The 72089-nt window shown below is 36.7% G+C and overlaps 1 protein-coding gene across 1 annotated transcript; it reads left to right on the top strand.

The window, feature by feature from the left end:
• Positions 1–17133: 17133 nt before the first annotated feature.
• Positions 17134–51551, top strand: LOC132269673 (uncharacterized). Its single transcript, XM_059770931.1, has 4 exons — positions 17134–18111; positions 19657–19793; positions 20406–20532; positions 51408–51551. The coding sequence occupies exons 1-4, from the start codon at positions 17134–17136 to the stop codon at positions 51549–51551; spliced, it is 1386 nt and encodes a 461-aa protein (XP_059626914.1).
• Positions 51552–72089: the final 20538 nt, after the last annotated feature.

Genomic DNA, 72089 nt, shown 5'->3' with positions numbered 1-72089 from the left:
CTTAATGAAAGGATTAATGACTTGCTAGATATGTTGTGCTTTTCACATGCTATTTAGACAATATATACTTAATTGCTAGATATATTATGCTTTTCACATGTTGATTAGACAATGTATGTTTAATTGGTCACCCTTGCTAATTGAATCAACCAAACACACACACACATCAATATTGCAACACACATTACCCTCCTTAGTCACTTGTTAAGGATATAGAAAAATATTGCTTGGTGGTGACCTCTAAACCCCAAGATCTTTCTCTCTTACTTACTCTTTATTGCATTCAATTATTTAGTTTAATTTGCTCTCTAGTTTAATCAACCAACCAACCATTTGTTTGATCACTCGACCTACTAACCCTAATTGCGATTCCACAACCAAGTACGACTCCAATCCCTTGGGACGATCCCTACTCACCCTTACTATATTTTTAGTGAAGGTAGTAGTGGTTTTTATAAATGTAAAACTCTTGACCCTCGCCTTAATGCACACTTCTCAAGCTTAATATGGTGTAGCGACCCTCACAAGGGCCGGTTAGTTTTTGGCGCCGTTGCCGGGGATTAGGCAACGTCGTATTTGTGGAATCAATTAGGAATTAGTACTCTTTTGATCGTGTCTTTACTTTGTTTTTATTTTTCTTTAGATTACTTATTATGTTTGTTCATCTTTGACAAGGAGCATGGAGCTAGGATCCAAGCAAAGGAGCTAAGCAAGCAAGTAAAAGTACTAAAAATTTAATTTTTTTTTTTTTTTGCTAAGCTAAGCTTTCAATTTGGAGTTGAAGTGCTAAAGGACCTTTGTGAGACTCTCTTATTCAATCCCTTAGTTAAATCGTCAGCCCGTGTGAAGGCTTGTTGTTTTTAATTTCTTAGATAAATTGTGAGCCCGTGTGGAGGCAATTTGCTTTTCTTTGCATTGTTATCAAAGCATGGGAGTATGGGATCATTGTATGTGGAGGAAGTTTGTTGATTGTTGATTTGTTGCGAAGGAGGAGTGCTTGCTTGTTTAGTGGTGATTTGTGTGTCATTTGTAGCCTTGTATAGACCTTGTCATATCATACATTCTAGGCATTCACATGGAAAATCTAGAGGGTAATCTTGGCTACTTAGGCCCACGCTTCATCCAAAACCTACCTCTTAACCAACGTGACCCCAGAGTTCAAGCTCCAATTCCTCCAATGGTCCTTCATGATCATTATAATCTTCATGCTTACCATGCACCTACTTGCATTGTGTTGCCTAATTTTAAGGCTAATCAATATGAAATCAAGCCCGAGACCATTCAAATGTGTCCACTCTTTTATGGCTTGGATGAAGAGGAACCATATAGGCATCTTAATGAATTTCTTGAAATATGTTCCACCGAGAGGTACATGGATGTCCCGGAGGAAGTTCTTAAATTACTCCTCTTCCCTTTCACACTTAAAAATAAAGCAAAGCATTGGTTCAATACTTTAGGGGTAAATTCAATAACATCTTGGGCACAAATGCAAAATGTGTTTTTTTAAAAAAATTACCTCGTAAGTTTGACCAATGTAATATGTGCTTCAATTAGAGAATTTTCTTAAAGGGAAGAAGAGTTGTTGCATGGGGCTTGGGAGAGATTGAATGACTTGCTAAGAAAGTGTTCACATCATGGTATTCCAAAATGGCAAGTTGTCCAATATTTCTATGAAAGCCTATCCGACATGTAAAAGGACATAGTTGATACCTCATGTGGAGGTTCGTATTTTGGAAAACATGAAGATGACATTTGACACCTCTTTGAAAAAATGAGTGAAAATTCTTTGCACAAATATTACACTTCTCGGCTTGATCATGGTTTCACTAAAAAGGAGAAAAGTGTAACAGTGTGTCAAATTTAAAATTCAAGGGAAATTGTAGCCGAGGTTAAAACTCTTTCTCAAAAACTTGATCAATTCTTGTTGAATCAAAAACTGGCTACCAATGTATCTCCTTTTCATCATACAACTCATCTTTGTGAGCCTTGCATGACATGTTCAAGTGTTTTGCATACTACTTTCAATTGTCCCCATGGACGTGTTGTTAATGAACACTTTGAACAAGTTAATGCCACATTTGCTCACCCTTATTCAAAAGCATATATTCCATTGTGGAATGAAAGCCCTTATCAAGCTAAAAATCTTCGAAGAAAATACATTCCACCTCATAAAAGAAATGGAGGTTCTCAAGGGTTCGTCTTTTCTTCTTTCTATCATCAAAGAATGAATGACTTCTCACATCTTCAAATGTATGATTCCCAAGTTGGCTTCCATTATCCTCAAGCACTTTCTAGTTATTCCACATTTGAAGACAAGGTTTTGATGGCCTTGGGTAGCTTAGAAAAGGATACCAACTTGTTGCATTCCCACTCTCAATCTATATCAAAGCTTGAATCCCAAATTGAGACCATAGCTAATGCATTGAATGCAAGAGAAATTGGGAAATTGCCTAGTCAACCCGAGAGGAATCCAAAGGCCCAATTTTTTGTGGAAGCAAACCCTACATCAGGGTATTCTTCCCAAGCTCAAGTGCAAGCCATCACCACCTTGAGAAGTGGTAAGCAAGTGGACAATAGGGTTGAACTACCAAAGGAAGATGGTGAATCGATGCAACCTAAAGTTGTCACCCATCCAATTCCCAATTCCACTCATACTCCTTTGAATGAAAATGTTCCTAACCAGAATTCTCAATCTTCTCCATCATCCTCTCAAATTGCTAAGTCTTGTGAGCCAAAAGCTCCATTCCTTTATACTTTAAAAGAAACTTCGCCTTATGGGAGGCAAGCAGGGTAAACACATGACATGATGGAAGTTTTTAAGCAAGTCAATATCAATCTTCCTCTTTTGGATGCCATTAAGCAAATTCCACCTTATGCAAAATTCTTGAAAGATCTTTGCACACAAAAGAGGAAGAGCAAGGGACCAAGCCCTAAAAAAGTGTTCCTCACGGAGCAAGTGAGCTCCATTCTTCAACAAAACACTCCACTTAAGTTCAAAGATCCCAGTGCTTTGACTATTTCTTGTGTAATTGGAACCCACGAAATTCGTAGAGCTCTTCTTGACTTAGGTGCAAGTGTCAATTTGATTCCTTACTCCATATATGTTTAACTAGGATTGAATGAATTGAAGCCAACCTCGGTGGTGCTTCAAATGGCCGATAGATCCGTCAAAACACCTAGGGGCATGGTTGAGGACATTCTTGTCAAGGTAGATAAATTCTACTTTCCGGTTGATTTCGTAGTTCTTGATACCGAACTGGTTGATAATCCCTCCAACCACATCCCAATCATCTTGGGAAGACTCCTTGCCACCGCAAATGCAACAATTAATTGTAGATCCAGGATTATGGACCTCTCTTTTGGCAATATGATGATCAAACTTAATGTTTTCCATGCAAGTTGACATCCCATAGATGAAAAAGAGTGTTGTCTTGTTGATGTATTAGATGAGGTTGTTGAGGAATCGATTCTAATGATACTAATGGAACAACGAATCGAGAATAGTCTTTCATCTCTTTTGTCCGATGATCCTTTAGCTTCTTGTCTTCTTGAAATGTATGGAAGTTGTGGATTTGATGATGAAAATTCAATGAATGAAGTAAGCAATCTCATGGAATCTGTTGTAAGCTTAGATTTTCCATCTTGGAAAACTCCAATAGAACCTCTTCCTCGACTCTCTAACACTCCACCGGTCTCATCTTTAGTCTCTCCACTAATTCTTGAGCTTAAAACTCTACCTTCCAATCTCAAGTATGCATTCTTAGGACTAAAATAGACTCTTCTGGTTATCATTTCTTCAAGTCTTGAAAAAGACCAAGAAGATGCTCTCTTAAGTGTGCTTAAAGAAAGTAAGGAAGCCATAGGATGGAGTGTGGCGGATCTTAAGGGAATTAACCCTTCTATTTGTATGTATCGCATACTTATGGAAGATGATGCAAAACCCTTTAGGGATGCCTAAAGGAGACTTAATCCAAACATGAAGGAGGTAGTTAAGAAGGAAGTTGTCAAACTCTTGAATGCCGGAATCATTTACCTAATCTTTGATATTAAATGGGTGAGTCCAACTTAAGTAGTTCCAAAAAAATCGGGGATTATGGTGGTTGAGAATGCAAAGGGTGAGGAAATCTCTAAGCGTACCGCCAATTCATGGCGTGTATGCATTGATTACCGCAAATTGAATGCCGCCACTAGAAAGGATCACTTCCCCTTGCCATTCATTGATCAAATTCTAGAGAGATTGGCCGGGCAACAATATTATTGCTTCCTTGATGGCTATTCGGGGTACAATCAAGTAGCCCTCGACCCACTAGACCAAGAGAAAACCACTTTTACATGTCCATTCGGTACATTTGCTTATAGACAGATGCCTTTTGGTTTGTGCAATGCTCCTGCCACATTCCAAAGGTGTACGATGTCAATTTTCTCGGATATGGTGGAAGAGTATCTAGAGGTTTTCATGGATGATTTTTCTATTTTTGGGTCTTCATTTAATGCATACCTCAAAAATTTAGATCTAGTGCTAAAGAGATGTCGTGAAACCAACCTTGTACTTAGCTGGGAGAAGAGCCATTTCATGGTTCAAAGGGTATTGTTTTGGGTCACGTTATCTCAAGGAAAGGAATAGAGGTTGATAAAGTGAAGGTCGAGCTTATTTCCGAATTGCCTCCACCTTCAACGGTGAGAGAGGTTCGCTCCTTTCTAGGTCATGTTGGCTTTTACCGCCGTTTCATTAAAGACTTTAGTAAAATTGCTCGACCCTTATGCAATCTTCTCACCAAGGAAACTCCTTTTGTCTTTGACCAAGCATGCCTAGACGTTTTTCATAAATTGCGTGAATTATTATCATCTGCTCCTATCATGCAACCTCCCAATTGGTCATTGCCATTTGAAATCATGTGTGATGCTTCTGATTATGCCATGGGCGCAGTTTTGGGATAAAGAGTGGGTAAGCTTCCTTGTGCCATCTACTACGCAAGTAAAACTTTCTCGGGAGCTCAATTGAATTACTCCATTACTGAGAAAGAATTACTTGCCGTAGTATATGCTCTTGATAAATTTCGTTCCTATCTCTTAGGGTCCAAGGTTATTGTTTATTCTGATCATGCCGCCTTGAGGCATCTATTGACAAAAAGGGAAACAAAACCTAGGCTAATTAGATGGATTTTACTTCTTCAGGAATTCGATTTTGAAATCAAGGGCAAGAAAGGCACCGAAAATGTAGTTGCCGATCATCTTTCTAGGTTATCGATAGAGCCTTTCCCTAGTCCACCAATCTGTGACTCTTTTCCGGATGAACAACTCTTTCAAATTTCTAATGGAAAAATGCCTTGGTTTGCCGACATTGTGAATTATTTGGCAGTAGGAAAGCTACCGACTTCTTGGTCAAAGAACGAAAAGAATCATTTCTTTGCCAACATCCGGAATTACTATTGGGGAGACCCTATCTTATACCGATATTGTCCAGATCAAATTGTGAGAAGATGCATTTCGAAGAGTGAAATTCCAAGTGTCCTAGTGTTTTGTCACACTCTTGCATGTGGTGGGCATTTTAGTGTAAAGAAGACCGCTTTGAAGGTTCTTCAAAGTGGGCTCTTTTGGCCCACTATTCATAGAGATGCCTACAATTTTTGCAAATTATGTGAGAGATATCAAAAGATGGGGACAATTTCTAAATGAGATATGATGCCCTTGACCAATATACTTGTTGTCGAGATCTTTGATATGTGGGGCATTGATTTTATGGGTCCATTTCTTATGTCCTATGGTTTTCAATACATTCTTCTTGCCGTTGATTATGTTTCCAAGTGGGTGGAAACATGTGCTACCAAAACAAATGACCACTCCGTGGTCATTCAATTCATTAAATCCAATATCTTTGCTCGTTTTGGTATGCCAAGGGCTATAACAAGTGATGGAGGAAAAAAATTTTGCAATTAATTCTTAAGGCACTTATTTCCTAAGTATTCCGTCACTCATAAGGTAGCCACTCCCTACCATCCTCAAACAAGCAGGCAAGTCGAAGTGTCCAACCGAGAAATTAAGCATATTCTTGAGAAAACGGTTAACACCACCCGGAATGATTGGTCAAGAAAGCTAAATGATGCTTTGTGGGCTTATCGGACGGCATACAAGACTCCCATTGGCATGTTTCCTTATAGACTTGTATATGGAAAGCCTTGCCATCTTCCGGTTGAGCTAGAGCATAAAGCCTTATGGGCAGTTAAAAAGCTCAATTTTGACCTTGATAAAGCCGGAGAGAATAGGCTACTTCAATTGAGTGAGTTAGAAGAGTTGTAACACAATGCTTATGATAATGCCAAAATCTACAAAGAACGAACAAAAGCCTTTCATGATAAGCATATTGTGAAAAAGTCTTTGGAACCCGGTCAAAAAGCTTGGCTTTTCAACTCTAGACTGAAACTCTTTCCTGGGAAATTGAGAACCAAATGGGAGGGTCCTTATGAAATTATCTCTGTTGCACCTCATAGGGCGATTGAAATCAAAAACTTGAAGAAGGGGAACATTTTCAAAGTTAATGGTCAAAGGTTGAAACCTTACATAGAGGGTCAAGTCTTTCAAAGACATTTGGAAGCTGCACATCTAGTCGACCCGGTGTATGAACACATAGAAGATTGCATTGACAAGGAACTAAAAGCTCCTTTTGAGCTTAATCCAACAAGTTCTTCAAGGAACCATTTGTTAGGAAAAGTTCAAAGCATTCATCACCCCAATAAGGGGGGGGGGGGGGGGGGATGCATAAAAAGTTCTTTAATCTGGGCTAAAAGAGCCCAACGTCTTGCTAGAGACGTTAAAGACTAGCAAAAACATTCGTAGGGTGTCAAAACCCTATTCCTCCCCCATTTCTATCTTAAATTTCATTTCTTGCGAAGTCTAGATACTTGTTTTTGGTTCATATGCATTGATAGGAACTTTGGTGAGGATTGCATGAGCTTTCATGTCATTATTGAGCATTCTGCATAGTTCGATCGATCCCAAACCTGAGTTCGATCGATCGAACTCCATTCTGCATCCAACACTTAGAAAATTTTTTGACCTGCAGAAACCTGCATCCAAATCACCCCTCTGTCCCATCGTTCGAACTAATTCTTAGATCGATTAGGAGACCTTCGATCGATTCAACTTCAAAGTTCGATCGATCTTATGATTCAATACTTAGAAAAATTTTGAGCCTGCATAAACCTGCATATTTCACCTCTCTGTCTCATCGATCAAAACATTCCAAGATCGATCTGAAATTCTTCGATCGATCCAACTTCCAAGTTCGATCGATCTTTAAGTTCCAACACTTAGCCAAATTTCTGAGCCAAAAACCTGCATATTTTTGCTCTCTGTCTGATCGATCAAAATCTTGTTTTGATCGATCTCAGTTCTTTATTTCATTATTTTGACTTTGTTTTGACTTTTTGAATTTTAAAAATTCAAAAATATTTTCATTTTCATTTTATTTTATTTTCATTTCAGTTCATTTTGCTTACAAAAAAAAAAAAAAAAATTCTAAAAATACTTTGTGAAGAGATCATTTAAAGTTCGATCGATCTGAGATTCTAGTTCGATCGATCGAACTTATGAGCGACAGTTTTTAAATGGACCCAAGGATAAGATCTCATTCTCCCTCATTTCCAAACCCTAGTTCCTACGCCGCCGTAACCTCACCCATTTCCTCCATCTCTGGTGAGATCTCCGGAGTGAACCAGGTGTCGATCTCTCCCTCTTCTCAGATCTTCTTCTTCTTCACATTTCATCTCTCCTCTCTTTGATTCAAGGTAAGATCCGAGACCCCATTATTGATTTCGCACCTCAATTTGTTAAGAGTATGCTTTAAGTGTTTGATCCATTCCAATATTCATGATGATTGTTGGCCATGGATGAAGTTTTAAGCTTTTCATATATCTATGTCTATATTCGTCTTTATGTTGTGTCCATTGTAATGAGTTACTTTAATTTTTGGGAGTGTGAGACATTCTAGGTGATTGGGACTGATGATTGTTGTGTTGATAGACCCACAAACATGTTCGTGTGGGTCCCGTGCTCCCACAGTCACAGATCTGTGACTTCTCATTTTACATAGAACACAGTTCGATTGATCGAACCTATGTCTCAGATCGATCAAAGTTGTGAGATCGATCTCACTTATTTTCGATCGATCCAACTTTTGTGATCGACCTCACTTCTTTTTCTGATCGATCAAATTTCACAGATCTCGCACATACTTCATACTTCATATCTTGTGTTCATGCTATCTTATATATGCCTAATGCCTGTGATATTCCACATTGGATGCATTTCATACTTATATTGCTTAGCATACTTCATATCCTATCACTTGCATAGATTCATGTCATTTATATTTTGTCTATCTTATTTGACAAACATGTTTCTATTGTGCCTTCAATTCATTATTCTAGCACTAAATCCCATTACAAGATTTCTTTTTTGCAGACCATGACTAAGAATGACAGTTCTTCTACTTTAGCCACACCTGAGGCTCATGATCAGATATGTCACTTAGAGGAGCACCTTCAGAGTTTGGAGGATATGCTGGTTGTCCTTAGAGCTGACATTGCTACCCTTCGTCTGAATATGATGGCTGCCCTTAGAGCTGACATTGTTTGCCTCCGTACGGAGATCTTGACTACCATTGATGACTTAGCTAGGGAGATCCGCGGAGTTCCCTCTGCCTGAGATTCCCAGTCTCTTTATCTTTTTAGGCTCTTTATCTATATTGTGTGTCTACTACACTTGTGATACTATTACTTTTGCAGCCGGGTTTGTCGGCTTTCACACTGGATGTATTGCACTTTATTGTAGTTTTTATCTATGATGGATGTTGTATGCTTTTATTGATACATCTGTCCTTTTAACTCCATCAGGTGCATCACAGTGACTTCAATAAGAGAGTGCTACCTAATTTTCAGGACCAACCTTATACCTCTCTAATTTCTTTATCTGTTTATCCTATTTATACTTGCATATCCACTGTGCACTAATTATCCCATTTTGTGATCTGATAAGTTTATCCAAGTGCCAATTTTCAGGACCACAGTTCATCCCAAGTTTGGGGGGGCCATGCCACCCACTTCGGATACTTCAGTCCCGATCATTCTATGCCTTAGTTGCACTGGTATACTCTTTTCCTTGTTCTCTTGCACATTGAGGACATTGTGCCATTTAAGTTTGGGGGGAATGGTGCTTTACAGTGTTAGTTGCAGCGTTAGTTTTAAATTCAAAATTTTGAGCATAACTTGTGTATTTGAGGGATATCTCTATGATTGGTCCATATCTAGCTATGATTTTGATCTTTTGAGCACTATATTGCTTAAAATTTAAAAATTGCTTGACTTGAGAGTCCAATACTCCTTGTATGCCTTGTGGATGCCATTTAGGAGTAAATTTTTCGAAAGATTGATATCTTGCTTGCACTTGTGGTCCACATCATCTTGATTTTGTGATTGTTTTAAGATTCACTCTAGTATTCTACACTAGCACCGGCGCACACTAGCATTCATTTGTGGGGTACATGCTTTGTTGATTATTGAATTGGTTATATCCTAATTGAGCTAGTAGTGCATTGAAAGCTTTCATTCTTGATAAAGGTGGATAACAACCCCTTTTCACTAAGTAGCCAGGATTCTAGCCTCATCAAGCACTGAACTTCTCGCGCCGAAAGGTGGAGGGCCTAAACTCTAGGTTAATAATTCAACTTGCGTATTCAAAAAAAAAAAAAAAAAAAAAAAAAAAAAAAAAAAAAATTTGCAAAGGCAATAAAAAAAGTGAGGACTTCTCCCAAAAGGTGAGAAGTGGAAAATGATTAGATGGAGGTTGTCTTGATTTGTAGCCTAGTTGATTTGAGCTTGTAAGTCCTAGGGGTGTTTGAATGCCTAATGCCTTAAAGCCGTCTGGTTTGGGAGTCATTGACCTAACGCTTAACCTCATGGATCACTAAAAAGCTTAATAGATCAACATATTACACCATGCTTCCATCTTTGATCCTTATTAAAAAAAAAAAAAAAAAAAAAATTGAAAAAAATGATGAGTGAAAAGAATAAGAGCACCTAGAACAGTAAAGCTTTAATAAAAGGTCCACTTTTTGTCTTGATGATCGGTACTAGATTTGTGTGCTAGTTTGAGGGTAAGGATGTGATTAATTCTTTAGTTGGCTTAGATAGCAACACATTTGATGCCAGTCCACTCAAAAGAATTCTAGAGTTGTTTTGATTTGTATGATCATTTTCTTGATGTGTGGAGGACCATACTTGCTTGCTTGATGTTGAGATTTTGGGAGATTTCTTGGAAATGTTTGAAAAATTGCATACTTGAGGTAGTTTTCTCCCAATGCTTGTTTGCAATATTGGTGTCTCTTTTGAAAGAATGAGCTTAATGTTTGTGGGTACCATTTCTGGAAACCCTCACGAGACTTCACTTATCCACTAGGGGTAACCTAGGGGTTTAAAAGGCTTATTGGATATGCTAAGTGCAATCGTGTTCCCTACGAAAGTGGCGTTATCCATTTATTGTTTTCTAATTCATAGTTGTATAGTTGTTCATTTCATTTCTTTACTTTCTAGTTCATTGCTAGGGACTAGCAATATTTAAGTTTGGGGGTGTGATGAGCGCTGAAAAGTGCGTATTGAAACCCCTTAAGCTTAGGCATTCTAGTAGCTTTATCTATCTTACTTTACCGTTTTAGATTGATTTCGTATTATTTCCATTTTCAGGCACTTATCCCGAAAATAAGCTAACTCAGCCAAATAAGAGCTTAATTGAAGCAATTTTGGGATTAAACAAAGAAATGAGCAAAGTAGAGAAAGAAAGAAGCAAATGAAGCCAAAGGTGGGAAGTAACAAAGTTCGATCGATCTAACTTCAAGGTTCGATCGATCGAACACTGATCGATCTCAGCACTTCAAGATAGATCCAAGCCTTGACCTAAAAGCAAAAAGTCCAAAGTTTGATCGATCCAACACCACCCTTTGATCGATAGAACACTTTTGTCCTTATTCAAATGATTGATCCTATCCACAGTTGTACCACCCACTAACCACTTTTGTCCTTTTCCCAAAAATATCTCTTAAAATATCTTGGATTTATCTTTTCCTAAAAAGCTCAACCAGTTGGATCGATATAGCCTCAGTTCGATGGATCTCAGCCAGTTCGATCGATCCAAGTCCAAGGTTCGATCGATCGAACTTTCTTCAGTGTGAAAAAGTTAAATTTCCAACTTATTCAATCCGTCCTCTATCCAATCATTAGAGAATATTCTTTGCACGACCCCAGCTTATTTTGTGTGTCACTTGACCTACCTATAAAAGGAATATGATGCACTTTTTGAAAAAGATACACAATTCTAGGGTTTATTCTCTTGGAGGGCAAGTTTAGAAGAGGAGGAGGCTAGAAACACCATTGGAGACTCTTCATCAACCAAGGAGCAAATCTCTTATATGGAGTTAGCCCTTGAGGGTTGGAGCAACATCACCATGAGTGGCTAGACATCCTCTTGGGGCTAGAGTTAGCCCCAAGCATGCTTTCTATATCTTAATCTCTTGTATTATTGAGGGATTAGTGTTGTAATACATGTTTTGACACTCTTATATATATAGATCTTGTTTATTCAATGATTTATGTGGGTTAATGCTTCCAATTGATCATTTAATTATATCCATTTGTCTATGTAGGCTAGAATAGATGTTTATGTGTTTGCCTCTATTTCTTGTGTTATTGATACATGTCTATATGTATTAATGCTATAGATTTAGAGATTGTCAAAACATTGTGCTTAAAAGAATACTCTTGTAATTTTCTAGATGGTCCATGCTTATTTCTTGATGGATTATGCCTTTCCTTAGCTTAATTAGTTTAATTTCGTGTCATTAGCTTAATTGTAGTGTAGTGGTAGCATAGTTGTTAGATGAGAGGACAATCCATGCTAGTTGTTTGATGTTCCATACTTTTGAATGCAAGTAGCATATGTCTTTAACCTTGTGGTGTATTTGGCTTGTGAGCTTAATGAAAGGATTAATGACTTACTAGATATGTTGTGCTTTTCACATGCTATTTAGACAATATATACTTAATTGCTAGATATATTGTGCTTTTCACATGTTGATTAGACAATGTATGCTTAATTGGTCACCCTTGCTAATTGAATCAACCAAACACACACACACATCAATATTGCAACACATATTACCCTCCTTAGTCACTTGTTAAGGATATAGAAAAGCATTGCTTGGTGGTGACCTCTAAACCCCCAAGATCTCTCTCTCTTACTTACTCTTTATTGCATTCAATTATTTAATTTAATTTGCTCTCTAGTTTAATCAACCAACCAACCATTTGTTTGATTAGTCGACCTACTAACCCTAATTGTGATTCCACAACCAAGTACGACTCCAATCCTTTGGGATGATCCCTACTCACCCTAGCTATATTTTTAGTGAAGGTAGTAGTGACTTTTATAAATGTAAAACTCTTGGCCCTCGCCTTATTGCACACTCCTCAAGCTTGATATGGTGTAGCGGCCCTTACAAGGACCGGTCAAATTTCAACTTTGGAACTATTTTTGGGCGATTTTGTAAGTTTTTATGCAAAACCTTGCATTGGGGTGTCAATTGAGTTCCTCTTTAGTTTGACATGTTTTAGATGCTTGAATGAAACTAGGAAATGTTTTGAGATCATGTAGAAAGCATGTAGAACCTTGGAGACGTTCCAAGCACCATTTCCACACATTACAGCAGCTTTTTATAGCAGTAGCAGGTGTGTCGGTCGGCTGATGGAGCTTCATAGGTTGGCTGACGAATCCCTCGAGACCATTCCAGTAGCCTTTTTGGGATTTTAGGCATTTCGGTCGGTTGACCATGAGGGTTCGGCCGACCGACGGTTGAGTTTTGACCGGCTGATGGTTACATTTCAGTTGGCTGATTCTCCCTGGAACCACCCCTTCTCAGCTTCTCTTGGACAGCCTTGTTGTTCTAACTTTGGAAAACCATATCTCTTTTATTTCTTGTCTAAATCGGTTCATTTTTGAGTCTAACTTCGTTAATTTTTTGTTGTCTTGCCAATGATGTGCACGGTGGCACCTATTTCAGTTTGGAATAACCATTTTACCCTTGGTTCATTTCTTTTCAGGTTGGCATTCTTACTTCATTTGTTGGCTAAACTGAGTTCCGTGGCTTCATGAGGAGTCACTTGGTGCCTTAGGGATGACGTATATCTCTTGAGGTCATGTTGCTTCTTTCGCTTCCGCATTTTGAATCCGTTATCGGGTCGTCTTTTGGTTCATCACAGGGCACACTGGGTTTAAAAAAAAAAAATCCAGGGTCGTCACAGGTGGTATCAGAGCTCCTAGGTTTGAAAACCTTAGGACGACGGGTTTTGGGTGTATATCATGCTTGTGTTGCCATGCTCTATGTGTTTAGTTGCTTCTAGATAACATGTTTACGTGCTTATGTGGATGTATGTTTAGAAGTTTACTTTAACTGTCTCAGCATGATATATATACTTATTGCTTTAGTACATTGTATATATTTGTGGGTCTTAGCATGTTGTATGTGCTTGTTTGTCTGAGTACATTGTGTATGCTCATCTGTTTCAGCATGTTGATTTATGCTTGTCTGCTTAGCATGTGGGTTATGCTTATTTGCCTTAGCGTATTGTATGTACTTGTTATTTTTAGCATGATCGTATGATGCATACATTGACATGCCTTATGTGACTTTACTACTTGTGTGAGTATGTGGTCTATTGCTATATTATGTGTCAACTGTTTACCTTTATGTTTTGTTTAGGCATTGTGGGTTGTTCCAGCTTGGTTGGTTGAGATTGATGCTAGAGCATCATCTCTTGGAGTTTCGTGGTGACCTTGATGTGATGACATCATTGGGGTCTTGTTTCAAACGTCATGGAACAATGAGTCGAATAGACTCGAGTCCTTCCTTAGGGATTAGGAGTTTCAAGGTCCCTTGTAAGAGATGGAGTTCAAGCTTCTTCTTCATTCTAAGGCTCCAATGGGTAACTAACTCCTCTTCTAGGGAGGTGATGAAACCCCTCACTTGTAAGCATGTGTTAGTATAGTTTATTTTTGGGGATTACAATGTGTTTTTGATAGTCTTTCCATGGTCAAGAGCCTCATTTTTGTTATAATGAATGTTGAATGTTTATAAATGATTATTGTGAGTTATTCATCTTGTCTTGGATGGTTACTTTTCGTAATCATATTGCTTGCACTTCCATGGTGACAATGGAAGTTAGATCATGGAATGGTTTCAATGGCATGGAGTTGGAGAACCTAGATAGTTCATGGCTTAGGGTTTCCCTTTGATGGTCTATACTTGATTCTTTGCTTTATGTGCATTCACCATTTAAATTAGGGCTTGATAATCCTTGACTTAGTAAGCATGTTCTAAGCTACATTTTAGTTTAGGTAGTTGATCATGTGAACCTTTGATGGTTTATTCTTGCCTTCCTATTTAAATGAACTTCTTGAGGATATTATAGCAACCTAGTATTGTTATGTATCATGACTATCATATATGTTGTTTTTCCCTTAAATTAATCTTAACCTAGCATGTGTATAGGGATGGAGGTGGATTCATTTCCCTAGCCTTCTTTACTTGTACTTCACTCCCTTGAATTCTTGCAATTTATTGTTTTATGCACTTTTAATTTCCTAGCTTAAGTGACATCCAACAAACCTCTATAAACCCCTTATCATTCTAAGAACAATTCTAGACACTTAGGTTGCCATAGACTAGCGCAGTCCCAGTGGTTCGACTTACCCGACCAATAGCCCTATTTTACAATGATTCGTGCTATTGCGAAGGTTGATGTTTAATTGACCAACCGATCAATTTTTGGCGCCGTTGCCGGGGACTGCAAACGGTTTAGCAACCAAAGTTCTAGGGTTAAATTTAGTTTGATTGTGAATACTGTGTTTTGTGAATATTTCTTGTGTGGTTTAACCATTTTTGTGTTGTAAGTGAGATTCTAGGAACTCGAAGCTCGCCGTGGGGAATGCTAGCAAATTGTAAGTCTAGAGGCCCCCAGGTAAGTCTCTTGACCTTCTAGTTTCGAATTGTGAATATCGTGCATGTGTTAAGCTTAGAAGTAGATAAATTGCAAGCCCTTGTCGAGGCTTTTTCAATTGTGTATTTTCAATTCCAAGCATCGGTCCTTGTCGTGGCCATTTATTTTCTGTCTTGATAATTGAGGAGAAAGGGAACATCGTATGTGGAGTTGATGATAAAGATTTGTTGTGATGATGTTGTTGTGAATTGTTGATGTTTGGCCGTAGGTCACTCTCTCTTCCCACACTTGACTCGCCTATTGATATAAATTCACTTGAAAGAACTCTTAGACGGAACCTTAGGAAACCCACTCTTACAAGGGACCTTGAAACTGAATTCAATATAATGAGGGATAACGTAGGAAATCTGGGGAATGAAAGGGCTGAAATTCCTAATGTAGAACCAATGACTCTTAGAGATCATTTCATTCCTACCACCTATGCTTCTCCTTCTTGTATAGTGATGCCAAACATCGATGCAGCTCAATATGAGATCAAGTCTAGTACCATTCAAATGCTTCCATCATTTCATGGCTTTGATAATGAAGATCCATATAAGCATCTTGATGAGTTCCTTGAAATCTGTTCGACCATCCGGTTGAGAGGTTTTCCGGACAATGCACTTCATCTCCATCTTTTCCCATTCTCCCTAAAAGATAGGGCAAAATATTGGTTGAACTCCCTCGCTCCCAACTCTATTACTTCTTGGGCTCAATTGCAACAAGAATTTCTTAAGAAGTACTATCCGGTGAGTAAAACCAACAAAATGAGGCGTTCCATTCTAAGCTTTTCTCAAGTTGATGGAGAACAACTCCACGAGACTTGGGAAAGGCTACAAGATCTTCTTCGAAAATGTCCTTATCATTTGATCCCAAAATGGCAATTAGTGCAATCTTTATATGCTGGCTTGACCGAAACCCATAGATTCATGGTTGATTCTTCTTGTGGTGGGATGTTCATGTCCAAGAATGCGGATGAGGCTTGGACCTTACTTGAGAATTTGAGTGAAAATTCACTTCAACACAATTCTCGTAGGGCTCCGACCGCAACCACTCCAAACAACACCAACCCTTGTCAACCAAAGTCAATAAGGGAGGAATCATCTCAAGTGGATGCCATCGCTCATAAATTCTACCAATTGATGGCACCACATCTTCCTCCTTCATTGTCTCAAAATTCGGCAAGTTCAGTTTGTGCTTCATGTCCTAGTCCATTCCATCTCTCGGAAGATTGCCCCACACCGGAGCAATTTCCTAGTCCCAACCAAGAGCAAGCTAATGCCATGTTCTCGCGGCCCGGGAACAATCCATATTCCAACACCTACAATCCGGGTTGGCGAGATCATCCGAATTTCTCGTGGCGGCAACAAGCCCCACAGAATTCCCAATTCCAAAACCAAGGGCGGTAAAATCAGCCCTCTTCTCAATATCAAGGTAGACCTTTCCAAGCCTCTTCAAGCTACCGTCCCCCTTACAATCCAAATGTCTCCAATCAACCTCCTGTGTGTCCAACTGACGAGATAGTAGCTGCAAACAAGCAAATGATGGAATCATTAAATAAGCAAATAATGGATGCCAACAAGCAACTCTTGACATCCTTGCAGCCTACTCTCCAAATGGTTCACTCTCATACTCAATCCATAGCTAATCTCGAAAATCAAGTGGGCCAAATAGCTAACTCGGTGAATCAATTGCTTCAAAGGACAAGGGCAAGTTTCCCTCTCAACCTTTTGAAAATCCTAGAGGAATGCATGTGATTGACGAAACCCCTCCTCCGAGTGGGCCGGCTCATGAACAAGTTCAAGCTATCACCACCCTTCGGAGTGGTAGAGTGGTTGACAACAAGGTCGATGGAGATAAAAGTGAGGAAGTTTCTCCTTTGAAAAATCTAAATTCAAGCTCTTCTAATCCAAATTCTTGTCCAAATACCATTCACGGAAATCCCACACATGTCTCCCCAAATGTGGAAACTACTTATGAGCCAAAAGCTCCGTTTCCTCAACGTCTTCAAGAGTCGACACATTTTGGGAACAAGAATTGTAAAATTCAAGACATGTGGGAAGTTTTCAAGCAAGTGAAGATTAACTTGCCCCTCTTGGATGCTATCAAGCAAATCCCTCCCTATGCAAAATTTCTCAAAGATTTGTGCACTCAAAAGTGCACTTCTAAAAATCATTTGCCAAAAAAAGTGAGGTTGACTGAAAATGTTAGTGCTATCATTCAGCACAGCACTCCCCCGAAGTATAAGGATCCGGGTGCCCCCACAATCTCGTGCGTCATTGGTGACAGCAAAATCGAGAGGGCCCTCCTTGACTTAGGAGCTAGTGTGAATTTAATTCCATACTCGGTCTACCTACAACTTGGTTTAGGAGATCTTAAGCCGACTTCCGTGGTTTTGCAACTTGCCGATAGATCGGTCAAGCATCCACGAGGTATTCTCGAGGACGTTATCATCAAAGTGGACAAATTCTACTTCCCGGTAGATTTTGTGGTTCTTGATACGGAATCGGTCCATGACCCAAAAAAACACATTCCCGTGATCCTTGGTAGGCCATTTTTAGCCACGGTTAATGCATCAATTAATTGCCGAACCGGGGTGATGGACATTGCTTTTGGAAACATGCAAGTCAAACTCCACATCTTTCATGCAACTCAACATCCCTCCAATGAGGATGATTGTTTTCTTGTGGATGTCATCGATGAAGTGGTCGAAGAATCTCTCCCCTTCATCCTAAGCAAAGATCCCCTTGAAACTTGCATGTCCCATTTTGACTTCTCAAACTTTGATGTTGATCAAGCCATTCAAGAAGTCAATTCCTTTCTTGATATTAATGCTATCATGGATGTACCTCCTTGGAAAATTCCAAAAGAACCACTTCCCCAACATTCCACCACTCCTCCGGTCCCATCATTGTTATTTCCGCCACAACTTGAGCTTAAGCCGCTCCCGGCCCATCTCAAGTATGTGTTCCTTGGTCCAAAGCAAACCCTTCCGGTCATTATTGCCTCGGACCTTCGAAAAGACCAAGAGACAAACCTTTTAGCGGTGCTCCAAGAGCATAAAGAAGCTATTGGTTGGACAGTGGCAGATTTAAAAGGAATTGACCCCTCCATTTGTATGCACCGCATTCATATGGAGGATGACGCAAAGCCTACTAGAGAGGTCCAGCGCCGGTTAAATCCAAACATGAAGGAAGTGGTCATGAAAGAGGTGATCAAATTGCTAGATGTGGGAATCATCTATCCTATCTCTGATAGCAAGTGGGTGAGCCCCACACAAGTTGTCCCCAAGAAATCCGGGCTCACCGTTGTTGAAAATTCAGCGGGCGAGCTCGTGCCACAACGAACCACCACCGGGTGGCGTGTGTGCATTGACTATCGTAAACTCAACTCATCAACTAGGAAGGATCATTTCCCACTCCCATTTATTGATCAAATCCTAGAAAGGTTAGCCGGCCAAAGCTTCTATTGTTTTCTTGATGGTTATTCCGGCTATAACCAAGTGGCAATCGCCCCCCAAGATCAATAGAAAACAACATTCACATGTCCCTTTGGTACTTTTGCCTATCGACGCATGCCTTTTGGTCTATGCAATGCACCGGGAACGTTCCAAAGGTGCATGATGTCCATATTCTCCGATATGGTTGAAAGGTTCTTGGAAGTTTTCATGGATGATTTTTCCGTATTTGGCTCCTCCTTTGACTCGTGTCTCAAAAATTTATCTCTTGTGCTCCAAAGATGCAAAGAGACGAATCTCATTCTAAGTTGGGAGAAAAGCCACTTTATGGTCCAAGAAGGCATTGTTTTAGGACATGTCATTTCTAAGCGGGGAATCGAGGTAGACAAGGCAAAAGTTGAGTTAATCTCTAATCTTCCTCCTCCGAATTCCGTCCGTCAAATCCGTTCTTTTCTTGGCCATGCCGGATTCTATCGTCGCTTCATCAAAGATTTTAGCAAAATCTCACGGCCCTTGTGTAATCTCTTAGCCAAGGATGTTCCGTTCAATTTTGATGACGCTTGCATGGAAGCTTTCATCAAACTTCGCATTCTCCTTTCCTCTGCCCCGATCATGAAACCCCCTAATTGGTCTCTTCCCTTTGAGATCATGTGTGATGCATCCGACTATGCATTAGGGGCGGTTTTGGGCCAACGTGTGGATAAACTTCCGCATGTCATTTATTATGCTAGCAAAACTCTCTGCGATGCCCAATTAAACTACACCACCACTGAAAAAGAATTGCTAGCTGTGGTGTACGCCTTGGATAAATTTCGCTCCTATCTTCTTGGCTCCAAGGTCATCGTCTTTTCAGATCATGCCGCTCTTAGGCATTTGTTAGCGAAAAAAGAGACAAAACCCCGCTTAATTCGATGGATCCTCTTACTTCAAGAGTTTGACATTGACATCCGGGACAAAAAAGGGACCGACAATGTTGTCGCCGATCATCTCTCTCACTTACTTATTGAGAAATCTTTAGAATTTGCAGCCATCCGTGATTCCTTTCCGGATGAGCAACTTCTTCAAGTTTCACATTCTACTCTTCCATGGTTTGCGGATATTGTCAATTATCTTGCGATTGGCAAAATTCCAGCTCATTGGTCCAAACAAGAGAGGGACCGGTTTTTCTCCCAAGTTAAGCATTTCTTTTGGGAAGATCCGGAACTATTCAAGTATTGCCCGGACCAAATCATCCGGCGATGTATTCCTGAAACCGAGGCCACAAGCATTTTAAATTTTTGCTATACTCTTGCTTGTGGAGGCCATTTCAGTGCCAAAAAGACCGCTAACAAAGTCCTTCAAAGCGGATTCTTTTGGCCTACCTTATTCCGGGATGCATACAATTTTTGCAAATCGTGTGAACGATGTCAAAAACTTGGATCCATGTCCCGAAGAGACATGATGCCCCTCACCAACATTTTAATTGTTGAAATTTTTGATGTGTGGGGGATTGACTTCATGGGACCATTTCCATCTTCTTATGGCTATGAGTACATCCTTGTAGCGGTGGATTATGTGGCTAAATGGGTTGAAGCCGAGGCTACCAAAACCAATGATCATAAAGTCGTGATCCATTTCATTCAGTCTCACATCTTTAGTCGTTTTGGTACGCCCCGAGCAAACATTAGTGATGGCGGATCTCATTTCCGAAATCGTTATCTAAAATCCGTCCTTGCTAGGTATTCCGTCATTCATAAGGTTGCTACACCTTACCACCCTCAAACGAGTGGTCAAGTAGAGATTTCTAACCTGGAGATTAAGCACATTTTAGAAAAAACGGTTAGACTGGACCGCAAAGATTGGTTATTAAGGCTAAACGATGCGCTTTGGGCTTACCGGACAGCTTATAAGACACCCATTGGCATGTCACCATATCGACTTGTCTTTGGCAAAGCATGTCATCTCCCGGTAGAATTAGAGCACCGTGCTTATTGGGCCATAAAAAGGTTCAATTTTGATCTCAAACAAGCCGGCTCTAATCGTGCGTTGCAATTAAATGAACTTGAGGAATTGCGTAATGACGCGTATGAAAGCGCAAAAATTTACAAGGCAAAGACTAAAGCTTTTCATGACAAACACATCGTCAAAAAGTCTTTTGCCCTGGGACAAAAGGTCTGGCTTTTCAATTCCCGCTTGAAACTCTTTCCCGGTAAACTCCGGTCAAGATGGGATGGTCCATACATTGTCACTACCGTCTTTCCTCATGGAGCAATCGAACTTCATGATCCTGCAAGTGGATCACTCTTCAAGGTAAATGGTCAACGGCTTAAGCCTTGCATTGACGGCACCATCCTAACCCGAAAAGTTGAGGAAGTCCTCTTGACAGATCCAATTTATGAGGATTAGTGCCTGCTCTAGCGTTGTCTAGCTATCGACAGTAAATTTAGCAAAGCAAAGGAAGCAATTCTTTCAATTTCCAAGCCTCCGTCTCTTTGAAATTGCTCATGCCTTGCAAAATTTTCTGGGAAACGGTGTAGAAATGCCAAAATTTCACTTTCTCTGGAACTATCTTAAGTTATGTTTCACATTTTTAGACTGGCTTCTTAGACCGTCTTAATTCTTGTTTTCATTCCCGGAAGTTTTTGGCTCTATCAGGCAATTTTCTCGGACTTTTGACATGGTACTCACATGCATAGCCTCTCATCTTCAATGCATTGTTGGATCATGGTTTCTCAAAATCATCCATGCGTTGGAAAGGTGCTACATTTTGAAAAACTTTCCAAATTGTCCATGCATTAGAAAGAAGTTAAAAAGTTTTCAAAATTTTCCATCCATGCATTACATTGGAATGAAAGTGCAAAGTTTAAATTTTTCCATGCATTGAATTAACATGGAGTTGCAAAGTTTTTTTTAAAAAAAAAAAAAAAAAAAAAAAAATATTTCCATGCATTTGAGATGATTGCAAAGTTTGAAAAAAAAAATTTGCAAAGTTTCAAAACAAAATTTTCAAAATTTCCCATGCATTGGAATGGAATGAATTTGCAAGTTTAAAATTTTCTCCATAAATTTCATTCATGCTTTGTGTGATGTTGCAAAGGTTTGAAAATTTTCTTACATCCACCCATGCTTTGTGTGATGTTCTGAAAGTTGGCAATTTTTCCATGCCTTAGAAATTGAAAAGTTTGAAAAAAAAAAAAAAAAAAAAAAAAAAAAAAAAAGAGAGTTCTTTTCCAATTTTCCATCCAATTGAATGAGAGGATGTTGCAGCGTTTAAATTTTTCTCATACATTGGCTTGAATCCATCAACATTGCATGCATAGGAATTTCATGCTCCTCCAAAATTTTATCCTGATCCGCAAAGTTCCTTGCTTGCATGCATTTCTATTTTTCATGCATGGTTGCATGCATTTCTCTGATGCATGCATTCTTTCCTATCCGAGCCCCCTGCTCAAATTCTTTATGCTTCCATGTATTAATGATCTCATTCCTTGAACCATCCATGCAAGCTCATGCATGGCCATGCACCAACATTCAAGCTCCATGCCGAGAGATTTAGTTTTCAAGCTTCACTTTAATTTGGCTGCAATTTTCGAGCTCTCTCAAACCTATTCCGAGTGCTTGAACCCCCTCTCAACCTCATCCCCAGCTACTGTCCTCATCTCGAGCACTCGAATTCCCATTTCGAGTGCTTGAGCCTCCAACCAAAAATTTTAGCATGCTCGAAACTTCCACAACACAATTCTGAGACTTCTGCTTGTTTTTGGAGCACTCGAAGCCACATTTCGAGTGCTCGATATCCCACACCAACATCAACACCATCTCTCTCTCGCCAACACACCCAACACTCACCACCCAACCAAACCCATGCAAGCTCACACCATTAAACCAACCTTCTCACACTCAACCAACCTCTCTCTACACAACCTAAACCTCTATAACCACCACCAACACCACCCACCAACCTCAACCCCACCTCCCCATCCCCACATCATCCTCACCAACCCACCATCCACCACCCTCACTCTCGGCAACTCAAACCCAACAAACTTCATCCACACTCAACCACCAACCTCACCCCCTCAAACCACCCACCCTCTCATCGACCCACATCTCTCTCAAACCTCAACCCACAGCACCCATCTCTCTCTCCCGCAGCCTCAAGCTTCACCACCTACCTCAACTCCTCTCTCTCTCCACCACACAAAAACCCTTACTCATCGCCAACCAAACAACCCACTTCATACAACCCAACTCACTGCACACCATGCACCCGTGACCACCCTGCATGCAAGCTTCACCCAACCCATGCATGCACCCATGATCTCAACCCACCATCATACACCACATCAACCCACTCCACACTCCACCATCTCAACCACCCTCTCGACACATCCACCTCCCATCATGCTTGCCAACCATGCAACCAGCTTTCTCTCTCTACCCAAACCAACCAACCCACCACCCCACAACCAAGCAACCAGCTCGCATGCACACCCCATGCATGCATCCCACCTCACACACTACCAAATTCCCTCCACCACCCTTCCTTCTCCTTCTCACAACCCCAATCACCACCTCTACTCTCAGCCACCATGCAGCCATGCATGTCACAACCATGCACCCCACACCATGCCAACCATCTCCACAACAAACCCACCACACCAACCCAAACCCACCCCTCTTTGCAGATTTCTAGAGCACTCGAACCCAAGTTTCGAGTGCTCGCCATTGCCCGGGCTCTCTCATGCAAACCAGTCGAGGCCACTGCCCCCATTTCGAGCACTCGAAGGCACCCTTCAAGTGCTCGAACCAAGCCTCTCTCTCCCTCCCTTTTAAAACCCCAGCCCACCACTCTCACTCAACCTCATCTCCTCTCCTCGGCTGCCAACCCCTCTCCTCCACCAACTCCACAACCCAACCACCCTCAACCTCACCACCCCATGCAAACCCACCTTCACCTCCTCCACCTTTTTCCCCACTCTCCTCTAACCCAAGCACCATCATCAACCTCCCACCCATCCCCACCATTTATCCCACGCACACAAGGCCTTTGGTTCTCCATTGTGGGGTAAGTTTCTTTTTCTCTTTCTCTTTCACATTTTTGGTATCAATGGAGGATGGGCTTGCATGCAATGGAGATTTGTGATTGTTTGGGAGTCGTTCTTACAATTGCAGGGCCAAAAATTTTTGGGTTTCATCCTCCACCCCACTCATTTTCACCTTCTCCTTTTTGTGGTGCACGCCGGGTGTTCGCTGAAATTCCTCAACCAAGTCCACCTCTCTAAATGTCTCGTGCCGGTCCTTCTCGCCCTCCTCGACCCTCCTCGGGTGCCCGTGCTGTCACTCGTAAGCGACCACGTGATCCTTGGGATCGCAAACAACTCAACTACGAACTCTCATTTCCGCTCACGGATGCCTTTGACATTCTACCCACAACTTCGTGGGCTGTCGCCGAATTGACTATCCGACGTCTGCAGCATATTTGCGCTCCCCTTGCCCGGGTTGCCTACCCCCGTGTAGTGCACCTCTTCTATCAGAATCTCCAATGCCCTGAAGAGCCGCCCATTTCTCTCACTACATCCATTGATGGCACCACCTATGCTTTCACTATGACTGACATCATTCAGGTTTCTGGTTGCCCCATTGAGTGCCCCGATGACATTGTCAATCGTGAAAATCTCCCTTTATATGAGGAGCCGGATACATTAACTGTGGAGCAGATTGCCGCTGCCATTTGCACTATTGACGATCCTACTCGGCCCCGGTCTTTTATCCGCAAAACCAATCTTCCAGAACGCCTATGGTTCATTGACACTGTCTTCAAGCACAATGTCTGCCCTTTGGTGCATAGCACCGAGCGTCGGGGCCTCCTTCTGCAAGCCTTATATGCCATGGACTAAGGCCAATGGTTCTCCATCCCCGAGCTCATTTGGACCACATTTATGAAGTTTTGGCATCATGCTCATAATGCACGGGTTCCGCGAGTTAAAAATCAGAAATTGCCTTTGCCATTTTTCATCACTCGGCTCCTTCAGCACAAAGGTTTCGTTGTTCCTCCCCATGAACCAAAAGGCGAAAAGATTAAAATTTTTACCCAGCGCCGGTGGATCAATGTTCTTAGCCATTCTGGTACCCCTCAGCCTCCTGCTCCCCTGTTCATCCACGCTCCTCCTCCTCTTCCTTCTGAGGATGCCTCCACCGCCGCAGCCGCTGCAAGGGTAGAGCCTCCGGTCGACTCTCATCAGGACCAGGCTTTCATCCAGGCTTCCATTGCCGGTATTCATGAGCGACTAGATCGTTTTGAGAATTCTTTGTCCGCGTGCACTCAGACTCTGTGTGAGACTTCTTCACGTGCTGAAGAAGATCATCGTCTCGCTGCTGAAGACCGCCGTGTCGCTGCTGAGGAACGTCGTTTGGCTTCCGCTGAACGGCGTAAGACTCAATCTCTCCTCCATTCCATCCTCGCCCGTTTACCTTCTGGACAGTAGCTTGTTGCGAGTGTGGACCTTATCTTTTTGTTTCATATGTAACTATTTCTCTTGTATCTTTTGTTTTCCTTTTGAACTGTAAGAATTTGCTATGTATAGGTTGCTCTAGTCGAAATGATCCCTGTACAGCTCTTTTTGTCATCATGTAAACTCTTTTTGCAATGCAAATTCTTTCTGTTCTGTTAACTTTCGCTACATTCTTTTTCTGTATTTATGCTTGTGCTATTAATGCTGTTTGTGGTTGTTTCTTTTTGTTCTTCATGTTGCTCTCCAGGTTGCGCAGTCCAATTCAAGTTTGGGGGTTTTTGTCTCACAATGCCGTTTCCTCCCCCTGGGTATTGTTGTTCCTTTTTTTACTCTTTGTCATTTTTGTCTCTCACTTGACTCCATGTCCCACATTGAGGACACTGTGTAGTTTAAGTTTGGGGGTGCATCAAAGCATTCTTGGCATATTTTTGGTTTCATAATTTTTGCTAAGCAATGATAATATAACTTGACACTTGTCGGAGATGAAACATATGTTTAATCCCTTGTGTATAAAAGTAATTGAAATTTTTGAAAATAAAGAAAAATTTGAGTTGAAATGATCATGTAGATTCAAATTAGTCTGTATAAATGTTTCAATTAGATTCTTGCTGGATTTACACTCTTATAAGCTTCACAATGCACAGATGCACATTGGAAACTTAACTGTGAGGCATGCAGCTTGATCAACCTTGACCTTGGCCTAGTTAATCTGATTTGATGAACCTAATAGATGAATATCTTTGGCATGATTTAAGTTATTCAAAAAAAAAAAAAAAAAAAAAATGAATGAAAAATGACCAGTTGACGTTCGTAGCCTTTCCAACTCGAGCTATTAAGCCCTTTGGAGTGTCTCTACACTTAACACCCTAAAGCCGTCTGGTTTGGGAGTTGTTGGCCTAACGCTTGCTACAAGGGTTGGTTAGAAAGCTTAAAGGACTTAAACATTGCACGGTCATTCAAAAAAAATTGTAATAAACATGGTTAGCTAGAGTTCGTAGCCTTTCCAACTTGAGCTATTAAGTCCTTTGGAGTGTCTCTACACTTAACACCCTAAAGCCGTCTGGTTTGGGAGTTGTTGGCCTAACGCTTGCTACATAGGTTGGTTAGAAAGCTTAAAGGACTTTAGCATTGCACAACCATTCTATGTTTCGCTTATGAGTTGAAATAAATTGTTAACAAGCAACAAAAGTTGTCTTGAAAATAAAATCATGCCTTAGGGACTTCATGTAAAAGGGAATTCATTGATTTGAAAACTTGTGCCTTGGAATTGGAAAAGAAAGTAAAAGCCGCATGTTGAGAATCCAATTCACTTTCACTGGAGTTTGAGTTATTTCCATTTAAGAGATGACAATTGAATTATTTATATGGACTATGATGTTGATGCATGCATGTTGAAATGGTTTTTCCCATTTTTTTGTATCAATGCTTCATATATGCAAGGTAGTTTTCCCAATGACCCCATCTCCAGTTTTTGTCTGTTTCAAGTTGTATTTGAGCTATGTATCTATCTCATTTTACCATGGATGATATTTTTGTAGTAGCATGCCCATGGTTGTCTTTTCATTATGTTTTTCATTGTAGTTTTGCTAAGGGACTAGCAAAATGTAAGTTTGGGGGTGTGATAAGCGCCGAATATTGTATATTGAAGCGCCCTAAATTACATTAACAAAGTCCAGTTATTAATTATTTTATGTAGATTAACTCCATTTGCATGTTTTTATGCATTTTCAGGTTAAAGTGCAAAAAGGAAGCAAAAATGATGCCTTGTGGAATTTTGAGCAAAAAGGATGCCATTTCTGAATTTCTGGCAGCAGTGATCCTGACTTTTGTCGCCATTTTCGACCTAGAAACCTCAAGAACTAGACTTCCATCATAACATGAAAGATTTAGATCTCTGAATCAGCTTTCCAAATCTTTAAGTGGTTCATCATTCGGAGTTCGGATCAGAGAGTTATGATCTTCGTAACAGAGGTGCGCAGAACTTCCTGGCAGCACTGAAGTACTGCCTTTCTCCCCATTTTCGACCAACCAGACTTGAGAATTGGGTCTTCATCAAAACATGAAGTTTTTAAAACACTGAATCAGCTCTCCAAATCTTCAAACAGATCATCATTCAGAGTTCGGGGCACAAAGTTATAGCAGTTTTCCCAAAATAGGTCAGCGCTGAGCAAGAGGAACATGTTGCACATTGCACTAAGTTAGAGTGCTCGAGATCACTTTTCGAGTGCTCGAAAATCAGGTAGATTGCACTCAGAAATGGCTCAATTTCAGCCACTTGCACATTGGTTTCCTCAATGCCATCTTCCTTCTTTATGAAGTGGTTGGAGGTGTTCCTTGGAGGAGAGAGAGGGTGTGTTGGAGAATAAAAAGCTACCCAAGGGCCACACATTATTTATCTTTGATTTTTGCAAGATAAAGGAGGGAAAAGAGAGCAAGAAAGGAAGGTGTTCTTGAAGCTAACAAAGGGGAGCTCGAAAATTGGAGATGGAGTTCAAGCTTCTTCTTCATTCTAAGGCTCCAATGGGTAACTAACTTCTCTTCTAGGGAGGTGATGAAACCCCTCCCTTGTAAGCATGTGTTAGTATAGTTTATTTTTGGGGATTACAATGTATTTTTGATAGTCTTTCCATGGTCAAGAGCCTCATTTTTGTTATAATGAATGTTGAATGTTTATAAATGATTATTGTGAGTTATTCATCTTGTCTTGGATGGTTACTTTTCGTAATCATATTGCTTGCACTTCCATGGTGACAATGGAAGTTAGATCATGGAATGGTTTCAATGGCATGGAGTTGGAGAACCTAGATAGTTCATGGCTTAGGGTTTCCCTTTGATGGTCTATACTTGATTCTTTGCTTTATGTGCATTCACCATTTAAATTAGGGCTTGATAATCCTTGACTTAGTAAGCATGTTCTAAGCTACATTTTAGTTTAGGTAGTTGATCATGTGAACCTTTGATGGTTTATTCTTGCCTTCCTATTTAAATGAACTTCTTGAGGATATTATAGCAACCTAGTATTGTTATGTATCATGACTATCATATATGTTGTTTTTCCCTTAAATTAATCTTAACCTAGCATGTGTATAGGGATGGAGGTGGATTCATTTCCCTAGCCTTCTTTACTTGTACTTCACTCCCTTGAATTCTTACAATTTATTGTTTTATGCACTTTTAATTTCCTAGCTTAAGTGACATCCAACAAACCTCTATAAACCCCTTATCATTCTAAGAACAATTCTAGACACTTAGGTTGCCATAGACTAGCGCAGTCCCAGTGGTTCGACTTACCCGACCAATAGCCCTATTTTACAATGATTCGTGGTATTGCGAAGGTTGATATTTAATTGACCAACCGATTAAATAGGATCCTGTAGAGTTCCTATCGAACTTATCGGTGTCTTGAGTTGAGTTCTCTTGTTGATGTTTTGTAATAGTTAGTATTGGGACTATCCATTACATTGTTGTTTGTTTTGTGTGGCGTTAGGATTCCACCTTGTGTTTGAGCCAGTCTTGGGAAAGACTTGTAGACTCTTTGTTTCAGGGACCTTAGTGTTCATTCTAGAAGATGATTCATTTACTCGCGATGAGGGATTGGACTCATCCGGGTTTTTGGGATTCACTTTCGGTGAGTTTGTCCTTTTGAGAGACGTTTCATCCCTTCTTGCTCTTGATTTTATGGGATTCTTATATGCTTAGTCATTCCTACATGTTTATATGCCTTGTTGTTTTTAGCATGCCTTAGAAACATGTTAGGGGATGTCACTATTTGGTAGTTGTGTGATAATATAGATAATGTGTTTTTCAATTACTATATTTATTTGTCATGCTAGTGTCATAGGTGATGTGTAGCGTTTCTCTATTGCTTGACCCATATGTGATAGGTAGCATATTTGATTGCCCTTGTACACTATGTGTTTGTGTGTTTAGTTGTATGGTACGTGGATTTTCATTTACGTTTAGTATTCTTGTACCTAGTATGCTTGCACATTGTTCATTTCATTTCGTTTTGGTTCAGTATACTTGAGCCTGTGTACTTGTATGCCATGGATTTAGTACTGCTTAGTATACTTGGGAATATATACTTGTGTATAGTTATATATGTGTTTTATGACTAATTGTTCTAGTTAGTTCATTTCTTTTATCTCCTGTACTGTGCCTGGGGTTGTGTGACCTTGGTTCTCGGGATTGTGTGTGTGAGCTTGATCCGATGTCTTGATTCCTAGGCGTAACCTTGTAGTAGGTCAACTTTAGGATAATGTGGAGGATTTTAGGTGCTTTGTTTTGTTGGGAGTCGTTGTGACTAGGGCGAGGATGATGTCATTTGATTTTGTAAAGTCCGATCCATTAGCTTTCGATTTCTATCCGATCGGTTTTTGATTTGTAGCACTTTGATTTTTGGGTTGGGAGTTTAAGCTTGGATTTTGGTCTTGTCTCTTGAGGATTTCTTGTTCTCCTTGTTGTCCCTGTCATAACCCCGAAGTTTCATTACATTTTGTGGAGTTTAATTTTGGTGTGTTTTGAGATTTTCATCTCAAAGAAGGTAGGGGGTGTTTCATGTTTATAATCTTAGTGTTTTGCATGTTTTTGAGGTTTACATAACTTATATGCATGTTTAAAGTTTAGATCTAGTAATGGTTTTTATTTTAATTAAATGATGATTTAATTTCATAGTTGAAGTATGCTTAGATTTAATTAAGAATATGATATTTAGAGAGCCCATGACTTGTAGTTCGTCATATATTATTTTTTGAATTTTTGGATTACTTTTGAAATCTACAGATTTTTAATTAATTAAGTTCATTAAAAATTAATTAAGTGTTTTAGTGGCTTAATTAGACTTATTTGATATTTGAGTTATTCATGATATGTTGCTTATTATGTGTTAATTTCATGTTATTTGGTGATGTTTTGCAATCTAGAGAAATTAATTAATTTTTGTTTAATTAGTTTCTATTTAATTAATTTATGATTTATTTGCATCTTTGATGTTTTCAAGGCCTATTATGTTACATGCCATGGTAGTTGAGGACTTAGGGCATGTCTTGTGTGTTCCCACATCTTGGTTGTGTGTGGTATTTGATAATGTGCATTTAGTATATGTGTATATGCTTGTGGTGCACAACATGTTGATTTTGGAAAGCTTGTAAGGACATAGTTTATGTAATGGCTAGGGCTCAGCACTAGTACGGGGACAAGAGTCTTCCTTAGTCACAAAGTGCGCACTAGGTAGTTCCTTGATGGTCGTAATTACCCAAAACAACTTGCTCGATCTTGTGACCGCATGTCCTAGTCTTTCCACTCGTTTGATTTCACATTTTAAATTCAAGTTGTTTACTTTATGAATTTATATATATATATATTTGGCATTTGATGTTTCAATGTTGTTTAATTGCTTATTTATTGTGGTTTATGATGTGGATGTTCTAATGTAGATTAGGATGATCTCTTAGTCACCCTGGACATAGACGTTAGGTAGCATGAACCACATGGATTGATTTGTATCAACTTATCAAGACTTCCAAAACTTTAGGTTATACGCATGTTCATTTCCTACGAGTAATTTGTTTACTTAACCTCGTTGTTTGGGACATCTTTCAGGTAAGGAGCCGTATTTTAGGGGTGCACAACATCCTTGAACTTGCTTGTGGCTTGATGAGTTTGGCGTATTTCCTTACATGCACTTACTAGCATGGATTTTGCTTTATTTTGGGTTTAATATGTCAGAACATGTAGCTTCTATTTGGGATATGTAATAGGTACCTAAATGCATCATTTGAGACATATTTGACATGTATGTGATGAGACCAAGGGTCAAGAATCTCATGCTTTATTTTTATGCTATTTGATATTATGCTTAAAAATGAGAAAAATTGAAAGGTGCGAAGCTTTAGCATGTCAATTTCAATTTGGATGTTAGGAATTGTGTTTTATTACTTTTCCTAGTGCTCTTTTATTATATGTGATGTGTGGCCAAGGACCAAACGGTTCTTTGAATGTATCTATGATGATTGATTTCAAAATTTGCTTAAAAAGGCCATTTTTTTTTTTAATGATTTTTGGGGTTTGGACATTTCATATTTTGCAAATGGTGTATTTTAAGGTCATGGACCATTGGGACGCATTTTATTATGTATATTACGTTTGCGAGAATGTTTACTTTGCACAAAATGTCATGCTTGCATGTTATGGTTGATAGCAGGCTTCAAACTTTTCATTTTTATGCATTTTTGAGGTTTAAGGGGTCGGATTTTGCATTGGGCATATTTGGGGGTCACGGACCATTCTCGCATGTTTTAAAACACTTATTACGTTTGCATGCACAATCGTTTTAGCGCACAACTTCATATTTGGTTATTTGAACACTTAGTGCAAACTTGCATTTTGGGTTTTTTGTCAAAAATTGATCTTCAGGGTATTTTGGGAATTCATGTCAAAAATAAAATTTTCTTTCAACATGATTAGCTAGGAAATATTATTTTAAGGAGGGTTTCTTCTTCGCATTTTTCTAAAAAAATCCAACTTGGCCTCAAAACAGTGTTTTTCTTTAGCATTTTCTGGCAGCTGGTCCCATCTGATCGATTAGATAAGGCCATCTGATCGATTAGATGGTCTCCCACAGATTTCCCAACTTATTGTTTTGGCATCCAATCGATTAGATGGATCATCTAATAGATGGCCCTGTGTTGCTCATTTTGACTCTTTTTCTTCATTTTGTTGTAACTTCTTCGTCCGGACTCCGAATCAGGTGATTCTTGAGTTTATCTTCGTTAATTTTTCATTGTCTATCCAATGGTGTACTCAGTAGCACCCATAACTTTCTAAAAATTATGATTTGCCCCTAGGGCTAAACTTATCCGTTTTTAAAATGTCACTTCCGCATATTGTTTTCTTTTAAGTTTCGTGGCTTCATGGGAAATCATGTTTGTGTCTTAGGGATGACGTACATCTCTTGAGACTTTATTTTCATGTGAAATGACCATTTTTTCCTTGGGGGCATACTTAGTCTATTTTTACCTTTTCGCTTCCACATTTGTTTTCTTTTGTTTCGTGACTTCATGGAGAGTCACCATGGCATCTTAAGGATGCCGAACATCTTGATAGACTTTGTCTTTTTTTCTGCTTCCTCATTCCGGATCCATTATTGGGTCAACTTTCGGGTTATATTGACAAATCTGGGTTTGTGAAAATTCGGAACATCACAGATTTGTGCATAATTTTGGGTCAGTGCCGTGACCTTGACTAGTGGGTGCCGCGGCGCTCGAGCTTATTTCCTCAAAAACTTCAAAACATCTCTCATTTTCCTCTAATTCAAATAATTCCTTTGCACCATCTTTATTCTCTTTACTATGACTCTCCCCCTGAAGAGAAGACCTAGAAACTCCTTGTAAATAGTACGGTTCTAATTCACAAAATGAAGCATCCAAGGTCACATGTAACTTCTGAGTTTGAGGATCATAATGGTAGTGGGTTTTTTGTGTCGCTCTCTCCAACCAAAGCATGCAAAAGTATGTAGTATGGCCAAGTTTAAATTTATAAAATGCCACTACCACTTCCAACTAAAAATATAGCTAGAATGAGTAGGGATCGTCCTAAGGGAAAGGAGGTGTATTTGTAATGGAAATTAATGTTGGATTAGTAGGTCGAATGATCAAAGATGGTTGGTGATTGATTAATTAAACTCCAATGCAATTACAGATTAATGCAAGTAAAAAGAGAGCAATCTAGAAAGTAGGGAAAAGATATAGGAGAGAGGTCTTGGGGTTTAGAGTCATCATTAAGCTTTACTTCATCAAACATTAGCAATTGTACATTAATAGGGAATTTAAATTGTAACTTGTGTGTGTGACATCAATTGAAACTAAGCATGGATGACAAATAAGTATAGATTGTCTAACCAATTTAAATGAATAGCACAACCTATCAAATGAGACCAAAATCCATTCAATTAAACCCCAATTAATGCGCACACAAATATCTAGAGATATGTACTCTTTGCATTCACAAGCATGGAACATCAAGACATAAGAATGGATTTTTCATCTACCTAAGAAATTAAAGCAACTACACTACAACTAGGCTAGAGACATGAAATTAAACTAATTAAACTAAAGATGTGATACAATCCATCAAGAAACAAGTGTAAACCATCAAATAAATCACAAGAGTATTGCATTAAGCACCATGCCTTGACCATCACTAGATTAACATCATTAACACACATAGATATGCATCAATTTCATTAAATCTAGAGATAAAAACATGAACATCAATTCTAGCATACATAGATATATGACTAGAGCCAAATGATCAATTGAACGCATTAATCTATACAAATCAAGTAGAAATCACAAAATATATATTTATTCACGGTCAAAACATCTATCACAATTAAAATCCCCAAAAATACATAAAAGCTAGGTTTGAGAAGCAAGTCTAGGGGCTATCTCTAGCCCTAAGAGAAGGATTTAGCCACTCATTGTAGTGGACATGGAACCCTTAAGGGCTAGCTTGGAGGTTGGCATCATCATCTTCGTCTTTGCTTTCTTCCCAAAATCCTAGTTCTAGAGAGGAAAATTAAATTTCTCTATTTTCTAGTATCTATCTATGATGGACGATACAATAATGTTTAATAAATTAATTACATACTCCTTTGAGTAAGGACCAAGTCAGAATTACAGCCTCTGATGGGAGGAAATTCGTAGCTACATAAGTTAGGTAGAAATCAGAGCACTCGGGAATTAGACAGCTCACTGCTAGCAGGTATTTCGATCGATCGAAGATGTTCGATCGATCAAACACTTAACTTCGATCGATCAAAGCTGACATGGCTCGAAAATATCTTCCAGGCTTTATCTAATTGGCTGAGTTGGTACCACCCCATTTCGATCAATTGAAGACCTCTTCGATCGATCAGGACTTCCCTTCGATCGATCGAAGTTCCCTTGGTGCATTTTTCTTGGCTTCTTTTCAACTTTGCTCCTTAGCTCCAAAATTGAGCTAAATGGCTCCTATTAGCCTGTTTGAACTTTATTAACTTTGAATAGGCAAAAACACAAATAAGTATCTAAGATATGAAAGTAAGATAGATGAATGGACTAAAATACCCTAGCTTACATGCTAAAATGGGTCACATTTGAGCACTCATCACATAACACCGATATCCCTTATGAAACTCTAAGTAACCTACAAAGACACACCATTTCACACATGGATCAAGTTTACTCCACAGGATTTTAGGCACGTAAACATAGACTGTACATCCAAATACTCGTAGTTTAAGATTCGGGAGATGAGGAACGAAGAGCAATGATTGCATCTTTTGTTGGGGAGTTTGGAACTCTATCACACTAGATGGTGTTCGATTGATTACATAGGCAGCCGATTTCACTGCCTCCCCTAATAGAACTTCGGTATATTCATGCCAAAAAGGGAGGCCCGAACTATTTCTGTAATCTGTCTATTCTTTCGCTCTACCAGTCCATTTTGATGCGGAGTATATGTGCAGGAGGTTTGATGTTGGATTCCATGGTGGCCCAAGAAAACACATAAAATCTTATCCACAGACTCTTTATCATTGTCAGATTGAAGTGTACGAATCTACCTTTGGTATTGAGTTGTCACCATATTATGAAATTCCTGAAATGTTGTACCTATATTGCTTTTACTTCGAAGAAGAGATATCCAGGTCATTCGAGTACATTCATCGATAAACGTAACAAAAGAATGAGTATTAGAAAGTGAAGGAATTTTTTCAGGACCCTAAACATCCGAGTGAATAACCGCAAAAGGTTCTAAAATTTTATTCAAACTTGGTAAATAAGAAATACGATGGCTCTTTGCCAGTTCACAAATTTCACAATGAAAGTCTAAATCATTTAAGCACGAAAACAAATGCGGTTATAACTTCTTAAGGTAACCAAAAGACAGATGCCTTAGCCATTGGTGCTATAACCATACGATTGCTCGAGCTTTCTCTTCACTACTTATTTGATTCACTTGACTTAATTTTGACCCCCCTTTTTCCGTCAACTCCAAATAATAAAGTTTGCCCCATCTAAACACCATAACTAAAAATCTTCTGGGTTAGAATGTCCTAAAAATCATAAAAGGAAGGCCAAAAAGTTACAGTGCACGCATGGGTAGAGGTAATTTGGCTAAAAGAAAGAAGGTTATATTCAAGAGATTGAACAACAAGTACAATATCTAAAGCGAGAGAATCGAACAAAGTAACATACTCAAGTACTTCTTAGGAATTGAGGTCTCAAGGTCGAAGGCTGGAATTTCCCTATCACAACAAAAATATGTACTAGATCTTTTAACTGAGACTGGAATGTTAGCCTGCAAACCTATAGAGACACCTATAGAGATGAATCACAAGCTTGGAGAGTCTATGGATGTGGATTAGGTCCCAACGGACAAGGGATGTTATCAACGGTTAATTGGGAGACTAATCTATTTGTCACATACAAGGCCGAAAATAGCCTATGCAGTAAATGTGGTGAGCCAGTTCATGGATGCATCAAGTAAAGAACATATAAATACAGTGTATCGGATCTTGAAGTACTTGAAAAGTGCATTAGGAAGAGGATTGCTATTATCTAAGAATGGGTCCATGGATTTAAAGGATATACAAATTCTGGTTGGGTAAGGAGTCAGACTGATCTGAGGTCTACATCGGGTTTGTCACTTGGAAAAAGCAAGAAGTAGAAGGTGGTTTAAAGATCAAGTGTGGAAGCTAAATTCCGAGGTATGGCTTAGAGTATGTGCGAATTGCTATGGGTCAAACATGTATTACAAGATTTGGGGATTCATTATGAGAAACCAACGAGTTTACATTGTGATAACAAGGCAGCCTTGAAATTGCACATAATCATGTTCAACATAATCGTACAAAAAATATTGAAGTTGATCGTCATTTTATTAAATAGAATCTTGATCGAAAAGTTATACAATTTCTGTTTGTTCGGTTCGAAGATCATTTGGCTGACGTACTCACAAAGGCAGTTTCAGGAAGGGCGCTCCATGGTGTAATTAACAAGTTGGGCATGATATATTTATATGTTCCAACTTTAGGGGAAGTGTCAGCATGAGCTGTATTTCCTAATATATTTATGTAAATTCTCCTAAATTGATTTGGTAATTAATTAGGATAGTTGACCGATATGTTGTAATTTATGATTTAGGATTCTTTAGTTTAGGAAGTTTTCCTGTATCCTGTAAATTACTTTAGAATATATTATAAAATATATTATTACTAAATTGTGTAATATATTCTAACCATGTATAGGTTTACAATGTATATGTTTACCATATAGGGTTTAGGTTTCTTGCTCTCCACACATCTCGTCACCTATAGAAACCCTTAAGAAACCCTTGTGTATCTCATATCTCATATATCAATATAATATACAGTTTCTTTCTTTTATATTTCTAACGTATATATATGAATACATATATATACGGATCCACTAAGATATGATGTGTAATATGTATGTAATCTAATTTTTTTTTAATAGAAAATATAAAACGACAGTATGCAAACATTTGAATATATATATTTATGTGTGTGTATATATATATATATATGTACATAAAATACAAATTTGTATATATGTTATGAATAAATTTTTTAAGTACTACGATATCGAATCCTAACTACCAGATTTGTATATCCGATAGTTATAATTTATAATCTTTTCTTTATTATTGGTAATTGCTTGAGGTTGGAATTTAATACTAAAGTTTTGTACATGGGACATGTGGATAAATTCAGTTTGTATACTAGTAGTAAAAGGTTTATGTATTATGTTCAAAATTCTAAGTTTGGATTATCCCACCATGTAGTATTTTGTTTTAAGAAAGTTTGTATACTTGGTATTGGTACAATAATTGAATTATGGTATGTGTGTCGTACATGTATAACCGGATAAATTTGGGAAGGGTAGAAAACTTCCACACGAAAAAATTTATTTTGGAATATAGTTGGGGGTCAGCGGTCCGCTAGAGAATGACTGGGAAACCGCTGGTGTGTGCGGTATACATGTTGGGTTGTAATATATATATTTTTGTTATATTATTCAAGCTTCTTGTTTCAATTTTATTTATTCTTAGTTTTTTGTTTACATGGAAAACACGCTTGAAATGCCCTAATATTTTATCAAAGTTTTTTATTTTTTTATTTATATTTTTGTATAAAAAGTTTCTGTCTTATTGTATATATGGATCTATAGGACTTTTCTTACAGCGTGGTTGTGTTCTCCCCTTTTATAAATTTTCATGTTTTACAGAAAAGAGTAGTGGTGAATTTCCTAAACTCTCTCGATGGAAGTTTGTTAGTGCTTTAGGAGTTTTAAATAAAGTGATCAAAGCTTGATTTTATTTTGATGATGTAATTGAGGAGAAAGTTTTCTTTGTATATCTAAGATAAAATTACTTTCTGATTTTTTTTTTTTTTTTTAAGACTGGAATTTTGTTATGAATTTTCTTTTAACTTGAGAAGTGAAGTCCATTTCATTTTATTATATATTTCATTTAGCTATTTATTTCATTTTCTTTATTCATATCCTAAAAAATCGGGGTGTGACATAGATTGCCTTAGGGTTTGTCAAGAAGGCTTAAACCCTATAAAATGTTATAACAACACGCACACACGCGCGCGCGCCCACACACACACATACAGTAACCCCTTGAATACAAATCCTATCTCAAAGAGGAAATATATATGTCACCATTATCCAATCATTGGTTACGGAATAATATGTAATTCCCTCTATAAAGGGACCATAATACCCCTGCCACCTTTATATAAATTATCATTTTAGTAAACATGCTAATTGACAGCTTATGTATGTATATGTTTATGAATATATATCAAGTTTAATCACTAAGCAATGAAGAATAACCTGCATATTCTCACACTAAGACCACATGACACGTGTCACAAGAATACTTAGCAATTTGCATTGACCAAAATGCCCTTGTATTAACACTTGTGAATAGACACAATCTTCTGCAGCTTTGACTGTGAACACTTGATCAAACTAAGAATAAGAGTAATTCAATACAATGTACTATCATCCACATGTGTATTATGATATAATACATATGTGAAAAGATTTAATTAATTACCCCTAAAATACTCTATAGCCAAATATCAACATCTGTGCTAGGGTCCGTAACCCTAACCCTAATTGGCCTGCAGAGTAAGCCTTCAACATAATCTACCTTCCTTAAATCATTTGAATAGTCTTCTTATCAATGTGGAATGACCAAGTTGCCCCTGAAGTTCAATATTATGCACTATGTATGCCAAAATCACTTAGAACTCAATGTAGTGAACATGTGATAGACTTTTTGACATTTAAAGGGTAAACCCTAATTTAAAGGTGGGACCAACACGTGAGATTCAAACCTTTTCTCTTGAAAAGCTAGTGAACGCAACAAAATTCTTTTGCTATGGCGTCTATAATACCGATCTCCCTATAGATTCAATAATTCTACTATCAAAATGCTTTTGTTATATAAACCATAAACAAATCAATAATTGTTATTGAAGATTTTGATCGGTTGCGAAAAATCAAGTGGCTGAAGTTTGGTAATTATAGTCAACAAACCTTATCTTCATCATGTTAACCCGCAAGAAGATGGGTATGACCCATCTTTATTTTTTTAATTTTTTTTGAACACGTATCAATATTTCACTAGTCCATATCAGACACTAAATCCAACTTTGTCCAGAAAGCTATTGCACCACTTAATGTTGTGCTTCACTAGTCTAACTTGGACTGTTTTAAATTGTAGGACTTGTTGGCCTACATAGTCATGCTTTGGGCCTTAGGCCTTTCTTTTGTTGATTGTCTATTGGTCTACTGGTGGAATATATCAAGCTTAGTTGGGCCTGTCCATTTTCCCTTAAAACTTTACATGTAAGAACTTTGATTTTTATGCGATGCATGTCCCAACCTTTATTTGATCACTACTCTAATGTTTTAAGAGACATTTGTCAATACAAAAATAACCTCTCTATCGTCAAAGAGGAGGGAAGAGTTTCGAGCTTGACTTATGGGTAAATACATTAAGGAGGGAAGAGTTTCGAGCTTAATGTGTGGGTAAAAAATGAGTTTCGAGCTTAATGTGTGGGTAAAAAATGTATGTGAGTGAAGGTGTCAGTGTGATTCTTGTCAATGTAAAAATAAAAAAATAATAATAAAAAAGAAGAAGGGCAAAGTACAGAAAACCCCCCTCGACTTGTAGCATTTTCCAATAAACCCCCTTGTCTATTTTTTTACCAAAGAACCCTCTTCGACTTGTAGCCTTTTTTCAATAAATCCCCATTGTCTAATGTTTTACCAAAGAATCCTCCTCAACTATCTGAAATGGGTAAAAGAGTCAATAAAAGGACCAAAATGTCCTTTTATTTAAATCTTAATACTCCTGAACTTCAAAAATTCATATATCACGAACAACTTTTAAAAATTGTAAATGATATATGCACGAAAAACTTATGAAATAAAGATTTTAGAAATATAAGATTTGTACAATAAACCTTCATAACCAAAGAAAAATAAGTAATCTAAAAATCTACTCTAACAATCTTATTTTATTTTTAAAAATAAAATGCTCGAGATATTTGCAAGAAAATTTTCAGAATTATTCATTTACATATAGAGTCGAATATATAAAAAATTTAGCCCCAACAAAGGTCTATTTCATGAGATATCATATTTTGCGTCAAAGTATTTTCATTCTTTTATAGACTTACCATTTAAAAATATATAAAAATGAATATTCGGTCTCTATTTGGGCTAGTTTTTTTATATGTTATGCTTCATATGAAAATAAATAATTCTGAAAATTTTCTTACAATTAACCTGAGTATTTTATAAAAAATAAAATAAAATAAGATTGTTGCAATAGATTTTTAGATTGTCTATTTCTCTCTGGTTATGAAATTTTGTTAAACAAATCTTATATTTTCTGGAATCCTTGCTTATAAGCTTTCCGTGCATAAATTATTTGTAATATTTAGATGTATGGTTTCTAAGATATGACTTTTTGAAGTTCGAAAAAATTAATATTTAAATAAAAAGGCATTTTGGTCAAAATATCAACTCTTTTACCCCTTTAGATAGTTGAGAGGGTTCTTTGGTAAAAAAAATTAGACAAGAGATATTTATTAGAAAGGGGTACAAGTCAAGGGGATTTTTTTTGGTAAAAAAATAGACGAGGGAGATTTACTGGAAAATGATACAAGTCGATGAGGGTTTTATGTACTTTGCTCAAAAAAGGAAAAAAAAAAAAAAAAAACACTTTATAAAAAATAAACTAAACAATAATAGATGTAGAGGCTAATTATAATACCTATTATGCCAACCCCAACCCACAATTTTTATTTTTTTTTTTTAAATTCTAATTATGGCCACCTGATTATTAAAGATGGTTTGCAAACTAAGGCCTTTCAAATTTGTTCAAATCTATTAAACAAAGTCTTGATTATTATTGTAATTCTTGCTTACAATATATTAGTACTCTATTAATATTATATATATACACATATGTTTTTTGTTATGAATGTATGAGAGAAGAAAAATAAGACTTGGATTCTCTAAGTTATCGTAAGTTGAATTCCTTACAGAATGATACGTAACATTAAAAACCTATCTATGGTGTTAAATTATGTCAACTAATTTAAAGAAACTTTAAAAATTGTACCGTTTTGATATAAAAATTTTTACTAAAGTTTAAAAACTGCACCCTTTTGAATTAAGGAAAATTCACTATACTTTAGCAATGTTTAACATCGTTATCTCTCCCTTATCTTTTTCAAAAAATGATCCTCCTTCCCTCTCTTTTTCAAAACTTTTTTCATCAAAAAAAATCTTAATACAATATGTAGAATGATGACACTACAAATGCATGATATCTTGATCTATGCTACTGCTCTAAAATATTGTTTGTAGTGATATTAACCATGCATATGGTTGAGTTGAATTCTGCTTTAACAGATCCATTACATATTACCCAAATCAAAAAATAAAATGATAAAAAATCTAAAATCTAAAAATCTCGTGCAAACAATCCTTTGGAACCGGGGTTGTGTAAGTACTAACTAGGGAAAAAAAATCTAAAATTTGTTACTATTTAAACGAGAAATAGAGACGCGACTTGTTTCAGATATGAATAAAGAGGAGAGAGAGGGAGGATCTTTTTTGGAAAAGATGAGGGAGAGATAATGATTACAAACATCATTAGAGTATGGTGAATTTTCCTTAATTCAAAATGGTACAGTTTTTAAACTTTGGTAAATTTTCCTTATTTCAAAACGGTGCAGTTTTTAAAATTTCTTTAAATTAGTTGACGTGGTTTAACACCAGCGGTAGATAGGTTTTTAATGTTACATGTCATTCGGTAAGGAATTCAACTTTTGATAACTTAGAGAATCTTTAACTTAGAGGATCCAAGTCCAAAAAAATAATAGTTCTCTCACTTGAGAACTTCATTTATTAGCTATAAAGTGTTATTTGCTCCATTTTTTTTTATTTCATATTATTTACAGACATGCTTTTAAAAATCTACAATAAAAGTTTAATTTTAGATCCCACGCATGGATGCATGAAATTTTTGCGAAGAAATACTACTAATATCTTTTAAGATAGGAAAATTCTCACACTACAAACGTAATATCTTTTAAATAGAGGAAAATTCTCCCACTATAAACATTTGTTTGGTCTTTTATTCACACTCCAACTGGTTATGTCAGAGACGCACAATGACTTAAATGTTCTTTGACTTTGTTAAAACTTAAAATAACTCTTTAACTTAAAAGTTAAATAAAAAGACTAAAATATTCCTAAATATTTTATAAATTTACAAATTAAATTATATATCTTTATTGCTTCTTATATACAGTACTATATACATACACACACACACACACACACACACATATATAGATATATATAGCATCCTCTCTCCTTAGCCGTTGTCAATGCAAATTAACCCCAAAATTATACAAATCAAGCCTTGGCCAACACAAATCAACCCTAAGCTTGAGGAATCATCCTGCCTTTATAATCCCATTAGCATAATAGCAGATCAGAAGAATCATATTGCCTTTAGAATCATTTACCCATTGGTTTGAGGAATAAGGCACAACATACGTCTTCAATTCAAGCTTTTTATGATTTTTCGTAGAGCCCTGCAATAGTTATGTATATTACACTTTGATAGTAAAAGTCACAATGGCAATAAAGTTGAGTATAATAAAATAATTATCAACAGAAAATAAACATTTGAATAATAAGACTTGAACCAGATTACACAGCACCACATTTCTCTTGGCTCAACCAAATATTTTCGGAAAAGTGATGAATGTAAAAAATTAATAAATTTATGCTATTACTAGTTCCATATTTAGAGCTCATTTAGATAACATTAGTTATGTTGGATATCAATGAATTCTGAGTTTTTTTATTTTATTTATTTTTTATTTTTTTAAATTAGTTCCAAATTTATTTTAATTTCTTTTTATTACTTATATATGAAATAGTGTTTATCTGTTGAGTGTGTAAGGTTGTGTGCGTTAAAGAGAGACATGAGAGAGTGGGAGTGGGTAGGTGAGAGTAATGAGGGCAAAAATAGTCATTTTAAATTGTTGATATTTTGAAATAAAAATTTAGGGATAAATTTGTCTTTTTGCACATTTTTAACGGTGTTAATGACGAAAAAGTAAAATTGGACAAAGTAATAATAATTTTCGAAAAATATTTCAATGTGATATTTGACCAAATCTGAGGAGATGTTAGTAAAATTAATAAAAAATTTTATTTTTATCTCTTGATTTTATTATATAATGTGTGCTCCCCATTTGTCCTCACTAAGGTATTTGACGAGGTTGCTTGATATACACCAAAATAATGTAGTAAATATGCAGTTTAAGAAAAGCCTTTTAGGTCAAGTTTAAATTTATAAAAATTACTACCAAAACTACTACTAACGTAGCAAGAGTGAGTAGGGATCGTCCCAAGGGATTATACGTGTTGGAATTTAACTTCAACTCTAGCGTATCACAAGATTGCAAAGGATAGAGATTGGTTGATTACTCTAGAAAGCAATTAATTAAAATGAAAGTGAAATAAAACTAATTAGTGATAGGGATTTAAGAGATATGAAGAGAGGACTTAGGGTGTTGGAATCGCCACTAAGCTTGTGCAATTAACCACTTGCTTTCCATTAATGGGGAATACATTGTTGTGAACAAAATGCGACTACCAATTGCAATATTAAGCATGGACCATCTAATTTATGTATAAATTGTCTACCTAAACTAAGTGTAGCACAATCCATCAATTTTAAGCATGACCCATCTAAGTAGCAGCAATTGTAGCACACATCAATCTAGAGAATTTTTCAATAATAAGCCATGGAATATCTAAGCAAGCATAGATTGTCTACCTACCTATAAGCATGAATTAAATTGTAAAATAACCCATCAAGCATAAGTATAAACCATCAAACCCATTCAATGAAAACCCATGTTTAGCCATCACTAAATCCTTAATTAATCACACATAGACATGCAACCAACATAGAGAATCTAGTGTAGAGATCAATTCCCTAAATAATCACACATAAGACAACATGTAATTAAAATAGAGAATCATAAGGAAAAATTAAATCAACAAAAGGCTAGAGCACTAATCACAACAATATATATATAAATCCCCAAAAATAGAAATATAAGGGTTTAGATTACACAAGACTTAGGGCTCATCCAAGCCCTAAGTATAGATCTAGCCAATCATGGAGGAGGTAGATGTGGTCATGGAATCAAGCTCCAAATATGGTTCTATCTTCTTTTTCCTCTTCTTCTTCTTCTTCTTTGAAGCTCTAGAGATGGAGAGAGAGAATGGTCTAGAGATGGATCTTGAGATGTGCCTCCACTTCCCCCTTTTCTTCTAACCCTAATCTCTAACTTTCCTAGAGAGAGAAATAAAAATTACAATGTAAAAATAAAATGATAAAAAGTCTCTTTACAAAATGGGTCACTTCCCTTTATATAGAAAGTCATTTTCTTAGTCACTAAGTCAGGAATATAGCTCCAAAAATATCTAATCCCGTACTATGTGGTAGGTGGACTTTTGAGCGCGCACGGGAATAAGATAGCTCGCTGCCAGCAAAAGTTCGATCGATCAAAGAAAAAGTTCGATCGATCATAGAAAAGTTCAATCGATCTAACTTTGATTTTCAATCGATCCAACTTTGATCGATCTCAGAAAAAGTTGGATCGATCAAACTTGGCAGTTTTTCAGCATCAGCCTCTTTTTGCTCCAAATCAGCACTAAGACTTAGTTTGACTCCAAAAAGGCCTTAAGAAACCATTTTTAGCCCATTTTAACATTATTGACCTGAAATAGACAAAAACACAAATAAGTACTCAAATGAAAAAATAAGATAGATAAATGTCTTAGAACACTAAAACTTAAGGGGTTTAAAAGCGCACTTTTCAGCACTCATCATACCCCCAAACTTAAATATTGCTAGTCCCTAGCAATAAACTACAAAGTAAAGAAATGAAATGAACAACTAAACAACTACAAACTAGAAAGCAATAAAAGGATAACGCCACTTTCTTAGGGAACGCGATTGCACATAGCACATGCAACAAGCCTTTTAAACCCCTAGGTTACCCCTAGTGGACGAGTGAAGTCTCGTGAGGGTTTCTAGAAATGATACCCACAAACATTAAGCTCATTCTCACAAAAGAGATACCAATATTGCAAACAAACATTGAGAAAAAACTACCTCAAGTCTGCAATTTTTTAAACATTTCTAAGTAATCTCCCAAAATCTCAACATCAAGCAAGCAAGTATGGTCCTCCACACATCAAAAAAATAATTATGCAAATCAAAACAACTCTAGAATCCTTTTTGAGTGGACCGGCATCAAATGTGTTGCTATCTTAGCCAACTAAATAAATGATCACATCCTTACCCTCAAACTAGCACACAAATCTAGTACCGATCATCAAGACAAAAAGTAGACCTTTTATTAAAGCTTCATTCATCTAGGTGCGCTTATTCTTTTCACTCGATTTTTATTTTTTATTTTTATTTTTTTTAGGATCAAAGATGGAAGCATGGTGCAATGTGTTGATCTATTAAGCTTTCTAGCGATTCATGAGGTCGAGCGTTAGGTCAATGACTCCCAAATCGGACGGCTTTAGGACATTAGGTGTTCAAACACCCCTATGAACTTACAAGCTCAAATCAACTAGGCTACAAATCAAAACAACCTCCATCTAATCATTTTCCACTTCACACCATTTGGGAGAAGTCCTCACTTTTTTTTTTTTTTTTTTCAATTCAATTATTAACCTAGAGTTTCAGCCCTTCACATTTCGGCGCGAGAAATTCAGTGCTTGATGAGGCTAGAATCCCGGCTACTTAGTGAAAAAGGGTTGTTATCCACCTTTATCAAGAATGAAAGCTTTCAATGCACTAGTAGCTCAATTGGGATATAACCAATTCAATAATCAATAAAGCATGTATCCCACAAATGAATGCTAGTGTGCGCCTGTGCTAGTATAGAATCCTAGAGTGAATCTCAAAACAATCACAAAATCAGGATGATGTGGACTACAAATGCAAGCAAGATATCAATTTTTCGAATAATTTACTCCTAAATGGCATCCACCAGGTATACAAGGAGTATTGGACTCTCAAGTCAAGTAATTTTTAAATTTTAAGCAATATAGTTCTCAAAAGATCAAAATCATCGCTAGCATAGATCCCAAATCTCAATCATGCATTTAAAGTTCAACTTTAAGTATAATGCAACAAAACACCTTACCCCCAAACTTAAACCGCATATTGTCCTCAATGTGCAATGAGAACAATGAAAAAGATGAAAAGAGTATACCATGGTGGTGTAGACATGAAGCCCGGCAATGATCCAATATGAAAAGGGTCTCCCCCAAACTTGGAATTAATAACCTACTTGGATAACCACACTAACAAACTCACATCAAATATCAAATGGGATAAGAATAATCAAACATTCTAAGGCAATATATCACAAGATGAAAGAGAGATATGAGATCAAGCCTTAATTAAAGCATGAAAGCATGAATACACACAAGGGCACATTGGTGAAACGTATTTTTTTTTTAATATTTTCATTTAATGAAAATAAGTATATACAAAATGCAAGAAAAACAAAGAATAAAATGCATGAACAAAATAAAGAAGGTACAATGCAAGAAATGAAAAAGAATATGTACAATTCAAGTATATTCAAAATTTTCTTACTTTTTTTTTCATTTTTTTATTTTATTTTTTTTATTTTTTTATTTTTTTAATGACATAACAAATATGTACACACACACAAAAATAAAACAAATAAGCATGCAAGAAATAAAAATGTAAGGAAATAAGGGATGCAAAAATTTGTTTTTTATTTATTTATTTATTTATTTATTTTATAGGAAAGTATGTACAATGAAACAAAATGCAAGAAAAATAAAGAAATAAAAATGAAAATGAACATGTATGAAACAAGAGATAAATGACACAATGTGTCATGTGGGTGCTAAGTTTAATGTCTTTAGGAAGACGAAATACTACATTGAAAAACTGCTTTTTTTTATTATTTTTTATTTTTTTATTTTTTAGAAATTAAAAATTAAAAATTAAAGTTAAAAAAATATTTTTGGATTTTTTTGGAAATAAGATAAAAGGAAATAAAATAAAATAAAAGAAAAGAAAAATATTTTTGGGATTTTTTTTTTTTTTAAAAAAGTTTGAAATAAAAATAAATCTTGAAAGTAAAAATGAAAATAAAATAAAATAAAAATCTTTTTAGAATTTTCGAAAATAAAATAAAATAAACAAAAATATTTTTGTATTTTTAACAAATTTAAATTTTTTTTTTTTTTTTATAAGAGAAGAGAGTAAATAAAATAAAAGAAATAACAAAAGTTAAAGAAGATGAAAAATAAAATAAAATAAAAATAGAAAGAAGAAAAAGTCAAAAATTCACAAGGGCAAAGCTGTGATCGATTTATGCTCACACGATGGGATAGAGAGTATGAAATTTGCAGTGCTTTAAAATTTTTTCTAAGTATGGAATCTCAAGATCGATTCAATAATGAAGTTGGATTGATTGAAGAACTTTAGATCGATTTTGGAATGTTTTCGATCAGTCTAACAGAGAGCTGAAATATGCAGGTTGATGCGGGCTCAAAATTTTTCTAAGTGTTGAAACTACAGATCGATCGAACTTGATGTTTGGATCGATCGAAGGTCTTCTGATCGATCTAACTGAGAATTGAGATCTGAAGATTTTCTTGGATCGAGGAGACAGAGAGTGGTTTGGATGCAGGTTTGATGCAGGTATGAAGTTCGATCGATCGAACTCTCATTTGAGATCAATCAAACTTATGCAAAATGCTCAATTTTCAATATGAAAGTGCAGAAAACCTTATGCTAAGCCCCAATGATGATAACAAAAATAGAGATTGAAAAATGGATAGAAGAATGTACACAAAAATAAAAATAATAAAAAGAAATAATAAAAAGAAATAGGAGAGGAATAGAGTTAAAAACTCTACGAATACTAGTGTTTAACGTTTCTAGCAAGACGTTGGGCCAACTCACTAATCAAAAGAATCTTAAACCGGATATGAAACATCCTTATTGATCATCTTTTCACTTTTTTCATTTAATGTCCCACTTATGATAATGAAATCATCCTCCAAAAGAATAACTTGAAAAGAAATAAAAGAGATGATATTGTTCCTTTCATCCACGGTCTTGAAAGCAAAATCAATCATAGTTAGCCTTGCCTCAATTTTGTGCTCTTAAAGTGTATTCAAAGAATCACTTCCTTTGTGAATTGGCAAGTCAATGTCTTTCAAAGACTCATTTGGAATATCAAGGAATACCTTCTCTTCATCCTTTTTCTCCTCCTCAAAAATCACCATCTCCTCACCTTCCAAATTAGGTAAGGAGTCCATTAGAGAATTCACTTCATTTTTGGAGCTCTCAAAGTCAAAACCACAATTTTTATATATTTCAAAAAGGCATGTCTCAAGAGGGTCTTTGGAGATAATAGAAGGAAGGCCCTCTTCAACAAGTTCCTCATCCTTCTCTCATACCTCAAGTGTGGTCAACGTCTCCTCACTCTCTAGAGTAGCAATGTCCGAGATAAAATATCATAATCAAAACAAGGAAAGTCTTCATTAATCATGTTATGGTCTATTGGATTAGCCACTAACTCACTTGTCACTTCTTCCTCTATACAAGATAGAGTGCTAGGTATTAGCTCACTTGCTACTTCTTCCTCTTCACTCACATCATCCTCATCTATATACATTGAAGTTCTTGCCATTTTTTTATTTGCCTCTTCCTCCGCCTCTTGATGAGAAAGAGTACTTGCAATTTGCTCAATTTGAGTTTCAAGCTTGGCTAAAATTTGAGAATGTGAATTAATAAGTGGAGTTTGTGAAATATGCACATCAAGTAAAGCTAACACTTTTTCTTCAAATCCGGGTGAATACCTAGAAGGTGGTGGAGTTGGTTTATCATAAAATGGTGGGGGAGAGTAATAGTCATAAGAAGAATTAAATGAGTGATCAAGTCCATAATAAGATGATGCATGAAATGATTGGATTCAATCTCATAAGGATTAGAATATGATGGAGGGGCATAAGGTGGAGGGATGTAATTTCCCCCCAAACTTGGATCAAACAATTCCTCTATTCACAATTAAAACCCAAATGCAACTAATAATGGCCTTAACAAGGGCCTATGCTTGGGCAAAGATAAAGTAATATAATAAGCCTCAACAAGGGCTATCACAAGCATGCAAAAAAGTGAAACAATTAAAATACAAGAGTTCCAAGAATTGCTCACAACGGTCTTTAAGCAACTTCAAATTTTAATATTAGCTTTAAGCTCCAATTATTGCTTCAAGTTCCAAAGTTTGCCTTCCTTGTAGTCAAGTACCTAATTGAACAAATAATAATAAGAACAAGAGAAAAGAATATACAATGAAAAATAAAATAAAAATAGAAGCAATCAAATGAACACTATTGTCTAGTCTAATTCCAACAAAACCGTTAATCCCCGGCAACGGCGCCAAAATTTGACGAGGCCGCTTGATATACGCCAAAATAATGTAGTGAATGTGCGATTTAAGAAAAGCCTTTTAGGTCAAGTTTAAATTTATAAAAATCACTACCAACACTACTACTAACGTAGCAAGAGTGAGTAGGGATCGTCCCAAGGGATTATACATGTTGGAATTTAACTTAAACTCTAGCGTATCACAAGATTGCAAAAGATAGAGAATGGTTGATTACTCTAGAAAGCAATTAGTTAAAATGAAAGTGAAATAAAACTAATTAGAGATAGGGATTTAAGAGATATGAAAAGAGGACTTAGGGTGTTGGAATCGCCACTAAACTCGTGCAATTAACCACTTGCTTTCCATTAATGGGGAATACATTGTTGTGAACAAAATGCGACTACCAATTGCAATATTAAGCATGGACCATCTAATTTATGTATGAATTGTCTACCTAAATTAAGTGTAGCACAACCCATCAATTTTAAGCATGACCCATCTAAGTAGCAGCAATTGTAGCACGCATCAATCTAGAGAATTTTGCAATAATAAGTCATGGAATATCTAAGCAAGCATAGATTGTCTACCTACCTACAAGCATGAATTAAATTGTAGAACAACCCATCAAGTATAAGTATAAACTATCAAACCCATTCAATGAAAACCCATGCTTAGCCATCACTAGATAGACATGCAACCAACATAGAGAATCTAGTGTAGAGATCAATTCCCCAAATAATCACACATAAGACAACATGTAATTAAAATAGAGAATCATAAGGAAGAATTAAATCAACAATAACAAGGCTAGAGCACTAATCACAACAATATATATATAAATCCCCAAAAATAGAAATACAAGGGTTTAGATTACACAAGACTTAGGGCTCATCCAAGCCCTAAGTATAGATCTAGCCAATTATGGAGGAGGTGGATGTGGTCATGGAATCAAGCTCCAAATATGGCTCTATCTTCTTCTTCCTCTTCTTCTTCTTCTTCTTTGAAGCTCTAGAGATGGAGAGAGAGAGTGGTCTAGAGATGGATCTTGAGATGTGCCTCCACTTCCCCCTTTTCTTCTAACCCTAATCTCTAACTTTCCTAGAGAGAGAAATAAAAATTACAATGTAAAAATAAAATGATAAAAAACTCTTTACAAAATGGGTCACTTCCCTTTATATAGAAAGTCCTTTTTTTAGTCACTAAGTCAAGAATATAGCTCCAAAAATATCTAATCCCGTACTATGTGGTAGGTGGACTTTTGGGCTCGCATGGGAATAAGACAGCTTGTTGCCAGTAAAAGTTCGATCGATCAGAGAAAAAGTTCGATTGATCAGAGAAAGTTCGATCGATCCAACTTTGATTTTCGATTGATCCAACTTTGATCGATCTCAGAAAATGTTGGATCGATCCAACTTGGCAGTTTTTCAGTATCAGCCTCTTTTTGCTCCAAATCATCACTAAGACTTAGTTTGACTCCAAAAAGGCCTTAAAAAACCAGTTTTAGCTCATTTTAACATTATTGACCTGATATAGACAAAAACACAAATAAGTACTAAAACGGGAAAATAAGATAGATAAAGGTCCTATAACACTAAAACTTAAGGGGTTTAAAAGCGCACTTTTCAGCGCTCATCAGTATTTCTATTGTGTGATTGTTTGCTTAGTGTTTAAAATCAATAAGTATTATTTAATTTGCCTTTCAATGTAAAAGGTCGAAAGTTAGTCTTATAGTGAGTTGAGTTTCTTGTGCCAATTTTGTTTTAGACAAACAAAAAGAACAAGTTACCCCTTCTAGATCTTTCTAGTGGAGACAATTTCAAACCACTTTTAATATTGCACCACTCTCACCATTATAATTGGGAATATATATATCTTTGGGATATTTTGTGAATAAAATTTTATTCCCCCCAATTTTTTTTTTTTTCAAAACACCAATTCATGGCTCCAAAAAAAAAGTGAGTTCTAAAACAAATATAATTTTCCCCCTGAAACTTGTAAGAACTTTTACTTGAACATCTTGTTGAAGTCTAAATCTTTTTGAATAAAAATATAAGTTTGTCATATTTATTGTATTATCTCAATACTCCATTTACACATCTTGTTTGGACAAAACTATCTATCCTAAAGCACTCTTTTACATTGTGGGTGGCAATCCAGCAGAAACTACCTACATTGAATAGAAGTTGTACCTCCCACATTAACTCCACTCTTTACTGTCTTTGCAATACTGAACCGGAATCCCACAGTCACTTGTTCTTTCAGTGCCAATTTGTCAAGCCCTTGTGGGCATTTCTTCAAGCACGCTGCGGCTTTCATATTCAACCATCCTCATGGCCAGAGCTGATCAATTGGGCAGCACATCACTGGAAGGGAAACTCGAATTACAATAGTCACTCCATTTCCAAACTGAGTTTGGCATCCCTAGTGTACCATATCTGGATTGAGCGCAACAGAAGGATCTTCCAAAAGAAATTCAACACAGCAAACTCAATTCTTCATCAAGTTCTGGAAACAGTGAGAACCAAGATTCTAACCTCAACAATCTCAGATTCACTCAACACTTCAAGAATTGCTACAGAATGGGGTGTTCCAGCTTCTGTAATTCACCCTCCACGAAAGCCACCAGATGATGCAACATGAATTGCTTTGCAACTACACTAGAACTAGATTCCTTTTTAACCGGATTTGGGGGTTGATCATAATGGTTTTACCATCTATTTTGAATTGTGTTTGTGTTCACTTTGGGCCTATTTTGGGCCGTTGAATTGTGTTTGTGTTTACTTTGGGCCTGCTTTGGGCTGTTGTTTGGGCTTCCCATGCTCAATTGTACATTGCATGTATTGGTTAGCTATTGCTATCCTCTCTTTCTTTCTATAAAATTTATCATTTTACCCTTCAAAAAAAAAAAAAAATCTAGAATTGCAGGTAAATCTTCCTTCAACGAGTCCTGAGAGCATCTTAACTAAAATAAAAGGTCCTGAGAGCATTGGGAAAAATGAAAAACTTAATTTTAATGGTACCAAGTCGATAAAAATGACAACAGCATTTTTTAATTGATAGTATATAAACTAATACTTTTAGTTGTCGGTTAATGTTAAATGACAAATTTTATTGAGTTGTCAATTAATGTTAAATGACAAATTGGTACATTTTTTTTTTTTTTCTTTTTTCAAAATATATATATTTTTAATTCTATAAATTGAATCAGTTACTAAAGAAATTAATTACTTAACAATATTTTCTTCTACCACTTCTCTTTTTAAATGTAACTTGTCATTTTATTTTCTCTATATTTTATCTCTCATGTTATTATTTTTTTTATCTCAATTTATTTAGATTGGATTTTTCTCATTTTTTATATAATTTTTCAAAATATATACTAAAAAGCTACTATTATAAAAAATTATATTATTACAATTAACTTATAAATTAATTGTTCAAAATTTTACTACGTATTACACAATCCTAGTTTGGCCCCCAATTCTAAATTTCTGGCTCCTCACCCTGTGTGTATATACTTGCCAGCATGTTAAAAATTTGGTCCACTAAAAGGTATTGGACCACATAAGGGTGAGTAGTTTCACCCTATTCACTGGTGAGTAACTAAGTATTGTCCTTACTATATGGATAATGCTTAGCTACTTACTGGTGAGTAGCTAAGCATTGTCCTTAATATATTTGAGGGATAACATTTAATATTAACCAATTCGATTCTCTTCTCTCTCTCTCTATCTCATATATATATATATATATATATATATATATATTCAGCAGACTCCATTGTAACTAGTTTTGGTGATGTAAAATTAACCAGATACTTGGGTAGTGAACCAGTTTTTAATTGACCAAGTATTTATTCAGTACTCTCTATTTTATTGCCTGAATTTTTTTTAAAGGGCTCCAAAACATAGTGTGTGTATATATATAATATTATATATAAGTATACACAAGCACAAACTCATTCTAGACATGCATGGTTGTTTTATTTTTAAGATTGTTATACTTATACCTACAAGCACAAACTCATTCTAGACATGCATGGTTGTAAATATACCATACTAGCTTCAATATATAATAGACCTACAAGCCAGCCATACAGAAGCACAAACTCATGCTAGAAGCATGGTCGTTTTATTTTCGGATAGTATTAATACATATGCTTCAATATAGTGAAACTCACATGCATATGCCATATATATATATATATAGCTTTTGATTTGATTTCACCTTATTCCAAGATCAACATTTTCTCAGAAGTTCTATTAATTTTTACCATCATCATTGGGTGGTTGGTCAACCTTGGGTAGCTGGACAATCTTGTAATGATTTTTAAACTCTGTGGACGTTCCAGAATTTCCATTATAGTTGGCATATCTCTTCAGATCATCGTCATCGATACCAGCTGATTCAGCTTCACTGCTTGTTTTATCATCAGCACCGATGTTGGCTTTCCGACCAAGATTTGTTTCACTTGTCAGATGACGGTCCTCCAAAGCGAGTCTCTCTGAATTTGCTCCCAAAGCTCCAAAGATCAGCATAAATGCCATGATAAATACAAGTAAGGTCTTCATGATCAGCTTACCCTGAAAAGAAAGCTCTCTCAGTTAATCCTGTAAAACATTTCATTAGAACTATATGCATACTATATATCAACAGACATTAGCCCAGATGATATGATCTCTCCTCCTCTTACAAGGTTGAGTGTTCGAGACAATATTATTGATGTGTGTGCATTTGTTTAAACTTTCGAACAGGAAAAAAAAAAAAAAAAATGCAGTAATACTAAAGAGGTTTTAAGAAGTGGAAAAACAAATCCAAATGAACTCTAAATTTATAGAATATAATACACGTACCACGCTTTTTGCTCCAATGTAATATATATGTAGAATGAAAAAAATTGAATACCGGGGTGACATTATATAGGCAAATTTAGTAAACTGTATTTGATTTTTTTTGTTGGTAAATACTGTATTTTAGTGGGACGTAGGGTAAGATAATTTGTGTGCACTAAGAAAAGAACAATGCAGACAATGTGGGATGATCTACTCACGCAAGACTCAGCACCATTGGGAGAGCCATTAAAGAAGTAATTATGATTAGTGTTGATAATTAAGGAGCATGCATGTAGTGCTGACTTTTCAATTATTTATTGGTTAAAACTTGGACCATTACCATGTTAGTGTTCAACAATGGGTGACACTGCAATGAAGTTGACTTTTCGGTGTTTGAAATAACTAAAAAAAGAGTATTGCTACTTAAGTCACGTAAATCAGGACAAGGATCACCTCCAGTTACACAGTAATTATTTTTTTTATTTTTTTTAAAGTAAAAATACATTCCAACATTTTCGTAAGGTACATCCAAACATTTTCTTACTGTGCATCCAAATATTTTCTACTATGCATCCCAAATATGGATGACGTGGCCATTTCTGGACCACTCATTTCAAAATGGAGTAAATGGCACATTATTTGTCTGGAGGTGATTTTCACCCCGTAAAGCGGATGAAGGAGTGAAAGTGCAAAAGTTGTAAAATTTAAGTCATACAGAGTAGAAACGGTAACGAAATCGTGCGTGGAACACAAGAGCAGGAGCAGGAGTAGAGCATGAGAGCCAAGAACGGATATAAAAAAAAATATGCGAGGGGGCAATTGTATAAGTATATATATCAAAATGAAAAAAATAGCAAAACATAATGTTAATAAAAAAAATTTTGGTGGAGCCAATTGCCCCCACTGAGAAACTCTTACATTCGTCCCTGATTAAATGAATTGTGTGACTTAGAGTGCTACTTCAACTCAAAAATTTTGTCCATCGAAAATGGTTGATTGGCAAGATCACTGAAGGAAGTGGGATCCCCACATGGTGACACGGATTTCCGTTAGAATCTTCCTCTTTAAAAACATTTTCCTTTAAGAAATTATGATGAAATGAGTAAATTAAGTATAAATTCTTGATTATCACCGAAGAATTGTTTTATATAAAAATAATTTCAGAAAGTGCTTGAAATATTATATATCTATGTGAGTTCTTTGGTGGAAGATGAGTCTTGCCACTCATTTAGTGGGGCAATGCCGTGGCACTGTCATTATAAAGTAATTTTTCTTTTGCACTTCGCTCTTTTCAGTCTTGATGTTAATTTATTCTATATGTTCAAAGTGGTCTAAAGTCCTTTCTTGGTTAAAAAATATTTGGGATTTCTTTATATTATAGAATTCCTTCTATAACTGAATGCCAATCCTTTTTGTTTGATATCCAATTCAATACTTAATTTTAAACGAATTTTATAATCTCGATACCAATAATTGTAGAAAAATAAACTTAACAATTTAGAATACTAGTTAAGGAAAAAAAATAAGAAAAGGAAAAATTAAAAAATAAAATTGAATCGCTTAAAAAAAATAAAAATAAAGGTTAGAGGTTAGAGATTTTTGTCAACGAATGAAATTGTTTAAATGATACGTAACATAAAAAGTGGATAGTGTCACTGTTGTTGAAATTTAGGTAGGTGGATAGTTGTATGAAAGGAGGACTAGAACACTTGGTAGACAAAAAAAAAATTGCTTTATTGCCCGGGTCAATTAATTATTGAGTTAAAATTTCTCATCACGTATAATCGCGAGGCCATGGTTGGAGTGTTTGGTGAACTTGGAATTGTTTAAATGATACTTAACATACCAGAATTGACAAGAAATAAGCGTCACTTTGTTTTTTTGGGACTCGAATTCCCATCATACATTTTAAAAAGTAAAAGAAATGTTATTAGATCACAAAGTCTTTGATAGAAGTAGAACTTTACTTTACCTTGGTGAGTTGATTATTGAGTTACACTTTTTAGTATTTTTTTCTTTCTAAATATTTGTATACATATTTTGACATGCCATTTTTCTAAAAAATTGTATCTATTGGTCCTAATAAGTACCAAGTGGTTTGCCTCTTTAATATCAAAACTTAGTATTTCAGAGTTGTCAAGGGCTTATATGTTCACCATTGTTGTGCACAGTGGCTTATATCACATCATAGGGGTACTGTAGTCTTGTACCAACTTGTGATACAATTACACAATGGTTTAAGATAGTACATTGCATCCATTAAGTGTGATAAGGCTTATTTGCTGTGTAATTTGAGGTTCAAGACATGAAAATTAGCTATAGGAACTTTCAGGGGCATTATAGTCATTTTACAGTTGTATTATATGTTTATACCTATGTTTAGATAGCTGCATTGCATTAAACAATTGTGATTTAGCCTGCATTGTGAATTATACAGTCTCAGCAATATGTTTGGGTTGAGAATGACAAGTGGTTGTTACAAGGGTATTTTGGTCTTTCTATTTGAAACTCAGGTATGTGACATGTTGTTGTGGTCCTAGAGTGAAAGTGTATATACCTCATTGCATTTCTTAATCACCAATTATTGGATAAGAATGCTATTACAACCTTGATATTGTGAGCTATAATTTATAGTATACTAGAGGACAAAATAGCCGAGTTGGCAAGGGTATAATGGTTTATTCACATGAAGAATGTCAGAACATTCTCTGGACAATGATTGGCTACAAATGCCATGGGTATATCATTCTTGTAGCAGGACTTGAATTATATGCTTGAGTATATATATTATGTTATAGCATTTTAGCTGAATTGGGCTTTTTTAAAAACCCTAATATTGACCTGCATTGAACCTTACTCGACAGCTTCATATGTATTAACATTTCTAAGGTCCTTAATGATGATCTGAACCTGAATTCTTCATAGAAATGTCATTGAATTGATCTTTGTTGTTGTGTTCATCATGGAGTGTATTTGCTGTCAAGTTTTGCTGGTGCAAGGGCTAGTTTGAAGGTTCATTTTGAACCTGAGGTTGTTGTTGTAATGTTTCAGATTTTTTCTGGATTTTTTTCGAATTTTTATTTCAATTATTTTCTGTGCATCGTTTTGCATGCCCCAAGGGCCCCGAGGGTCGTTTAGGTCATTTCTCAAGCCGAGGGTTTTAGAAATGTATTTTTCATTATTTTAAGTCATTTAGAGGCAATGGGATTATTTTTAGAAATTTTTGGGAGTTAAGACGACTTTTGGGTTTGGGAACTCCTTCCGGTTTTGTTATTTTGCTTTAAGGGCGTTTTGGACTTTTCACCAGCACATATGTATATATGTATTTGTATATTAGGAAGATATTTTGGGGACCTTGTTAGTATCGTGAGGAATATAGATGGACATAATGGTAAAGTAACCTAAAGTAGCAACCACCTACAAGGTGATAAGTGGCAAGCCATTAACCATAAGATTAAAAGTTTGACCACATCATCTCCCCTCTTCTTTACAGCATTTCTCTCTCTACAATTTCATTTTCTCTCTATATCTCTATAAGCAACCTTGCAAGCCACATTTGAGAGGGTTATGGTGTAATTTTGATGAAGACCAAGAAGGGAGTTCCATTCTACTCGACGAGGGCTATCTTTTGAGACTGATCTTGCTAGGGTTTGGTGGAGCAAAATTAGGGATTTCTTAAGGCCTTGTTTGGATAGCTCCTTTGAGGTAGGGATTGTCCTAATGCCTTGCACTCTGCTTCTCATTGGGTATATAACTTGTTTCTCTATTGGATTTCATGTTTTAATGCATAATTATAGCTTCTTGTTAGCCAAAAGATGATATCTTGATATTATGATCTAAGCATGCTTGTATGAAATGAATGGGTGTTTTGCATGCTATATGAGAGTTGCTAGTATGATTGAAATCATAACAATTGTATGGAAAAACATGATTATTGTTAAGTGAAGTTAGAGTGTTATGATTATAGTGGTGGGTGCCGTGGGCAACCAGCTAAAACATGCTAAAGAGTGGCCAAGTTTGAATTTGTAAAGTGCAACTACTACCTCTAACTACTAATATAGCTAGGGTGAGTAGGGATCATCCCAAGGAAAAGGAAAGAATATTGATATGGAAACAACGTTGGACTAGTAGATTGAGTGATCAAAGATGTTTTGATTGGTTAATTAAACTTCAATGTTAAACAAATTCAATACAAAGCAATTAAAGTAAATAAATGGTAGATAATAAGAGAGAGAGGGATCTTGGAAATTAGAGGTCACCACTAAATATCACCTTTCTAGACACTCAATGTGTAATGAATGAGGGGAAATATATGTTACAATACTAATATGTGTGATTGATTGAATCAACAAGCATGGATGACTAATTAAGTATACATTGTCTAGACAACCTAATGAAAAACACAATATATCAAACTAAGCCATTATTCCTTCTTTAAGCTCATAATCAAAACACATTAACAAGCTAGAGAATTATACTACTTGCATTCATAAGCATGGAACATCAAATAACAAGCATGAATTATCCTCCCATCTAAGAAAGTAAGGCAACTACACTACAACTAAGTTAGGGATATGAAAATTAAACTAATTAAACTAAGGTAGAGGCACAATCCATCAAGAAATGAGTATGAACCATCAAACAAACCATAAGAGTATTCCATTAAAGCATCATGCCTTTACAATCTCTAGATTCATAGCATTAACACACATAGACATGCATCAATAACACAAAACCTAGAGATAAACACATGAACATTTATTCTAACATACATAGGCATATGAGTAGAATGAAATGATCAATTAGAAGTATTAAACAACACAAATCATTGTAGAAACAAGATTCATATATAAATCAAATGGTAGGAATGATCTTCTTCTTGATGAGAACCTTAGATGAATGGAAGAACTCCCAAATGGTGTGTATTTCTCTAATCTCTAGACTCCTCTAACCTCTTTCTCCAAGATTGTGTATATCTTTATGTAAAAATGGCTCAAAATATTTATATAGGTAGCTCAAGTGTCACACCCAATGGTTAGACCTTGTGCACTAGGGCCTCTTCAATGATTGCACCATGAGCCATCTTTTACTGAGCTGGACTCTGTTTTTTTTTGAACTTAAAGGAGTTTGATCGATCGAACCACAGCGGCGCCTTTTAGAATACTGACAGATTTAAGATATTTTCGAGATATTTTGGAAAAAACAAAAGTGATAAGTGGAGATAAGATCAAAGAAGTTCGATCGATCAAAAGGATGTTGGATTGATCGAAGATGGAAATTCTTGGGGATAAGGACAAGAGGCTCAATCCATCTTGATAAGGCTGGATCGATCACTGTGAGATCGATCGAAGATTTGTCTGATCGATTGAAATTTGCTGTTTTCCACCACTTTGCTTCCACTTTGCTTCTTTCTTCCATTTAGCTTGAGATTGCTTCTTTTATACTCTAATTTGGCTGAATTGACTTATTTTGGGGATAAGTGCCTGAAAAAGGCAATAACACGAAATTAGTCTAAAATAGAAAAATAAGATAGATAAATGTCCTAGAATACTTGAACTTAAGGGGTTTAAATATGCACTTTTTAGCGCTCATCACACCTACAAACTTAAATATTGCTAGTGCTTAGCAATGAACTACGAAGTAAAGGAATGAAATAAACAACTATACAACTATAAACTAGAAAGCAATAAATGGATAACACCACTTTCGTAGGGAACACGATTGCATTTAGCATATGCAACAAGCCTTTTAACCCTAGGTTACCCCTAGTGGATGAGTGAAGTCTCGTGAGGGTTTCCAGAAATGATACCCATAAACATTAAGCTCTTTCTCACTAAAGAGGCACCAATATTCCAAACAAGCATTGGGAGAAAACTACCTCAAGTATGTAATTTTTCAACCATTTCCAAGCAATCTCTCAAAATATCAACATCAAACAAGTAAGTATGGTCCTCCACACATCAAGACAATGATCATGCAAATCAAAACACTCTAGAATTCTTTTAAGTGAATCGGCATCAAATATGGTGCTATCTAAGCCAACTAAAGAAATGATCACATCCTTACCCTCAAACTAGCACACAAATCTAGTAAAGAAATGAGCACATACTTTCTTTTCACTCGATTTTTTTTTTCTTCCTAATCCTAAGGATAAAAGATGGAAGCATAGTGCAATGTGTTGATCTATTAAGCTTTCTAGCGATCCATGAGGTCGAGCGTTAGGTCAATGACTCCTAAACCAGACGGCTTTAGGGCATTAGGTGTTTAAACACCCCTAAGGACTTATAAGCTCAAATCGACTAGGCTACAAATCAAAACAACCTTCATTTAATTATTTCCCACTTCTCACCTTTCGAAAAATTTACTCCTAAATGGCATCCACAAGGCATACAAGGAGTATTGGACTCTCAAGTCAAACAATTTTTAAATTTTAAGCAATATGGTCCTTAAAAGATCAAAATCATAGCTAGGCATGGACCAATCATAGAAAATCCCTCAAATACATAAGTCATGCTCAAAATTTTGAATTGAAAACAAACACTGCAAAGAACACACATTACCCCCAAACTTAAATGGCACAGTGTCCTCAATGTGCAACGAGAACAAAATAAAGAAGAAAGAATATACCTGTGCAGCTATGTCGAAGAATGGCCGGAACATATGTAATGACCTGGATTTTTCGGATAAATTATTTTCCGTTGTCTTTTCCCTTCTGAGCTCTGTTTCGTGTCGCTTAGTGTCATCTCGAATGCTCGGAAATGGTTTATGAGACTCTTTTCTATGGATTGACAACTTCCTTTAAGGACCGAGTCAATTCTGCATTTTAACTTTTCGGACACTATGCGCCTTTCGTCCTTTTCCTTGTTTCGTTTTTTTCCCTATTCTGTCTTTTCCCCATTTGTCACTTGTTTGGCAAAACTTCACTTTTCGTGCTCGAAGTTAGTTTTTGACTTCATGTATCTTCATCTTGAGTGGTTTTCATGAAATACGTATCTTCACTTTTGCAAGAAAGTACTCTGGTTGCTCTCGGTACCTATAAGGGCATGGATGCATAAATCTTTGAAATTAATTTCATTTATTGGGGTGTTTTTCATAAATATATTTTGAAGATATTTTATTTCAGGGGTTTTTAAGAAAATATTTTTGGAAGATATTTTCATTCTGGGCCATAAGTGCAGTTTTCACTTTTTGTAGGGGCCATTGTGCAATTAATGAAAGTTATTGCAAAATATCTCGTCTAGAGTCTGGATCCTCGTACGGGATTTATTTTCACTTTTTGTTGACTCGTAAATTCATAGAATTTCCTTCTGGTCGTTTTTCTCCAGTTTCAGGGTTTCTGGCCTTGATTTGTGCCAATCTTGTTTTGGGCATAACTTTCTGCTCGGGACTCTGTTTTTGACTCTGTTTTTTCCGTTGTTCATATTTTCTCATTTTAAATCTTTTTTGTTCATAAATTTTTTCCATTTGAGTGCGTTTACTCAAATTTTACTTTTCAGACCTGGCGGGGCCCGTTTTGGGCACTTTTTGAGATTTCTATAAAAGGGAGGTGAGATATTTCATTTTTCATCTTCTCCCCTCTTCAAGCACGACCTGGAGCTCCCATGGCAGCCCAAGGGGTGCTTCCATCTCCTCTCTCCTCTTTTGGTTCACTTTTCCTTGATGGAAAGTCTTCGGCCTTAACATTTGTTGTTCACCTTGCCGTACTCTATCTTTAACCCTTATTGGAACCCATTTCAGCCAAATTTTGAGTTTGGTTTTGAGGTCAAGTTGTGATTTTGATGGGGTTTTCATGGGGGTTATGTGCACGGTGTAGTCCCCGACAAAACCTAGTAGTTTCATCGGATTTGGAGTCGTTACATTTTGATGGCTTTTGAGATTTTTATCTCAAATTGAGGTAGGGAATGTTTTAGGATTGTTTGTGTGTTGTATTGAGTGTTTTCCATGATTATACAACTCATATGTATGCCTTGTATCAAATCTAGAAAGTTAGTATTATTATTATTTTTTTTTGTGTAAGATTTAAATTTCAAGGATGTGTATAGCTTAGATTTGAATTGTGGCATGATGATAAATTAAGCTTTAATATGTTTGTTAACATATATTAAATAGGGATTATTTGAATAAGAGTTGAGCTTTTTATTTAATATTTTTCTTTTGTGAAAGATAAATTCCCATGGCCGTACCTTGCTTGAAATTGACTTCTGATATGCTTTTAAATTATGTCTTGGCATGTTGGTTAACATACTTTAAATTGAGAGCATTTGGATAAGTATGAAAATCTAGAGACTTTAATCAAAATGATTAATTAAAATCTATTTAATGGTTCCTTTAGCTTAATTAAGTTTTGACTTGATATTTGAGATGACTAGGACTTGTATACTAGTATATGTTGATATGGGACCATTTTATATTGTTTTAGAATTTAGGGATTTGATTATCATGATTTAATTAAATTCCATTTTGTTATTCAATTGGCCTAATCAAGTTTTGGAATTGGTATATGCAATGGCCATGCTATGTTGCTAACATGTGTAATTTGAGGCCATTTGGTTGAGAATTGCAACTTAGAGGTATTAATTAGTTTACTTGATTAAATTCCGTTTCTATTGCATTATGGATTTAAATTATGTGTTTGACGTTGATTGTATATCTAAAGCATGATTTTAGACTTGTAATGAATTTATGAGATTATGTTTCAATATTGGATTATCTTGTTATAGCGTGTAATGAATCGCACACTGAAGATTCGATATGTGATGTTATTATAGTGCGTAACGAATCGCGCTCTGAAGATTCGACATTTGTCATCCTATAGTAGTTGTGGATTTAGAGCATGTAATGTGTGGTTACAAACTACTTGTGCATGGGATGTGGTTTCGTATATATATAAGTTGTTAACTTATTTATTTTGGAGTCACTTGGGACATGGTTACTATGATATGGCTAAAGTTCGGCTTTAGTGCGGGAGGTATGAGTTCTCCCCAATTGAGATAGTGCGCACTTAGGGTGGTTTTCCCTGCGGGTTAGTGCCCGGAACAACCATTGATCTCGGCAGAATTCCGAGTCTAGATGTCCAAGTCTTCCATTATTTATTTTCGCATTCAATTCCAAGTTAGCAATTATGTTTATATTGTGACTTGTGGTTTTGGTTATCGGCGATTTTGATGTTGTTAAGTACATTCATACTTTATGATCTTTGTAGATTTTGATGTTGCCAAGTACATCCATGTTTTATGATTTTAATAAATCATTTTAATGTCGTTAAGTACATTCATGTTCATGATTTTTAATAAATCATTGTGAGCTTTTAATGTTGTTAAGTACATTATTGTTTTATAATTTTGATGAATCATTATAAGCTTTTGATGTTGTCAAGTACATTCATGTTGCGTTGTTCAAATGTAAATTAGGAATGATCCTATAGATTCATTTAGAACATAGACGTTAGGTGGCATGATCACTTATGTCGTTTTCGTTCTTTAGATTTCAAATTGATGACTTTGAGAATCTATGTTTGTTGCTTGGTGTAAGCATGCTCTTATGTTGTTGCTTTGTGTAAGCATGACCCTATGTTGCTAAAATTGCATGAGTGAGGTGATTGATGCTAGAAATGATCTTAGGTAGTTAGGATGTTCCTTGAGTCTCACCTTTGACATAGACGTTAGGTAGAATGAACCACAATAATTAATCATGCAAACTTGTAAAACGTAGATCGATGCATGCTCATTTCCTACGAGTAGCTTTATGTTACTCACCTCTACGATACTGGGGCATATTTTAGGTATAGGATTCAAGGTTAGAGATTCTCAACATGCTTGGATGATTTGGGAACTTGAAGGGTTCAATTCTTGTGAAGGTTGGCTTGAAAAGCCATTTGTAACCTTATATGTCAAATGTGTATATTTACTTCTAGACTTGTAACGTGTGCCTTAGCACACTTTTTGATTCTCATTTTATGTATATGACATGAGGCCAATGGCCAAACTCCTTTTGAAATTACATTTATGTCATGGATGTTAATTTTTGCCTTCAATGAGAACATATGGAAAACCATGCGTTTTAGTATGCTATTTTGCACTGGAGCGTGCATTGTGTATGAACTTCTTCCATTAGTATTCATTTAACATGCATGAAGTGTGGCCAAGGGCCAAATGGCATTTCGAAATCATTTTATGATTTTAGGTTTCAAGTTTTCATTCCAAACTTCATTTTTGGCATTTTGGCCATTGGGGGGGTCATATTTTGCTTTGGCCATATTTTTGGGCGATGGACCATTGTAGCACATCTTACTAGGTAAGTTACGTTTGCATGCATGGTCGTTTCTGGGCAAAGCTTCTTCTTTGGTGAAATTAGTCTCCTACGGACTCATTTTACACTTTTGTTGCATATTCTGACCTAAGGGTATTTTGGGAATTTTCTTTGGGAAATAAATTCTATTTTTCACATGGTCACTTAGAAAATGTGATTTTAGGGGGGTTTCTTTTCCATGTTTTTCAAGAAAATGCCATCTTGGCATCGGAAATCGCATCCAAAGTTCAGCTCTAAGTTTTTAAATTTAGCAGCTTTTTGGACCCTCTGGACCAGTTTTCTTGGGAGGGAATTTTGGCCATTTCACTTTGCGTATTTTTGATTTTCCTTTTAAGTCACATAGAAAAATCAATTTTGAGGGGGGTTTCTTCTTTAAGTTTTTCCAGAAAATGTCATCTTGGCCCTCAAATTTCCATTTTTCCCAGAAAAACCCCTGCTGCCAAGTTTTTGAGCTGCCCATTCTGCCTCCTTCACATGTAAACAGTTACGAGGGGATTCATAACCGGTTACATGTGCTTGGGCAGTGTATTTCTCATGATTTTTGGCCTCCTAACCGGTTAGGAAGGTCTCCTAACCGGTTAGATGATTTAGGGTTTGCACTTTTTGACCGTTTTGCCCCTTCTTCTTCCGTAAGCCATATCTTCTTCATCCGTAAGCCATATCTTCTTCATCCGAACTCAGAATCAAGTGATTCTTGTGTCTAAATTCATTAATTTTTCATTGTTTTTCCAATGGTGTGCTTGGTGGCACCCAATTTTAAGTTGGAAATAACAATTTTGCCCCTAGGTTCAATCTTGTTCGTTTTTGAAATGTTGCTTCCCCATTTAATTCCTTTGGGTTCCGTGACCTCGTTGAGGGTCATAATGGTGTCTTAAAGCCATGATGTATCTCTAGAGACCGTTGTTTTATCTTTTGCTTCCGCATTTCGGATTCGTTATCGGGTCATCTTTCGATTCATCACTGATGCACCGGGTTGAAAAACTTGGGCCGTCACAACATAAATATCCAAAGTGGGTGATATAACCCCCCCAAACTTGGGATTGACTGTGGTCCTGAAAAGATGGCACTGGGATAAAAGCTTATTAGATAACAAAGGGGATAATAACAGTGCATAGTGGGCATCCAAGTGTAAATAGGATAATAAATGAACTAAGGAGAGAGGAATAAGGATGGTCCTGAAAAATTTGGGTAGTATTCTCTCACTGAAGTCACTAGGATGCACCTAATAATAGAGTCAATCATAGATAAATATATTAATATAATAACATGACATCCAAAAATATCATGTATAAAATAGAGAGAATAAAAATAATGTACGGTACAACACAGTATCTGGGCCAACAAACTGGCCACAAAATATAATAACAGTATCAAAAGAACAATCAAGTATCACAGATATATAAAATGAAGGAAGAGATATAGAGATTAAGAAGAAGAAGTCGGTCGAGTAGGGCGAGATCATCATATGTTTCTAGAAATACCCTACATCACAGTCAGGACGTCCGCACGGAGAGTAGTCACGTCTGTGCTAAGGGAGGCCACATCTGCCTGAAGAAAGACTACCACATCCTTCAAGGTCCGGATACGCTCTCCTAGGCTAGGTGTCTGAGCTGGAAAGTCAGGGATGACTGGATCAGGAAACTGAGGTATATCTTGACTCTGCTCTTGAGAATGTACTGGTGACCCTGCCGGAGAGTGATGTGGTGATTCCTTTGGAGGCTGCTGCTCCAAGTCAATCTCTATATGCGTATCTGCAACCGTCGTGGGTCTGTTGGATCATCTGTTGCTGCTGCTACTGCTGCCTCCTCCGCCTCCTCAGCTGCCAAGATGGCCTCGTTCTCTGGACTCTTTATAAGAGCATTATAACTCTTGTTCCAGTCATTCTGGCCATAGTGGCAAGCCCCTGACTCAGTAAGCTTATTTGAATGGAAAGGATAGTGCTGGTCTCTGAGGATCTGAGCAATCAAATGTGCAAAGGGGAGGAATGTGGCTCATCTGGGCTTGGCCTTGCTGATGTAGCTCATGTACAGTCTCATCATAACACTCCAGTAGAGTGCAGGGATAGAAAACCAATGGCCTGTATAGAAGGCATAGAGGGCATCAAGAAAATCTGAGCACCGTTGAATCTTATGGCCCGCTATAAATACATTTCAGTATAATACCGAATCAAAGAACCATAAATCATCCGGCAAGTAAGTCTGAGTGGCAAATATCTCACCAGCACTGGTAGGGCCAATCAGAGCTGTGGCCATGTCTGCGTCAGATGGCCTTCTGAGAATAAGATAATCAAGGTCGGGGAGGGCAGACGTGTAGGTACCGAGAAGATATGGCTAATGTCTCAACTATAACTCGGATGGGATGGCCGTCAGTGGTGGTCCGCAACTCAGCCAAGTTACTCGGGGCTGGCCGGAGGTTCTGGTTGAACAACCGAATGAGCCGCGGGTAAATCGGATTGGCTACCGGGGCCAGAATAACTGAAATGCCGCAGTGAGAAATATCATCATAGGCTGCCCTGGTCAAAATCGACCAGGAGAAGAAAGTAGTATCAAAGATGGACTCATGCGCCACTGTAAGACGCGAGAATCTGTGCTCAACTCAGTCACGGGCCATGCCGGGCAGTGCCGATGGTGGACTAGGTGATGGGGATAGTGTCTGCTTAGCCTCCTCTACTCGCTGCCGTACTCTACGTTCATATGTCCTGCGGGCAACGGTCTTGACTTGAGCCATGGTCTGCAAAACAGAAAAACACTTGCAATTGAAGTTAGTAACAGGCGATAATATGCGAAATGAAGACTTGAAGCACAACAGATAGAAACATGTTTGTCAAGTTAAGATAGACAACTCAGGATAAAATATATGAATCTACGCGAGTTATAATGCAGCTAGGTGTAGACAGTGACTAAGTGAAACATGCTAAATATGACAGAGTGGAATGCAACCAATGTGGAAAACATATGCATTGGGCATAAATTGGATAGCATGAAACACAAAAGATGGTATGCCAAATAGTGAGGTTTGATAGATCATGAAAAAGATGAGATCGATCTAGGCTGGATCAATCAGGACATGGATAAGATCAATCGTGCTTTGATCGATCAAAGCATTACTGTGATCAATCGAACCTGTGTAGAAACACGAACAGTCACAGATCTATGACGTGAACAACACGGGTAGCACCCGAGTAAGCTCGTAGGCCCCTCTACACCTCAATAAGTCAAGATTGGTCACTTAAGTCGGCACGTGACCAACCCGAAAACAAAATCGGAACAAAATATATACAAATATATATATATATACACACACATGCTTTAAAGTTTCAAAAATAGCAAGAAATCAAACATGGAAGCTTAGATCTAAGCATGGCAACATCTAAAACATGTAAATCAACTCGAAAATGAAAAGAGGGAACCCATAAAATTACCAAAGCGAGAGGAGAGAAGTGGACCTAGAGAGAGATGAGATGTGATTGAGTTTGGCAAGCTTGGGAGCTCACCGGAGGTTCACCGGAGATGAGGAAGAAGATGGGCAGCGGCGGGGAAAAAAGAGGGCTTTGGATCGATGTTGAAATCGATCCAAATGACCCTTGGGTCATATTTTTAAAAACATTCTCCGACATGTTTGATCGATCACTTGGGTGATCAGATCGATCGAACCCTGATCGATCATAAAGATATTCAGATCGATCGAACCCACAAAACGACAAAGTATTTTTGAAGTTTTTTTGAAAATTGTTGTTCTTTCTTTCTTTCTTTCTTTCTTTCTTTCTTTCTTTTTTTTTTTTTTTTTAAAGATTAAAAATATTTTTGGATTTTTACAAAATAAAATAGAAATAAAAAAAATATTTTTGGAATTTAAAAATTTTAATATACATACATATATATATATATATATATATATATATATATATATATATATATATATTAGTTTTAAATTTGAAATTAAAAAAGAAGTAAAAGTCAACAGGAAGCACCCAGATCGATTGAACATAAATCGATCGAAACTCGATCGATCCAACAGGTGAAACCTGCAGACATGCTCGAACGATATACAGAGAGCTGGTTTTTCATGGGTTCAAAATTTTTTCTAAGTATGGGATGAAGATTGATCCAAGGAAAAATTGGATCGATCTTGGAATATTTGGATCGATCAAAAATAAAGTTCACACGATACACAAAGAGCTAAAATATGCAGGAAATTTTCGTATGATAGGACAAAGAGATGATTGGATACAGAGATGATGTTCGATCGATCGAACCTTTTTTGAGATCGATTGAACATGCACAAAATGCTTAGTTTGAAAATAAAAGTGCACGCACTCTCAATCAAAGTCCCCAACAATGTGTATGAATCCAAAACATATCTAGACGATGCAAGAAATGAAAGGTAAAATAGAAATGAGGGAGGAATAGGGTTGTAAACCTTACGAAGCACTAGTCTTTAACGTATCTAGCAAGACGTTGGGCTCTTTTAGTCCGAATCGAAAATCTTGTTGTGCATCCCCTCCTTAACGGGGTGGAAAGCACTTTGAATCCCACCCAATAAATTGTTCCCTAGAGAACTTGTTGGATTTGATTCAAAGAAGATTGACGGTCCTTTGTCAATGCAACTCTTAGGCTTCCATGCCTTTTTAAAAGTTGGTTTAAACATATTTCTCTTTGAACTCTTTTTGGAAACTCCATTGACAAGCAAAGACTCATGTTTTTCAAGTTCATTTTGAATGCATTTTTCAACAACACAAACCTCTTTATGTTTATTCATTGAATTCGAAGTTGGGTTAAAAATGTTCAACTTCACTTTCATGTGGCCAAATGAGATTTTCATTATCCCTGTCCTATAATTGATGTTGGCATTTGCGGTTGCCAAGAAGGGACGACCAAGGATAACCAAAATTTGGCTTTTGGGATTTGTGACCAGGTCCGTGTCTATGACTACGAAATCGACTAGGAAGAAGAACTTGTCAATTTTGATTAACACATCCTCAATAATACCCCGGGGCTTTTTGATGGATCGGTCGGCTAGTTACAAAACTACCGACGTTGGTTTATAATCTCCTAAGCCTAATTTAACATATACCGAGTACGGAAGAAGGTTCACAGTTGCTCCTAAATCAAGAAGAGCCCGATTAATGACATGGTCACCAATAACACAAGAAGTAGTAGGTGAACCGGGGTCCTTGAATTTTGGGAGAGTGTTATGTTGCAAAATGGAGCTTACTTGTTTGGTCAAGACCACTTTCTTTGGTGCTTGGCTCTTGTTCTTCCTCTTTTGGGTGCAAAGATCTTTCAAGAATTTGGTATAAGTCGGAATTTGTTTAATTGCATCCAAGAGGGGAAGGTTAATTTTCACTTGCCTAAACATTTCAATGATTTTGTTGGCCTTGCCTTGTTGTTTTTCAAGAGAATTGGATCCTTTCAAGGCATCCAGAAATGGAGCTCTTGGCTCATAAACCTTTTCAAAATCATTTTGAGAGTTACCTTCTACACAAGAATTTTTCAAATCATTTTGCAAAACTTTTTCAACACAAGAATCTTTCACATGTAATGAAGGAGGAACAAAATGTGAGACGGGACGGGTGTTAACTTTTGGTTGCACCGGTTCACTGACTTCATTTTGGACACCAACTTGATTGTCAACAACTTTTCCACTTCTGAAGGTTGTCACCTCATTGACATGCTTAATTGTGGGACTTTCCGATGAGGAATTGGTTTCCACAACAAATTATTGCTTTGGTGGGGCATTTAAAGGCATCTTTCCTTTTTCTCTAGCATTCAAGGTACTAGCTATTAGCCCGACTCGGGTTTCTAGCTTAGCAATAGATTGGGAATGAGAGTGAAGTAATTGTGTGTTTGCCTTTAGAGTACCCAAAGTGGTCAACACATTTTCCTCAAAAGCGGGACTCTTAGAATTTCCTTGAGAATAAGATGATTGATTGGGAAAATGAGAGTTAGAAAATTGGTTTCCATGTGATTGAAAATATGATCTATAACCTTGGGAACCTTGGCTTTGCATTGGAGGTGGAACATACTTGCCTTAAAAACCACCTTGGGGAGGGTTTGAGTCTTCCCCTTGGCTTTTCCAAGAGAAGTTTAGATGGTTCCTCCACCCGGGATTATAATGTGTGCCACAGGGATTATTCCCTTGGTTGACAAATACAGCATTCACTTGTTCATGGTTCTCACTTTGCACATGTCCATGGGGACAATTGGAAGTAGAATGTAAGACACTAGAACAAGTCATGCAAGATTTATTAGATGAATGATGAACACAATTAGGGGAGGAAGACACTTGATTCGCCAAATTTTGGTTGATAAAAAATTAATCAAACCTTTGAGATAAGGATTTCACCTCGGCGGCTATGTCATTGGAATTGTCAACTTGATATAAGCTGACATTCTTCCTTCCACCTAGATTTCTACCATTTTTAGAGGATAAGGATCTATGCATTGAATTCTCACTCATGCTCTCATATAGACGCCACACATTAACCTCATGCCTATCAAGATAAGAACCACCCATGGAAGCATCAACCATTCCTTTAAAATTATCCGACAAACTTTCGAAGAAAAATTATACCAATTGCCATTTAGGAATGTTATGATGTGGACACTTCCTAAGCAAGTCATTGAGGTGCTCCCATGCCTCGTGAAACAATTCCCCTTCCCCTTGAGAAAATTTTCTAATTGAAGTTCTTATTGCATTAGTCTTTGAAACCGGATAGTACTTTTTCAAGAACTCTTGTTGCATTTTTGCCTAAGAAGTTATCGAAAAGGGTCTAAGATTGTTGAACCAATATTTTGCCTTGTCTTTAAGGGTAAAAGGAAAAGTTTGAGCCTTAAAACTTCTTCTGGTATGTCAGTGTAATTCACGGTGGAACACACTTCAAGAAACTCATCCAAATGCTTGTAAAGTTCTTCACTTAGAAGTCCATGATAATTGGGAAACATTTGAATGGTTTGTGGTTTAATTTCATAATGATGTGCTCTAAATAGGGGCAATTGAATGCATATAGGTGCATTATATTCATTTGGCACATAATGATCATGCAAAGCAAGAGGAGGATTCATAACCGGTGGTGCTACACGAACATCTTGATGGCCTTACATAATGGGAGGTTGTGGAGCAAAAATTGGCCGAGGCATTCCCAATGGAACTTGGCCTTGTTATTGTGGTGGAATGAATGGTCTTGGCATGCCTAATGGGACTTGAATGTTGTCATGATGCACATTAGGGTGGAGGATGTCTTGTTGGTCTATGTGACCAAGGTCCTCCACATGGTTGTCATTTTGCTCCTCCATTGGTAAAATAGAATGACTAGAATTACCCCTTCCCTTAGAATTTAATGACCTATGACCATGCATGCACAAACAAAACAAAAACAAGCAACAAGTAAGTAGCAATCACTTTTCCTCCGCAACAAATCAATAATCAACAATCCTCCACATACGATGATCCCATACTCCTATGCTTTGAACAATATGCAAGAAAAATTAAATTACCTCCACGCGGGCTCACGATATATCTAAGAAAGTAAAACCATGCCTCCACGCGGGCTCACGATTTAACTAGAGATTGAGTTTAGAAAAACTCACAAAGGGTTCTAAAGCAACTTCAATTTATTTTTTAATTTTCGCTTAGCTTTGCAATTTTTTTTTAGATTTTAGCCTTTTTATGCTTAGCTTAGCTCTTTGCTTTAGAATTCTCCTTTGCTTCACTTCCTTTGCTCAATTCACCTAGCCAATTAAGAACAAACACAATAATTAACCAAAATAAAATAAAGTAAAAACATGA

The sequence above is a fragment of the Cornus florida genome, unplaced genomic scaffold (genome assembly GCF_030987335.1).
Source record: "Cornus florida cultivar Cherokee Brave unplaced genomic scaffold, ASM3098733v1 CherokeeBrave_3.0.0_Hap2_Chr01, whole genome shotgun sequence".
NCBI lineage: Eukaryota > Viridiplantae > Streptophyta > Magnoliopsida > Cornales > Cornaceae > Cornus > Cornus florida.
This window is presented reverse-complemented; position numbering and strand designations above follow the sequence as displayed.

What these genes read in the sequence shown, in the direction of transcription:
- LOC132269673 (XM_059770931.1), top strand. Translation starts at nt 17,134, where the DNA reads ATGTGGGAAGTTTTCAAGCAAGTGAAGATTAACTTGCCCCTCTTGGAT. An exon ending in ACCTTCGAAAAGACCAAGAG is followed by an intron (nt 18,112 to 19,656) that starts ACAAACCTTTTA and finishes TATCTTGCGATT; the next exon opens with GGCAAAATTCCAGCTCATTG. An exon ending in CCATAAAAAGGTTCAATTTT is followed by an intron (nt 20,533 to 51,407) that starts GATCTCAAACAA and finishes GGAATCCCACAG; the next exon opens with TCACTTGTTCTTTCAGTGCC.